General features: G+C 47.2%; 5 protein-coding genes across 10 annotated transcripts in view; 2 read left to right on the top strand and 3 right to left on the bottom strand.

The window, feature by feature from the left end:
* Window positions 1–98, bottom strand: part of DEFB119 (defensin beta 119) — an 8,404-nt gene extending 8,306 nt beyond the window's left edge. For both annotated transcript variants that reach the window (XM_037497430.2, XM_037497440.2), the window contains exon 1: window positions 1–98. This exon is cut by the window's left edge and continues 58 nt beyond it. The gene's annotated coding sequence lies outside the window, so the exon portion shown is untranslated.
* Window positions 99–11,745: 11,647 nt separating this feature from the next.
* Window positions 11,746–22,769, bottom strand: LOC119234480 (beta-defensin 121-like). Its single transcript, XM_037497454.2, has 4 exons — window positions 22,307–22,769; window positions 20,274–20,571; window positions 13,915–14,011; window positions 11,746–12,650 (listed from the first exon to the last, which is right to left on the bottom strand). The coding sequence occupies exons 3-4, from the start codon at window positions 13,970–13,972 to the stop codon at window positions 12,499–12,501; spliced, it is 210 nt and encodes a 69-aa protein (XP_037353351.1). The 5' UTR covers window positions 13,973–14,011; window positions 20,274–20,571; window positions 22,307–22,769; the 3' UTR covers window positions 11,746–12,498.
* Window positions 22,770–23,738: 969 nt separating this feature from the next.
* DEFB123 (defensin beta 123) lies at window positions 23,739–27,592 on the top strand. The gene is made up of 2 exons (XM_037521227.2): window positions 23,739–23,936; window positions 27,067–27,592. The coding sequence occupies exons 1-2, from the start codon at window positions 23,879–23,881 to the stop codon at window positions 27,210–27,212; spliced, it is 204 nt and encodes a 67-aa protein (XP_037377124.1). The 5' UTR covers window positions 23,739–23,878; the 3' UTR covers window positions 27,213–27,592.
* Window positions 27,593–35,843: 8,251 nt separating this feature from the next.
* On the bottom strand, window positions 35,844–42,876 carry DEFB124 (defensin beta 124). Of its 4 annotated transcripts, none has more exons than XM_037497404.2 (3): window positions 42,708–42,876; window positions 38,673–38,754; window positions 35,844–36,193 (listed from the first exon to the last, which is right to left on the bottom strand). In XM_037497404.2, exons 2-3 carry the CDS (start codon window positions 38,728–38,730, stop codon window positions 36,036–36,038), a joined length of 216 nt encoding a protein of 71 aa, XP_037353301.1. In that variant the 5' UTR covers window positions 38,731–38,754; window positions 42,708–42,876; the 3' UTR covers window positions 35,844–36,035. The 4 variants fall into 4 exon arrangements, with proteins under 4 accessions (XP_037353301.1, XP_037353309.1, XP_054553216.1 ...); XM_037497412.2 differs by lacking the exon at window positions 42,708–42,876 and adding an exon at window positions 41,556–41,806; XM_054697241.1 differs by lacking the exon at window positions 42,708–42,876 and adding an exon at window positions 39,652–39,663.
* REM1 (RRAD and GEM like GTPase 1) lies at window positions 42,494–52,834 on the top strand. Of its 2 annotated transcripts, XM_037497392.2 has the most exons (6): window positions 42,494–42,566; window positions 43,583–43,978; window positions 45,008–45,090; window positions 46,362–46,424; window positions 49,421–49,622; window positions 51,096–52,834. In XM_037497392.2, the coding sequence occupies exons 2-6, from the start codon at window positions 43,639–43,641 to the stop codon at window positions 51,365–51,367; spliced, it is 960 nt and encodes a 319-aa protein (XP_037353289.1). In that variant the 5' UTR covers window positions 42,494–42,566; window positions 43,583–43,638; the 3' UTR covers window positions 51,368–52,834. The 2 variants fall into 2 exon arrangements, with proteins under 2 accessions (XP_037353289.1, XP_054553204.1); XM_054697229.1 differs by lacking the exon at window positions 46,362–46,424.
* The last annotated feature ends 16,765 nt before the right edge of the window (window positions 52,835–69,599 follow it).

Raw genomic sequence — 69,599 nt, 5'->3', positions numbered from 1 at the left:
GTTGCAGGAGGAGAAGGTGACTGTGCTGCAGGGAGTAAGAACAGAGCTCCTTGCAGCAGGGATGAGCCTCACTTTTATTGGCAGGGCTGTGGGCAGTGAATTATAGCAGGAGAAGTTTATATGGGCTCAGTCTGGCCAAAGGACAGTACGTGGCAGATGTAGCAAAGCACAAGATTAGAGTATGGGAAACTGGCCAGCACCCATGCCTCTTGCTGGTAGAGACAGGCAAATTACAGGTATTTGGCTTCCTGAGACTACCCAAAATATCAATTAATTAACAGTTACATATGTATCAAGAAACATTTCATTTTTAAAAAGAACTTATTCTAGGGCCTCCCAGTGGCGCAGCGGTTGAGCGCTGGGTTGCGAAGCTGCCTGCAGCCTCTGCAGCACTGGTTCGATCCCCACCCACCGGGCCAGGGTCCCACATGGTGTGCAGACCTCTCCTGCCGCCCGCTGCTCCCCTCAGCAGTGTATTTCGTCAGTCTGCCTGTTCTGTTCCCTGCTCTGGCTCTGCTGAATTCTCTCACCCTCCTGAGCTTCTGACTGTACCCAGTGCTTGTATAAATAAATAAATAAATCTTAAAAAAAAAAAAAGTACTTATTCTCAGCTGTCTAACAGAAGTATCTTTTTTCTTTTTTTTTTCATTTTTATCTATATATTTTTACATTGTTATTCATTTTTGTACAATGTTTGATTTCTCCTTTCAGGTGAAGTCCCCACAAAATTCCCATCATCAAGACACCTGTGCACCATCACCATTGTCTCTTGTGCCCTTCCCAGCGCTGTTTTGCTCCCTCTCCCTCTCCGTCCCCTGCAGAATCTCCCATTATAGTTTGCCTGCCAGTTCTGTCTTTTTTTTTTTTCTCTGATCCCTTGTATAGTTTCCCTGTGTTCCTCCCATAAATGAAACCGTCCGATATTTTTCTTTTTCCTAGAAGGATATCTTTTTGGACTTTGAACTTGCAGCTCTTGTTCCCACTTAGCTCCCCGGGATCTTCCCTGTACAGCTCTTCTCGCAGGCCTTCCCATGTCTAGGTCCTGTGCCTTCCCATGCCTAGGTCAGTCTGATCACAAATATCACCTCCTTGCAGAAGATTTTCTGGGCCACCCTAGAGAACAGTGCTCCTACCTGCATCACTCTGCATCCTCATAATTTGTTTGGTGACTGTCATAGATTTATCTATTCTTTTTAGATTTATTTTTGTTTAATCTTTTGTCTCTCCCATTAGAATGCAAGAAATTTGTCTTGCAACCTATAACATCATCTGATGTATTATTTAAGACATTAATTCAACTGTTTTAGCAGATATTTTCCCCCAAACAATGACTCCAAAAGACAAACTGGATTTCTTTGATGAATCTTTTCCTTAGGTAAAAGGCTAGACTAGCAGTTAAGCATAATGTAGCAGGTTCACAATTCAGCAAGGAAAAAGATTCCCTTCTGACTTGATGCTCCATCATCCTCCTCAGGCAGTTTCATTTCATAATCCAAGAGGCTGCTCGAGTTCGCACTGTCAAGTATCCATTGCAGACACAGAAAAAGGAGAAGGAGGAAAGAAGCACACAACTTTCCTTTCAAGCAGACCACTCAGAATTTGCACACTCGGTTTCCACAACAGTTCATCTGCCAGAGTCCATCCAGATGGCCACGCTTAGTGTCCAGGTAGGCTGGAAATATTTTCCTTATTCTGGGCAACCACTAACTAAAATTCAGGATGGTTTAAGAAGAAAGGGAAGACAGTTACTGGGGAAGATCTAGCAATCTCTAGCACACCTGGCATGTTGTTTAATAATTTGCAGACCACACAAATAATGTACACAGTGAATACAGCTGTGGCTAACTAGTCTTGTAGATGTTTTTCATTTTTGTTTGTATTGTCATCCAGGCCCCAGACTTGCATTTGTCAGTATTATTAATCCTCAAAACAAGAAGTAGAAATCACCTCCAACTCATATAGAACAAAACTGAGAGGTAGGGTGTAGGGTAAGGAAAAATGTCAGGCTTTTCTGCCCTCCTGCCATCAGGATAGATGATGGATCCTTGAGTTTTTGAATGCATGCCTGATGGCGGGCACCTGGAATAGGGTGCGGGCATAGGTAGATGAGATTCACCTGGGCTAAGACTGTGCTTTTTAAGGGTGGTGTCACGGGGACGCCAGCAGCAGCAGAAGCCAAGAACCCAAAGCAGAAGCCGAGAAGCAGCAGAACGAACGCCAGAGAGTCCAGATAGAGTGAAGACTTGCTGGGGGCTGCCAGCCTTGCTGAGGCCTGCCAGCCTGCCAGCCCCCCAGCCAGCACCCCTGCCTGCCATATGCCTGGTGAACCCCAATAAAAGACCTGCAAAAAACCACTGAGGACTCTGACTCCTCCTTTACCCGGTCTGCATGGGATCAGAGAACCTGCACTGTGGTCCTTCCTGCCCCTTACATAGGGGAAGTGAATTGCCCAAAGGCTTCCTAGGTGGGGAGAAGAGACAGGAGATTTCCATAGAGGAAGATCAGGACGATAGTCAGGAAGGAGCCTTGGCTATGAGTGTTTAGAGACAAAAGGGGAGACTCAGGAGGTGGGGCAAGTGCCACGTCATCCTGAGGGACTGGATGCCAGGCTCAGGCTTTGGACCCCATTCTGTAAGCAATGGGGAACAGTAGGGCTTTCATGGAGGACCATGGAGCCATATTCATAGTTTTTTTTTAATGTTGAAAAATCGTTTTGATAGCTAGTGTGAAGATAATTGTTAGGGCACAGGCAAGAGAGGGAGCGTAAGTTAGAGCTGGTTTAAGCCCCCAGGAGAAATGCATGCCAGCTGAGAGAAATAAACATAAAGGGTGAGAGAAAACACATCACTGAAAGCTGGAAGCCTCAGCAAAGACTCTGCCCCCAAGCCGGGGAGTGAGCCATGACCTCTGCTGGGTTAGTGACAGATATTTCACTGTATAGTCTCATTTCATTCTCACAGCCAAATGGAGTTTTCCCCACTGAACTGGTTTGAAAACTAAAGTTCAGAAGGTAAACATTTCCCCCAAGTGACCACAGAAGAAGTCGAGGATTTGAACTCAGGTCTGACTGGCCCCAAATTTGGCTTTTCTATATATACAACCCTGACTCCTATGTTTCTTCGGGGTTGGGATAGAAGGTGGCCCGGTTAAATGAGCTAGTTAGAGAGAAGCCTTAAATGATTCTTGCTTAGAAAAAGTTGAGGGATATCTGCAGAGAGGAGGGGATGAGGTCAGAGAAATATTTGTTCGCATGGCCTTCATTTTTTTTCTAACTTTATTGAAGTGTAGTTTATATGTCATAGAATCCACTCACTCAGTGACAATCCTGTGAGTTTTAGTAAATTTATAAGGTCGTATTGCCATCACTACTGTCCAATTTTAGAAGCTTCCTGGCATCCCCCAAAACTCCCTCATGACCCATTTGTGGTTATTACCCATTCTTATCCCCAGCCATGATGGAATTAATGCTTGTAATAACATGACAATATACTGAGTGTTATCGAGGGTCCCTCCTCACAGGGGGATGTGGAGAAGTCAGATATCTGACCCAGGCCCACGAGGGCCAGATCTCATACCCATGAGATCTGGTCAAAAGGCCCCAGACTAAGGAGAAGGTTCTGAGAAAATATGTGGGTGATGTAACAATTTTATTGTTTTTTAAGATTTTATTTATTTAATTTTTGCATAGAAGAACTGGGGTGTAGGCCAGAGGTACAGGGGGTGAGAGGATTCACCAGAGACAGAGTGGGGAACAGAACAGGCAGATTGATTGAAATACACTGCTGAGGGGAGCAGTGGGAGACAGGAGAGGTCTACTGCATCATGTGGGTTAGCTCCCTGGCCAGGATTGAACACAAGCCATCATGGTGATAACACTGAGACCTAACCCCTAGACCACCAGGGAGGCCCTGATGTGCCATTTTTAAGCTGAAGGGATGCTGCACCTCCCCCTGCAGTGACCCTCAGGGCTAATGGCTGTTGCCATGGTCCCTGAGGTCCGGCGTGGGCAAGGAACCATGCGCGCAGGGGGAGAACAGCAAACTCCCTAAGATGCAGAGAAGCCGAATGCCTGCCAAGAGATAACGACCACCAGAAGCTGCCACAAAGATGATTAAAAGAAATGCTGACCACCTGGAACCTTATCTCGCTTTCTCAAGGACCATAAACTTTATTCTGCTACAACTGTCTCTCTAAAATCTTTCCTTTTTCTGGTCATTGATTGCTAATTAAAAAACATACGTAATTTAATAATTAGGCTAATGCAAATGAAACATTACTAAACACTGTGTTATAATAGAATTGTTGGTTTAATAATCTTTCTATTATGTGCTTAACTTTAGTACCTTTGATATTAACTGCATTATAATATAAATTTACCTATGACAATTAATTATGAGTAAACATAAGTAGGTAATAGTAGTAGTAATTAGTACAAGAATATAGAAAGAGTTAATAGCCTGTCTACTTAGGAATGCGGCTAGGTCCAGATGTATTTTGGACATAAATCACTGCCCTGTCAATGATAAGCTAAACCTATGAACAAACTGATTTCTTTGATGTTCACTGTTCCTATGCCTTTAGAAAAAACATATATATACTGACCACTAACAAAAATAAAGTTACACTCAGATTTACACTCTCTCTTGAAGTGTGTCTGTTTGTCATTTCTTTAACCGAATCCCTGACCACCCTGCGCAGTCTCTCAACCCTGAGACGGCCTCATTGCCTACTGCTGTGCTGGTCCGCGGCAAAGGGATATAGCTGTATAGTCAGCAATGGAAAGGCATTTGTTGATGGGAATAAAAGGGAATAAAAAGGGCTTGGAGTCAGAATTAAAAGGAAACATTAGACTTCAGCAAAAGGAGACTTTCTCTCTTGAGGGGAAGTTGTTTTATGAGGGACTGCGTAAAGTGTCCTTACAGCCTCCACTGTGGATGCCAGCCAGCCCTGACTTCAGACACTGCCTCTGATAATTACTATCGATGTGACCGCTATAGATATTATTCTGCTTTGTTTTGGTTTCGCTTTTTCTGTCTCCACCTTCCCATTTGGGGAGATTACCTCACAATCGCAGTCCTAAGGAGGGGTGGTGCCACCTCCAAGGTCAAATACATGTTTTCCTGCCTCTCTTGCATTTCAGATGAGAGCATGTCGTGTGGGCTCTGTCAATCAGAGGCCCCTGTTCTGTTCTTGGAATCAGGAGCTTGTGATTCCAGGAAGCAGGAGCAGTCGAGAAATTGCTTAGCACCAGAGCCCACGATGATGCCCAGTGTCCGGGCAGGAGGAAACAGGGCCAGCAGGAGTCGAACTCAGGGCCCCAAGAAATGGCACTTGATGGCAGCCATGCCCTCAATAAACTGGGTCCATAGGATGAGTTTTCACCCTGGCTACACCTAGACCACCTTCCAACCCACTTTCTTTTTTTTTTTTTTTTTTTTTAAGATTTATTTATTTATTTATACAAGCACTGGGTACAGTCAGAAGCGCGGGAGGGTGAGAGAATTCACCAGAGCCAGAGCAGGGAGCAGAGCAGGCAGAAGGACCGAAGTACACTGCTGAGGGGAGCAGCGGGTGGCAGGAGAGGTCTGCGCGCCATGTGGGACTCTCGCCCGGTGGCCGGGGATCGAACTGGCGCTGCAGAGGCTGCGGGCAGCTTCGCAACCCAGCGCTCAACCACTGCGCCACCGGGGAGGCCCCCAACCCACTTTCTAAGGCTGAGTGCAGGCTCTTATCTGTCAAACAGCCAAAAGTTTCCTTTGGAAACCCCCAATGGACACAGTGGTCACAGGCAAACTGCTTAACCAATTTTGGGATAACAGTCATGTCTGCCTCGTAGTTTCTTGTACCCTGTAAGTGATTTAAAAACACATCTAACCAGAGCTTAGCAATGTGCCCGGCAGGTCGTAAGTGCTCAGTACATTCTAGTAATAATTTCTGTTTTGAGGTGACAGAGAATAGAACGGGAACCTTGGAGGCCTTGGCCTCTATCATCTCAATGAGAGCAGACCCAATTTCCCCTTTGGGTGGGGGGACTGGGGCTTGGGGAACGTGGGCAGTTGAGAGAAACCTTTGGGGGTGATGGGGGAGGAGCACTGAGGGTGACATCCAAGAGCAGACTAGATAACCCAAGAGGAGAAGTGGGCAGAAACCAAAAATTAAGTCAGAGTATCCAAAAGCCAATCTGAATTTCAGCATATGAAAAGGATTTGCATCATTCCACGGACATGAAATGATGAGAGTTGAGAGTTGAATGTTGTTTTATTTTGAATTCTACTTGGCCAGCTCTGCAAACTTGTCTTAAGGTCACTCAGTAAGGGTATTCACGAGGACGTGCTTGGTGCGCTGTGGAGCTGATCAGGATGAGGAGATGCGGGGGCTCCACCCCACAGATGCCAGGTGTTTGGTGCGAGCTGGTTGGGGACTGAGCAGCTTACCTCCTATCACTGTCTGCAGGGCTCAGCATGGGAACGAGACAACATAGTGGTGTCTGAATAAGCCTGTATTCCCAAACTAGTCCCCTGGCTGTGTTACCTGAAAATTTTAATTAACTCTGAGCCTATTTCCTCAGCTACATGATAGCAGAATAATACTTCATGGGGTTGTTAATGAGGAGCAAATGCGTGAATGAGCATGAAGCACTTAGAACAACACCTGAATCCTGCAATGTGTCTGCTGTTGTTATTGTAGGAGACCGGAAGTTCCCAACCTGGAAATCCCAGGCCCTTCTTTATTCCAGCTCTTTCCTTGCAATTCTTTGTAAGTTCCATTATAAATCCTCATTACACTGATTACCCTAGGAGCACCGTGATGATTTGGCGCTGAGAAGTGGTGCTGACTGAGATAAGGAGAAATTGAAAACGATGGTTTAATTGCTAAGGTGAGTTTGTTTGGGTGTTTGGGTTTATCTTTGTATTGGTTTATATTTGTTTATATGTATGTTCACGTGCATAAATTTGTATATAGTTGTATAGGCCCAAATTTTGTGATTTGTTTTTTTTTTAAGATTTATTTTTGCATAGAAGAACTGGGGTGTAGGCCAGCGGTGTGGGGGTTGAGAGGATTCACCAGAGACAGAGTGGGGAGCAGAAAAGGTGGATCTACTGAAATACACTGCTGAGGGGAACAGCGGGCGAGACAGGAGACGTCTGCCACAACATGTGGGTAGCTCCAGGGAGCTCAGGCCATAGTGGTGATTGTGCTGAGACTTAACCCGTAGTCCACCAGGAAGGCCCCCTAAGAACATTTCTTGTGCATGTGTTATTTGCATGTATTTTGTGTATGCAGGCACTTGAATCTACCTGTGTCTGTTTATCCTTATGTGCAGTTTCTGTGTAGAGACCTAATTGGTACGGGGCGTGTTTGTGTGTATTTGAGTACTTGTTCTCACATCAGCAAGTCATGGCCTAAAGCTCTAGTTCATTCCCTTTGTTCCCCTTGAGCCAAGTGACTCTATAACTCTGGAGAGTGACAGCTGCTGGTGATTTTCCTGTTCAGCTGGGAGATCTGGGCTAAGGCTGAGGGAAGTGACTGAAGGGGGAGCAGGGACCAGGGGGGAGCAGGGGGCAGGCACTGCCATGGTGGCCAGTGAGTAGAAGGCTGAGGAGAGGCCAGGAGATAGGGAAGGAGACAGACCTTGCTCAGAGAGTCAGTGTGACCCCTGGTTACCGGGTGGAAACTCCTGGAACCCGCCAAGCTGTAGCCGCAGCCTTTGTAATGCCTCCCACAGGGGTACACCCTGGCCTGGTCAGTTCTCTGTAACCAGTACCACCCACCTCCTGAAATCTGTGCGGCTGCATTTTGATGTTCTTAGAAAGCCACTCACCTGTGCACTCACCCTCCCACACCTTCACCCCTACCAACCTGCCCCCCAACCCGAGTCCCACATGGGGAGGGGGAGGGAAGTACTAATTATTAAGGGGTGGGCCCCTCACAGGTACTTTCACCTCTACCCTGAGAGGTTAATAATATGACAAGCAGGTGAAAGAAATGGGAACCCTAAATTCACAGCCTTTTACAGTCTCTTTGACATCCACACATTCATGTCATCACCTCACAATCTCAGCCAGGTAGGAAAAACAGGCAGGAAAGGGCCTGCAGCTAGAGGAAGCTGATACGAAGGGGAGGGGCATTGCAGGGTAAATGAGAGAATCAGGGTCTTATCGCCGAGAGCGCAGGGGTTTGGGCACCCGGGGCCTGCGACTACGGACACCTGGGCCCAGGTAGCAAGGGCGGGCACCTGTGCCCTGAGGCCCGGCCTAAAATGGCAGCGTCACTCAGAGACTGCACTGCGGGCTCCGGAGGACCACGCTGAGACCTGGCCAGGGGAGCACAGGAGACTGAGTACGCCAGGGAGCGGCCAGAGAAAGAGCCGAGATTCGCCCTGCCGGCACCCTTTTCCCTCTTGACTGTCCACACTGCGCCTGTTGCCACTACAGGCATCATGCCAGCGATACCCCAAAGCTAGTGAATCTCCAGCTGTTTTCTGTTTCAAGCAGTGTTCCAAGAAAGATGCTTGTGAGAGTATTTCTTCTAAAATTCACTAAAATATCTAAAGTCATGTCAAGGTTATAAATGTCCCACCGTTACCGAACACCGGCCTCCGTTTCCCTCAGCCAATAAAAGGAAACAGTTTGAGGAAAAGGAAAGTGGTTTAATCTGTCAACAAATGAGGAGGGCAGCAGACTCGTGTCTGAAAGACAACCGTCCTGCTCTTTGGCAGAGGGCAGGGGTATTTACAAGGGGGAGATGGTAGGGGTCCGCACGGAGACAAGTGGGCACCAGCTCAACACAGAGATGGATGAGTGCCAGCTGGTTTTCACTAAGGGGAGGGGGAAAGTGCCAGCACAGAGATAGGTGAGGGGAAGGGGCCTTCCTCATTTGTCGACAAATTAAACCACTTTCCTTTTCCTCAAACTCTGTTTCCTTTTATTGGCTGAGGGAAACTGAGGCCGGCGTTCAGTAACAACACCACACTCAAGTCTCGAGAAAAATTGCATTAACTTGTTTATATTTATTTCTTTTAAATTCAGTTCCAAGATACCACTTGCAAAGCTGGTAGAATGTCCAATGTTAGTTACTATTGGGGTTCCTGCCCGCCTCCTCTTGACCCTACCAGGAACCCATGGTTCTGAGAAATGGGCACGCACAGGTCCTTGTCCAGGATGATGATCTCTACTCTCTGGCTCCTCACTTTGCTCCAGGGCTCTCTCTGCTGACCAGAGGCCCAACCAGGGAGACCCCTGCTGCTTCTCCCAGGACCATGGTCCTCGAGACCGTCTCTACGGCGGTTGCCGTCCATGAAGACAAGCCCATTCAAGAACTGTCACCTGGAAGTGTTTTATCAAACACCAACCAGCCCCCCATCTTTGCTCACTGTTATAGGGAGACTCCACACCCCAAATGCCAGGCTACTCCTTTCAATCTTGTAGCAAAAAAAGCTTTATCTCACTCCTCCTGAGAGAGCCAACCTAATTTCCCTCCTTGCACCCAGGTCTCCCTAACAAAGATGGGGTAGGGGGAAGAGAGGGTTGTCTTCAGGGCAGTTCCCGAAACACACACACACACACACACACACACTTTCCACTCCCCAGTGGAAAGGGGAGGCAGAATTCATAACACAAAGTCCTGTTTTTCCTTCCAATATCTAGGCAGAACCAAAGAAAAGTATCTTTTCACTATTTTTGCTACTGCCTGCTCCAATAGAATGGAAAGAAATTATCAGATAATTGCTACAATAAGTCCTTAATAGATCACCCTGCCACAATGTTTGTTTTTAAAATATAGATCATGTTGCATTCCCCCCAAACAGTGTTATCATCTGTCACATATGCAGCCATCCTTCACCCCAGAATGACACAGCAATCTGGACTAGGAGGCTGATGACCGACCTACTGCTTTAGTGGAAACAAGTGGTCCTTGACATCCTTCACCTAGGAAGGCAACAGCACCTAAAATAGAAATTCGGGAAACACTGGCTAAAATGTACAAGACCAGCCCAGATGTCAGCTTTGTATTAGGATTCAGAACTTGTTTGGGAGGTGGGAAGACAGCTACTGGTTTGGGGATGATTTACAATTCCTCGAGTTACAAAAAAAATGAACGTAGAGACTTACAAGACACAGCCTGTATGAAAAGAAAAAAACCATAAGAAAACAGAGAAAGGAACCCAAGAACAGAATGGCTGGTCTCCCTGCCTAGGGGTTAAGTCTCAGCACTATCACCATGAAGGCCTGAGTTCAATCCCGGCCAGGGAGCTACCCACATGGCGCAGCAGAACTCTCCTTTCTCACCCGCTGCTCCCCCCAGCAGTGTATTTCAAGTCAATCGGCCTGTTCTGTTCCCCACTCTGTCTCTGGTGAATCCTCTCACCCCCTGCACCTCTGGCCTATACCCCAGTTCTATGCATAAATAAGTAAAATTAAAAAAAAAAAAAGAACAGAATGGCAAAAAGTAAGCTGGAGATTGTACAACAGAAGGAATAAAGATTCTAAATTAGGGGCTTTATCTGTGCAGATTTTTCATGCGAGGATTAATAAAATCTTTTATGTGAAAAATAAATAAAAATACATTTGTAGAGTTGACCTCATTAACATGCAATCATTTTGCTTTTAAGGCAAGACCTGCCATCCTCAAGAACTCCAGACATTCAGAAGGGATGTCAGCTGGCTCCCAAAAGCATGCCTTGCAACCTGCTCAAGAATAGTGGCAGCACTGGCCAGAGACTGACACTGTGACGGGTGAGTGTCTTGTCTTATAACCTCAACATAGGTTCTTAGTACCATTGCATAGCTATTGAATATCAAATGTATTTATGCATTTTATACTATTTCAACACGAAGCTCTACCTAAAAGAGGGTATTTTCTTATGTGATCATTTCTGCCCTCTATGCTAAGTTAAACACATATTTCATTACGTTGGACAATTGTTCAACTAATGTGGGTTGAATAGCCAATTTGTGCCAGTTTCTGATCTGGGATACAGAAAACACGCCCACGGTGGTCTCTGTCTTCATGGGGGATTCAGTCTGTCATGAAGACAGACATTGAGCAAATGTACGTGAGAGTGTGGGGTGCAGTGCAAGAATCGCAGGTGCAATGGCGAGGCTGGGGCTAAGGGTGAAAGGGAGCCTAGGGTGCGACATTTAAGGAGGTAATGTGTGACCCTGAGAGTAAGAGGCTTCCCATGGGCTGCACCGTAAGCACTGCCATGTCCTCACTCTAGTTCCAACCCTGGCAATCAGAATGGTGGAGATGGAAAGGTGACTCTCCTAGTGAAGGGAATGGCTTTGAAGTAATATTCCCTGGCAGGGGCTGCCTGCTGTATCTTTGGACACCAAACAAATGAGCCCTTTTCTGTCAAAGAGCGATTCTCTGTTCTTTGGGTCTTGAAGGAAAGGAGAGCTGACCTGCTACCACAGTCAGCGCTAAAGGCAAGAATTCTTGCACAGGACACTGGGAATCAGCAGACAGGCACGCCGTACCAGCCCGGCCAGTGGGCGGTCCAAAAAGGACTTTGAGTCATAAAGGCCCGGATCCAAGCCACAGGGAAGGTGGAGGATATACTTACATGGTGGCCAGCAGTCCCTGGAGAAGTCCAGGCAAGAGCCCAGAGGTGATGCTAGTGCGGGGTCCTGCTAGGTTGTTTCTGCTGCCCACTGCCCCTTGCCTCCAGGCCCAGCTGTCTAGACTTCCAGTATGTTTTGTGAGCTCCATGTTATCCTCCCAAGAAATTCTCTTTCTGCCCTTGTGATCTCTGGTGAAATCTAATCATATGTCCAAGAATAAACTTAAAGTGTTTCATCATCAAATCTGTTGAGGGAATCTTGCTCGATTCCACCAAGAACCACTGTGAGATTGGATGTCAGAGTGTGGGACCATCTCACCTGACAGACAGATCAAGGGATCAGCAGCAAAACTCAATGTACAAAGGCCTCAAATATGAGGAAAGAGGAGGAAGGGTGTCAACGTGGGACTGAGAGAATGACCCTACGGCAGTGAAAAAATGGAAGCTTTGCAGGACAAGAAACAAGGGCCCTTGATGACTCGATATGATACGTGAAGACAGAGCACACTCAGTCTTGTGTCTCTGACAATGGTAAAGCGTGAGAACTCAGGAGACCTGGTGGGTGACAAGTGACACTCTTAGGCTTCAAATATTCACAGAGTTAGCAAATATTTATTGCTTTCCTCTGTGTTCCAGGCACCAGGGATACAATGGTAAACAAAACTGCCAAGATTTCACGAGATCCAAATTCTCTAGGGCAAGAAACAAGTAAATGAACAAAATAATTACCGCTTACTGGTCCATTCTGTTCTCCCTCCTACACACATACCACACCCCTTCCTTCCTTCCCTCCTTCCTTCCTTCCTTCCAAGTATAACTACATGGAACTGCCAGACGCACACAGAATTCAGCCAAAAGTGATTTAATAAAACTGTGAGATCCAATGATGTCAAACCCAAGGTCGGATAAGAAGTGTCAGACTTCAGAAGGCAATCTCAGGATTCGGTTATGCTTGAGGATCCAGATTTGACAGGCACATGCTTGGGATTTATACAGCACTTAGACTCATTACTGCATAATATATAGAACACTTCATTGTCTTCGCAATTTGTTCTGCACTTTCCCAACTTACTCCAACACTTCTTGACTGAAATTAAAAGGGAAGGAGTGGGGCCTCCCTGGTGGCGCAGCGGTTGAGCGCTGGGTTGCGAAGCTGCTTGCAGCCTCTGCAGCGCCGGTTCGATCCCCGGCTGCTCCCCGGCCACTGGGTGAGGGTCCCACATGGCGCGCAGACCTCTCCTGCCACCCGCTGCTCCCCTCAGCAGTGTACTTCATCAGTCTGCCTGCTCTGCTCTCCGCACTGACTCTGGTGAATTCTCTTACATGCTTCTGACTGTACCCAGTGCTTGTATAAATAAATAAATAAATCTTTAAAAAAAAAAAAAAAAGGAAGGAGTGGGCTGGGTAAATCTCAAAATAAAGCAGACAGTTGGGGAAGCACAGCTGGGCAGGTCAAAGACCAGTAAAGAAGACAGTAGTAAGGGAAATATAAAAAATATATGTGGGGATGAAGCTCTCACAAAGCATCCTCCAGGTTTAGGGGAGATTATAGGCCACTATCCTTCCTTTTCCTACCTGTGACCCCAGTTACAACCCCAAAGCCCTCCCCCTCTAAAGAGCCTGGGACTTATAGGGGCTTCCCCCGCCTGGCCACCTCCCTTCAGGGAGGCTAGAGGACTCCCTCTCTCCAGGGCTTCGTCTCCCCCATAATATAAGGTACACAGGTGTCCAGTGGTGATTAGTAACCTTTACCTTTTCCTTTTCCCCTTGGGTGCCCTCTCTGACTTATCAATGAGAGGGGCCAGGAATCTGAAATACACCCATCTTGGACATCTCCACTCTCCCAGGGTATCATCATACTCCCTTCTCCATAACATCCTGGGGCTTTGCTGGGCTCAGCCAAGGTAATTAGGAACAGCTGCACTGAGGAAACTACAACCTAGTTAGACCAGATAAAATGAGGTCATTGGAGAAAGTAGAATCAGAAAACTTCATAATCAACAATTCAGGGACCATATTCATGGAGGCAACAACAGATCAAAATTTAAATCCCTAAGGAATGGTTTTACACAAATCTTCCATTTTCTCTATACTCTATGTTCTCTATACTCCATGCACCCTTTCCCCAAGGTCATCATGTTCAAGTTCTCCAGAGCCAACCAGAGAGAGAAAGTCAGAGCTTTCAAATAATGACACTGGAAAGGTTACCTGGTACCAGGGAGCTCAAGTTTCCCATCAACTAGAGACATCATCTGAAGGCCCCTGTGGAGCCTGCCAGGCCATTCTTCAAGATCAAGTTGTTAGAGCCCCCAGAGCTCCCTGGCCCACCCCTTTGGGGAGATCCTGGTTACCTGGGGTGACCTGAGTCAGGAGCAGGGTCACAGTCAAAATCAGGAGAAGGAGCTTCATGAATGACGAGGGCTCGGTGAGGAATAGGAGGCTTGTGGCCTGGCAAGGTAAGCAGAGGTGTCCATTCTGGGCAGTCCAAGCAGGTATTTATTGCCCCAAGGAGCATGGCACAGCCGTGATCAGCGAACCAAAAAGGAAACAGTCATTTGGGAATAAACTGGCAGGCAAGTAATCAACCACACTGGATGAGTGGCTATCGGATATTACCGCCCTCTTCTGCACTTCCAGAGGAGGCAAGAAGAGGGGAGAGGTGGAGTAGAAGTCTTAGCCTACTCTTTGAAGATCTAGGTGGGAGGTTGGGGGCAGAGAGATCATTGATTTTACTATTAATAAATTCAGTTCTGTAAATGAAGAGAGAGAGATCAGCAGAAAAGGAGTGACACTTGTATGTTCCTTGGTCTCTTTCCAGCAATAAGGACATCTTAGGATGTCCTCGTATATTGGTGGTTCATTTTAAGGACACTAAAGGGTGGACAGAAGCAGGGAAAAACCTTGCTAACTCCATGCCATTGCCACTGGATATTAAAATGTCAGCATTTGTGAAGTGGGATGAGCAGGAAAGCCTAAGTCTTTACCTTTAACTGTGCATGTTTAAAAAAACAAGTAGCGGGCCTCCCCTGGTGGCGCAGTGGTTGAACACTGGGTTGCAAAGCTGCCCACAGCTTCTGCAGCACCGGTTCGATCCCCGGCCACTGGGCAAGGGTCCCACATGGCACACAGACCTCTCTTGCCGCCCGCTGCTCCCCTCAGCAGTGTACTTCATCAGTCTGCCTGTTCTGCTCCCCACTCTGGCTCTGGTGAATCCTCTCACCCTCCTGCACTTTTGACTATACCCCAGTTCTTGCATAAATAAATAAATAAATCTTAAAAAACAAAACAAAACAAGGAGCACCCTCTTTGATGGCAGAGGAAAGACCATTTACTTTTATTGTGGCATTTATTATAAGGCATGGTAGACTGCATTATTGCTCCATTTCTTTATTCCACCTGACTCCACACATTTACCTAGGTCTCAGTGATTCAGAGACTTCTGAATCTCTCAGTGCTCACCACACTTCTTCAAATCAAGGATAAAAATTTCAGTCTCAGGTCTAAGACCCAGAGAGCTTACACAGAATCCAGGCTCAAGGACAGACCCCTCTGTGCCTGAGCTCCAGCAGGCACAGAGGTGAAGTGACCCCACCTTTTTATCAGAGTATGTTTCCAAAACTATCCCTGTTCCTAGATCTCCCACTCTTCCAGGGATGTCTTCACGAACTTCTTACCTTTCCTGTTACCTACCCTTTCAAGAAGCTGCTCTTACCCTCCAAACTTTATTTCATTTGTCTCCTTTCCCAGGAATCACCCTCTGCTGTCACCATCTCACGTTTTCATCTCTCCTGGAAGAAGCTTCTCTAACCTCTCCACTCTCCAAAACTGTCCAGCCATTTTTAAATTCTCTTGTGCATTGAGGACTAAGTTGTTAGGGAAGTGCTAGCAGAAGAACTAAGAGGGTTCTTGTTCCTAAAATGCTTACAGTTTCTTTAGGAAAATGGAAAGTCAACATTTTAAAATGAACTTCATATCCTTCCAAATATACTCAAGAAGTTTAATAAATAAATCAAATTTGATTAAGCAACTACTATGTATAGGGAACTCTACTGAGTACAAGAAATACAAAGCAGAATAGGGTACTGTCCCATAGTAGTAAACTATATTAAGATAAATTAGGCTATGATGCGGGAGCTAAAAAAAAGAATGTTGATGGCTGATAAGAATAGTTTACTTTTCACTCATCTGCATACCCATTACCGGTTGGGTGAAGACACTGCCCCACATCTTCTCACTCTGGACTCAGACTGAATAGCCTCTCACATGCCGCTGACTGCCATGGGAGAGGACGAGAGAGCCCTAAAGGGTCTTGAACTGGCCCTTATGTGCCCCGACCTTGAAAGCAGGATGCAGGCGTAACGCCCAGCTACAACAGTGTCATGGCCTCACCCTACCACAAGGGCTCAAAAAGTACGAGCCTATCACAGGCCTAGTATGCAGAAAGCCAGCAAAGTCTGAGGGACAGCATTAGTGACCTCCAAATACATGGCCACAGTAGTCATGCAGGATGATCACGGGAATAAAAACAATGCAAAGTAGTCTGTGCTGAGTCAAAATCAAAAAACATTGCATGGGCCTCCCTGGTGGCGCAAGGGGTTAAGACGCAACCTATGAAGCTGTCCGCAGCCACTGCAGCACGAGTTCGATCCCCAGCCAGGGAGCTACCCACATAGCGCAGCAGACCTCTCCTGACTCGCCTGCTGCTCCCCTCAGCAATGTAGATCCGCCTGTTCTTTTCCCCACTTTGTCTCTGGTGAATCCTCTCACCCCCCCCCAACACACACACACAACTCTGACCTGCACCCCAGTTCTTATATGTATAAATAAATAAATCTTTTTAAAAAATTACAGCAGAACAGAGGACATCACCCAAGGCCAGGGTGGTCAGGGAAGCCTTCATGGAAGACCAGTGAGGCTTGAAGGCAGATAAGTTTCAGAGAAATGGCGTAGAGGGGGAGGATGTGAGGGGCCATTCCAGATAGGGAGGCAGTGTGAGCAGCGGGGTAGTGGCAGGAATACTTATCAGCCAACTGGGAACAATGCACATTCTGCCTGGCTACCGCTAGGGAGTTCATGCGCCACATTATGCTAGAGAATTGCACAATTGTTAGAGAATTTTAATGTCCTTGAACATAAATCAAAGAAAGTTAGACTTGGTTTTTGGGCCAAAATCAGGAAATTGAAGGAGGCTACATAGGTAGTATCTAGCTTCTCCTTTTTCTCTTCCCATTTTAACCTGATAGATTCATTGGAATCTGCTTGATATGTTGAGTTTCATGTAAATTTTTACATTTAGAGTTTTCAAAATGTCTGGTGCTAGCAAGATGGGGCCCTTTTCTTCTTTACTTCTTTTTCCTTTGTCTCCTAAAGTCTTTTGCTATTTATAAAAATTACTTCCTCTGCTTTGTATTCAGAGAAATTCACAGGTAAAGAATTCTAACAAATACACTAGAAGTGTAGGTTTACCATGCAACTGAGAATAAAAATTTGCAGAGCTTATGGTAAAATAGACTCATAATAATTGCTAACAAAAATCAAAGGATTTTCTGCATGGGGTTGAATGAACCATGGAGGATACATACCATTTTTAATGATTTTTTGTTTGAAATATATTTTGTTTCTCTTTGTCCAAAAACTTCTTTCTATGAGTGGAGTTATGATGTGCAGCCCTGGTAAGATACAACTTTTCATGAGCAGGACTAAAACATTTGCTTTCTCTCTCCCTAACACCCCAAAATGTGGACTGTTAGTGAGTATTCATATTTCTCATGGCCGTGTGCTTATATGCATAAATCCAACAAGACTCTCCTTTCCCCTGTAATAGGCTTCCAGGAACATGGCTATATTACTGGGCTTTGGCTAAAATGTGCTACCTGCACTCGGGAGTCCAGATTGACCTCAGAATCTTTAAAGAAAAGACAATCTGAGTGCCTTACTGCAGGGTTTTAGGTCTAACAGGAAAAAAGGTCACCTTTTGGACATCTTGGACCTTCAGAAGAGAAACTTACCCAAAGATACATGTGTTACATACCAAAGAGACTTGGCATGGCCTGAGGTCTGAGATGCTAACAACTTAAACTTAAGATTCCTTATGAGGAGTTCCAGCAAAGCAGACTTTTTAAAGTATATGGATTGTATTTTGTTCTTGTTGTGCTTATGCAAAAAAAAAAAAAAAAAAAAACCTGGACAAGTTTATTGGCACTAGACTTAATCTGCAAACTAATTTTACTATAATTATTTGGTAGAATTGGAGTGAAGGTAAAGAAAAATATGTTTCAACTTATACACAAAGGAATATTGCTCAGCTATCAAAAAAGATACACTCATGCAATTTGCAGCAACATGGATGTAGCTGGAAGGGATCACGCTCAGCAAAATAAGCCAGAAAGAAAAAAAATACCAGATGGTCTCACTCATAGCAGGAATTTAAAAAAAACTAAATAAAGGACCAGGGAAAAGACTAATTATAATAAAGTAAAAATCAAAATCAACAAGCAACTATAAACCAGAGACACTACAGGGGCGAGGGTGGAGGGAGTAGGATCAAAAGAAGGGGTGGTGGGAATTGTATGAGGACTGTAACCAAGATGAAATTGCATACATTGTGCAAAAATGAAAAATGATGTAAAAAATACATAAAATAAAATAAAACTGCTCCCAAAAAAGCTATTTAAAAAAAGAAAGAAAAATATGTTTCAGTAATTTGTTTAGTGGACTTCAGACTCTGGTTGTCTTAAATTATTTACGAGGTCTTTTTTTTCCATTCTCCTGTAAATTGGACTGGATTCTGAATTTTTCTAATACCTGGTTATCACTCTACAAATTAACCTTTCCAGACCGCCCCCCATATTTTTTTGCTTCAACTGATTGAAAATTAAGACTATTTTTCTAAAACCTATGAAAATTGGTACTGTGGAATATGAACTTTAGAGAAATCACCAAGATGACTGTGACTAAATAAGGGGGTTACTGTTTTCCTAACACCTGATGGCATCAAACTGTAAACAGGGAAACAACAGTCTGAACTTACCCATCAGAAGATGCTTCAATCTGAATCTAGAAATCTCCCTTGGCTTCTCTCAAGTTTCTTGAATGGACTTGCTTCAATCTTTCAATGATAATGCTTCCTCTTTAAGAGGAAGTACCTCTTTTTTAAAAAAAAAGATTTATTTATTTATGCATTCAAGAGCTGGGGTACAGGCCAGAGATGCGGAGGGTGAGAGGATTCACCAGAGACAGAGTGGGGAACAGAACAGGCAGACTGACTGAAATACACTGCTGAGGGGAGCAATGGGTGAGGCAGGAGAGGTCTGCTTCACCATGTGGTTAGCTCTCTGGCCGGGCCAGGGCTCGGACTCGTGCTGCAGAGGCTGCGGATTGCTTCTTAGTGCATTGCTTAACCCCTTGCGCCACCAGGGAGGCTGTGGAAGTGCCTCTTATGTTTGCCCCAGCTAAGGATGCCTCTAGGAATTGCACTGACATCCCCGACTATTCATTGGGTTCAGTTGTCTGACATGGCTTGGTTTGACATTGTCTAAACAACTGGTGTGGTTCAGTTGTGGAATGGCTGGCATAGCATGCCATGGAACATCCATGCCATGGAACATCCTGGACAAAAGCATTAATGACATCCTCCTTGTCTTGGGGTAGGCACACTGTGCTGTTATTTTTTCGTGTTGCTTCTGTGATCTGTACACAGCTGCGTCTCAGCACCTAATTCCCGGGTCTTCCATCTATGTGGCATGACCACAGGCATGCCAAACTCCCCTTACATGGAAATTCAAAACAAAAACATCCTTTTCTTTAGGAGATCACGCTGCCCCTTCTCAGCAGGAAGTAGTGTGCAAGGATGACACCCGCACCTCATCTTCCTGATCTTAAAATGAAAATTCTTTTGAAAGAAGAAAGAACAATTGTTCTCTCTGAACCAAAAATGATGACCTGCCCTCTGCCTAGGCAGCCACTGCACTATATTCCTCAAGGGTGGTGGTGGGCTGGGTCGCTTGGCAATTAATGACGTATTTCTGTTCCCTTTGAGGATGGTGATAATGTCAGTGCCTGAGAAACACTGGTGCTCATTTTAAATGATAATGCAGAAAAGCACAACTATTCCAGAAATGCATCAACAATTTCATGTACATTTTCTACATTGTAAGGGGGAGGGAGCTTTAAAAAATCTGAAAATAAAAACCCAAATCCAAACAAAAACTTAAAAAATAAAAACCATGTGTATATATGGTTTTGATGACTACTTAAACTAAATCTATGAAAAATAAAATTATTTTAGAGAGAGAAAAAGAAGTAAGAATCAGGCCTGGGAATAAAATGCCTTCTTGGTTAACTCTTTAACTTCTATAATCACCTCAGAAATTAGGACCCTGTTATAATACTGTCTACCCCTAGTTTTTCAGTTGACATTCAAATAGATATAATATGCATTTCTGTTTATGTTATCAATGGTCCTGGAGGCAAGGAGCTGTTTGCAAGCTGACATGCAGACCAGTATTTAACCCCAGCACCTCTATATGTTAGTTATTTGAGCAGCATTGGGTAAATCGCACCATCAGCCTAAGCTCCAGTTTCCCTATCCATAACATAAAAGTGATGATATTATCTGCCTCTCGAGTTAGTTAGAAGGAATTTGTGAGGTAATGAATGCACACCCAGCACATAGTAAGACTAGTTTCCATTCTTCTGTGCACTTCCTTACCTATGCTTCTTCTGTGTGAGCTTGACTGTGTATACTAAGAGACAGGCACAGAAGTCAGCCAAAGGTATTTTAATAAAGCTCAGGAATCTACTGAAGGAATCCCTCAGACTGAGGGCAGGGTTATCTTTATCTTTGTGCCCTCAGGTTTCTAGCACTAATTAACATCAGTGTACATGTGGCTGGAACTTGGGTTTCACACAGCACAGTGTCCCAGTCATGCAGAAAACAAACACCCTTTCATCCTTGTGGCATTTATCACGACAGAAGCCATGAAGATTCCAACATCTTTCAGTGCTGCCTGATATAAAGAGAAAAAAAGAAGGGCATCAGTACTATCCCTGAAAGAAAACAGGTCCTGGCTTGAGAGAACTAACAGAAAAGGGGACCACAGAAGGAGGAAGCCCTCTAGATTTACAGTGTGGTGGTATAGTCTCATGTCCCTTCTGGGCCCCATCCCGATCCCGGTCCTACTAGAATGTTCTTTCTCACTGGTTCAGTGGATCATAATGATTAGTACCATGGACTGTTGCACACCTAGCACATAGTAGGTCTAATTTCTTCTCTGGATTTGAAATCAGCCTATACTACAAACCAACTAGAAGACCTTAAGCAAGTTACTTCCCTTCTCAGGGCATCAATTTCATCCTTCCTAAAAAAAGAAGATATAGCACCTGTCTCAAACACAATGAAATTGTGTTTTTAAACCACTAACATTAAATCAATTCAGATATGACATGATGAGACCTTTGAAAGAATTATAAATTTTTAAAAATCACTTCATAAGTAAAGACTAGAAGAAACACATAAACAAATGCAATAGCTAATGGCTTGAGATAAATACAGGATAGGGAAAAAAGGACATTTTAATAACAAATAAAGAAAGGAAGATAAAAAGGAATCAATGGAAAGTTACAAATATTGACAAGAGACAAAAGAAATCCAACATACAAATAGGAGCCACGAAAGGAGAAAACAAAATCAGAGAAATACAGTAAATATCACAAGATGCATTCAATAACTTTTCTCAAATAAAAAGCAGTTTTGAAAAAATACTAAGAGTTATTGAACATTAAAGAAAAAGAATGTGTTAGGCATCCATGTCAAGAAACAAAATGCAATGAGGGAAAGAAAATTTAGCTACATTTAGACTTTTGACAATGCTTTATGCCAGGAAAAAAAAATGGGATCACATATTTAAAATACTCAAGGGTGGGGGCCTCCCCTGGTGGCGCAGCGGTTAAGTGCTGGGTTGCGAGACTGCCCACAGAGGGTAAAATGTAAGCAAAGGCTATTATATCCATCAAAACCGACTTCCAAGTACAAAGGACAAAACAAACTGCAGTCAACATACTGAAATTCAGGAAATATTGTCCCCATGAGTCCATCCTAAGGAACCTGCTAGGGAAAGAGTTTTAATCAACCACACGAGAGGATCATGGACACTGGACAAGTCATGAATACAAACTTCTGTAACATAACAGCTTGTCCCAACAGCAGTATGGTTGCAATAATTATAAATATTAAAGAGAAAATATAAATGTAAAACTAGAATTAAGGAAAGGTTTTAAAAGGAGGAAGAAGCATGTGTAATGGATGTATGCTCTGACAATACAGATACAATACAATATAAAAATGGAAAGTATATAAAATATATATTTATTTTAAATATATATTTAAATATATATATTTTATATTATATAAAATAATATACTTATATTATTTTAAATAAAATACAAAAATGGAAGAATAATGGTGGACGCATATGCAGAAAGCTAAGTGATTTAAGGGACTACTTTGAGAAAGGGTCATTATTGCCTCCCTTCCCCCTCCTTTTCCCACTAGTCCACCTCACATACCAGACCTCCTGCCCCTGACCTCTGCAGCTGACCAAACAGTGTGTGAGGCAGGGTGGGGGTGACGATGAGGGAAAGGTGTTGGCGTTATAGTTGGTGCTCCACCTGCCAGCCCATCCTCCAGACCACTCATCAAGACTACTGTCCCCTCCCTCCCGCCCCCAGAGAGGTCTAGGTTACCTGGAATGGCCTGTGACAAGAGCACCAGCACAGCCACAGTGAGCAGAAGAGACTTCATGATCAGGCAGCCCACAGGTTAGTCTCAGGTCTGGCAAGCTTTCAAGCAAACGGAGGAGAGTGTGGTGAATTCTCTCCTCCCTCTGCTCAGCTGGGACACGTGCCACTTACACGTGCCCTCAGTGCCCACAGGCACAGTCCGCCCTGGAAGAGCCTGCCTCCCTCAGTGATGTCTCGTCACTATCCCGACACTCCCACACCCATAGTCAGGCCATAAAACCCTGATCTGAAATGCCTCTGCTTAGTCGCCTTCACTGCTTAGTGTCCAGCAGGGAGAAATCATAGGCAGCCAGTCGTGACTGGGAAGGGGAACCTGGAGGCCTGAGGTGGTAGCCTCACAGTTGAGAATGGAGTGAGCATAGCTGACTGGCCTTCGAGTCTCACTTCTCCTGAGGAAAAGCCCATGCAAGTCCCCTTGGCCCAGCTAACAAAAGGAGAGCACAACCCCCTCCGGCCTTCTCACCGCCCTGGCAACCCCTTCAGCCTCTCTACAAGGTCAAATCCTCGGCCTTGTGGCGCCAGAGTCATCCAAGCAAGTTGTCTACTACGTTCTCAGTAATTTCTAAGACTTCTTTTAAGATTTATTTTTATTTATTTATGCGTACAAGAGCTGGGGTACAGGTGCAGGGGGTGAGAAGATTCACCAGAGACAGAGTGGGGAGCAAAACAGACTAAAATACACTGCTGAGGGGAGCAGCGGGCGAGACAAGAGAGGTCCTCCTGTTTTCTGGTTATTAAGCGTACTTGCAGCGACGCTTGGGACCCACTGCTGTGGGGAGACTGAAAGAGCAAAAAGGGGAAACGTCTCAGGCATGACAGGTGCAGCCCCCACAGCCAGGCCAAGGGTACTGACAGGAAGAGAATGAGTTTTCAAAACCTAAGCGTTCAGAAGAGGGGCCTTGAATAACTTGGTTCTTGGGTCTCTGCAGTGAGGCCCGGTGCCTGGTCAGTCACTCAGATGATGGGGCTGTTGGGGGGTTACTTCTGAGGGCATCCCTAGGCTGGTGCTGGGAGCTTCATCTCACATCACCGTTCTCCTCTCAGTTTTGGCGCCAGCCACTTCATAAGTCTCATTTTCAAGGCCAACATAAGCCTTTGCACAGACTTCCCTCTCCCTGGAACACCTTTGGCTCATCTGCCTGCTGTTTGGGGGCTTTATTCCTCCAAATAGGGCTCGGTATCACTCTGTGAAGTCTTCTCGGGCCACCAGGGCTCCGTGTGCGTGGCACCCCCTTGTGGCCCTCTGGTTCCGGGGCTCAGAGCTGGGGGAGGACTTGTTCTGAGGATGAAGGACCTGGTGGCCTGATTGCTCCCTGCTGAGCGGGATGAGGACATTTGTGGTGCACACTGCGGGCTCAGCAGGCGCGGGGGCAGTACCCGTTGGCAGCGGAGCGCACACGTGGGTGCCATCTCTCCTGGCTGGCCAACGGGAGCGTGAGCCCGGGAAGCCAGAACTCTCCCCCATTCACCTCCCGACCGCTAGACACGCAGCTCCACCCTGGGCCTCTTCCCGCCATGAAGCTCCTCTTGTTGACTTTGGCTGCTCTGCTGCTCTTGTCCCAGATCACGCCAGGTAACCTGGACATCTTCATGGAAGGGGCAGGGGCTGGAGAAGGAGACCCAGCACGGAATATTGTGGGGGGAGAGGGGAGGACAGGCTGCCCAGGCCCCAGAAGTTCAGAGCCGGTGGAAGAGGCGCCTACACCCGCAGCAGGTGCCAGATCTGAGACACCCACTGCAACACCCGGAGCTTCACTCTCAGCCGCCCCATCTGGCACTCCTGGGGGCATGTATAGGTGGTCTAGTGGGGAGAGAGTGGAGGGGTGGGCGAGAGAAGGAGGAACAGTCATCAATAGTGACCCTTCCATAGAGTAGTCCCCGGAATAATCTAGGCTTCGTAAAGATGGCAACCTCCTTAACAAGAGAGAAAGGTCATAGTCACAGGATGTTGCAATCGCTGTCTTCTCTGTTGGGAGCTAGGACAGCAGGCATGAGTGGCATGGGCCTGGGGGAGCTCACCAGGGGAGACAATAAAAGCATTTACAATCCAGAGTGACATGAGCTGTGATGGGGGAGCCAGGGGCCTGGGGCGCTCCTGGGAGGGACTGCAGCGCTGAGCGTGAATGTAGAGATCAGGAGGGGAAAGAGAAGATGCAAAGGTAGGAAAGGGAGTTCCCGGCAGAGATCAGCTTGTGCAAATGTCCAGATGTGGGCGAGAGCTTGGTCTCCTCAAGGAACTGGCACAAAACGGAGGAGCAGGTTAGGCATGGACGCACTCAAGGGCCAGGTGTTGATTGATGGGCCTTGAATGCCGGGTGAGGGAGCCATGTTCCAAGCCAGCCCGAGATACCTGGCTCCTCCTGCTCACCTGGCTGAAGCTCCTGGCCACCCCAAGGCTTTCCTCTAACCTTTCCGGGCGGGGTTCTGGACAGTGCAAATTTCCTTAAGCAAGCTGACCCCGGTGTTCTGTGTGCCTGTGGCCAGTGCCTGAAACACCACTCACTGGGGGCAGAGAGGAAAGCCCCCAACCTGGATTAAAAACATCCCCGCCATTTTCTAATTCTGCAGACACCCCCCACCCCCAAACAAACAATCAGCTGCTGGGGTTCAAATTCCTCATTTCTCAAAGAGCTGCAATAGCATGTGTGTAGTGTGGGGTTGAGGGAACAACTTTGAACACACTGAAATGTTGGTGTGTGAAAGAATGTAGCTTCTTTCTTTGCTATGACTCATCTGAATTTTCCCAGGACCCTGCATTCTGCTGATGGGCAGTTTGGGGACAAGGGAGGAGGGGAAGGGGGCTGTGCCGCAACTCTGCGTTAATATGGTCATCTTTACTGGTTAAAACAGTTAATTCAGTCTCTTTTGCATGAACACACAGTCTTTCAGAGCTTCTCCCTTCTGCTTTCCCTCTTCCCAGGATAGTTTCTGGGTTTAGGGGAAAGTAACTTGATATATCACTAATTAATTAATTGGCTCATTCAATAATAGGCTTGAACAGTTTCAAGTTCCAGGCATTGTGGCAGGTGAGGTAGACCAAATTTACATTGTACTGAGAGACTAAGAAAATAAATGTCACATATGGAATGTCAGGTGATGTGTAAAATGAGCAGAATTACAGGAAATGGCATAGCGAATATTAGGGGAGCTGGATTTGCCACTTTAAGGGGTGCAAATGGAATGACTCACTGTGACCTGAGGGTTATGTGGGTCAACCAAGTGGATTTGTGGGGGAAACATTCAAGCTGAAGGGAACATCCAGTGCAAAGGCCCTGCGGCAGGAGCATGTGGAATATGCTTTGGGAAGGGTCCTGGACTAGACCTTCACTGACTTCTGAGAGGAGCCCCTCTTTGTGTGTGGTGAGTGAGTGTCCTGCTGGCACCTGGACCCCATGACTGAAGACATCTCCTGGTCTTGTCAAGAGCCCCACTGACTCTGAGGTTTCATCTCAGCCAAATAGTCCATCTGCGCCCTTAGTTTAGGCCATTCATACCCCACTGCTTCTGCACAGGGTCTACCCTTGGCAGGTCCTTCAGGCTCTCTGCTTGTGTCTGGTTCCCTGTCTCCACCAGAGATGCAATAGAACTTGGGAGCCTTCTGGGTACATATATATATATATATATATATATATATATATATTTTAAAGATTCATTTACTTATGTATACAAGAGCTGGGGTACAGGCCAGAGATGCGGGGGGTGAGAAGATTCACCAGAGACAGAGTGGGGAACAGAACAGGCAGACCAACTGCAATACACTGCTTAGGGGAGCAGTGGGCAAGTCAGGAGAGGTCCGCTGCGCCATGTGAGTAGCTCCCTGGCTGGCTAGGAATCGAACTTGTGCTGCAGAGGCTGCAGATTGCTTCATAGTGTGGTGCTTAACCCCTTACGCCACCAGGGAGGCCCCTTCTGGGTATATTTTATGCTGTGAGAGAGAAGAGGGAGATGTTCAACCACTTCCCTCAGGCATTGATGAAAACAAAACAAACAAAAATAAAATTATGAACAGACAATGTTAGCCAAAGTAAAAAAGGATGAACCAGTATGGCTGAACCTGGAGAACATTATGCTAAGTGAAAGAAGTCAGACACAAAAGGCCACATATTACATGATTCCTTCAGCATATGTATCCAGAACAGGCAAATTAATGGAGAGGAGGGCCCATTTATAGTGGCGCAGGGCTGGGGGAGAGAAAGTTGAGAATTTTTTTTCTATGGTAACACCAACCACATGTGACTGTATTTATTTATTTAAAAATTTGTTAGGGGAAACATTGATATACAGCATTGTACTATGATTTCTGCATAGACTACATTATCCTCACCAGCAAAAGTCTGGAAAACGAGAATTTCTGGCGGGTGCAGCAGTTCATTTTGGGATGATTAAAGTGTTCTGGAATTGGATGGTGATGATGGTTGCACAACACTGTGGATGTACTTAATACCCTTCAACTGCACACCTAAAAATGTTTAAACTAGTCATTATGACACAATTATTTTTTAAAAGTAAAGAAGGAAAAAAAGAGAAAGGAGGGCTGGGTTGAAGGCCAGGGAAGCGGAGAACCCCCCACCCACCTCTACCCCACCTCCCACCCCCCCCACCCCGCCCCATCTGTTTTAATCCTTTTGCATCTTTTCCCACCCAAACCTGTGTCTCCTCTTAGATCTGACAGTGTCCCTATTCTTCTTTCTTTTTCGTGTCAGGTGGCACCCAAAAATGCTGGAATCTTCATGGCAAATGCCGCCAGAGATGCTTCAAGAGGGAGAGGGTCTATGTTTACTGCACGAATAATAAATTGTGCTGTGTGAAGCCCAAGTACCAGCCAAAAGAAAATCCATGGACTTTTTAAGTCCTTGGAGCCTCAAGCCATGAAAATGCCACCGGCGCTACCCTGAGGTTGACCCCAGTAGATTCCTGAGCTGTATCAATAAACGGCCGCTGAGCCAACCCTGTGTTTGCCTCTCAGTCTCCCCCAGTGGCTCTCAGGAGGTCCGTTCCGGTGGCCCCTAAAGTCAAGCTATTTCCCCCTTGCTTCTGCTTCCTCAAATTTGACTCCACCCCTCCTCCCACCAGCCACCCTGTCCATTCTCTCTTCAACCTTGACTTTTTTTTTTTCTACATGGGGAGGAAACCTCCCCCCAACCCACCCCCACTCCCAACCAGAGGCTTCAACCTTGACTTTTAATAAGGCATCTTTTCAGCTTCAGCTCCAATTAAAAACAGCTTTATTCTCTGCATTTCCTAATTTGAATTCTTTTTTTTTTTAAGTTTATTTATTTGTGCATACAAGAGCTGGGGTATAGGCCAGAGATGCGGGGGGTGAGAGGATTCACCAGAGACAGAGTGGGGAGCAGAACAGGCAGACTGACTGAAACACACTGCTGAGGGGAGCTGAGACAGGAGAAGTCTGCCTCACCATATGGGTAGCTCCCTGGCTGGCCGGGGATCAAATTCATGCTGCAGAGGCTGCACATTGCTTCATAGTACAGTGCTTAACCCCTTGCGCCACCAGGGAGGCCCCCAATTCAAATTCTTAAAACAGAAAATCTAGTTGATCTAGTGCATCATGTTGGGCTAATCCATTTCACAGGTGGTCAGCCAGCCTCGGAGATTAACTCGACTTGGGAGGCACCCACCTCCTGTCCAATCACTTGTGCCTGGGGGAGAGAAAGGGGAGTCTCCTGGTCTGAGGGTGTCTGTCCCTTCAGTCAAGGCTGTGATTGTCCCTTCAGTCAAGGCGGAGAATATAAATGGACGAGCCATGCCTAGACCGGTTTGCTCACATCTCCATGCAGGCTTCCATAAACCTCTGTAGGGGGAAGAGTCTGCTCTTCTCCCCATGTAATGCTGAACGCCTATGCTTTGAAGAAAGTGAGCATCAGTGAAATATAGGGCCTTCTTTAAAAAAAAAAAAGAAAAAAAAAGATTTATTATATTTATTTATGCATATAAGAACTGGGGTGTAGGCCAGAGGTGCACACAATTCGCAGAGGCTGGTGACAGACCGACAGCACTGAGACTAACACCTGCACCACCAGGGAGGCCCAATATAGGGAGGACTGGGCCTCCCTGGTGGTGCAAGGGGTTAAGACTCAGCACTATGAAGCCTCTGCAGCACGAGTTCGATACCCGGCCAGGGAGCTGACCCACATGGCGCAGCAGACCTCTCCTGTCTCACCCACTGGTCCCCTCAGCAGTGTATTTCAGTCAGTCTGCCTGTTCTGCTCCCCACTCTGTCTCTGGTGAATCCTCTCACCCCCCGCATCTCTGGCCTACACCCCAGCTCTCGTATGCATAAATAAATAAATCTTAAAAAAAAAACTCAGAGGACGAGAACAACCTTTCTCCATCGCTTCTAATCTGTTGGTCCTACTAATCTGTTGGGGAGAACTTGACGTTCACTGGGCCCTTTTAAACCGAATGCTCCCTCTATAATAAATATTGTGTAATTCTTCCTTTCTGTCCTAAAATTAAATTCACAAATACATTAAATTACATAATTTCAAGAAAAATCAAAATAAGCCCTAACTATAATATAAAGGAGGAGGAAAGAAATGATTTTATAATAATATGTATGTCAGTGGTTAAATACTCTTAAAGACTTAATAAAATAGTCAAATCTTGTGCCATCTCAAAACTACCCGGAGCATTTCTATCTGTATCCTGAGAAGGTGGCATTTCCAAAACGGTGAACAGCTTGGGAAAGTTCTTGCCAAAACAAAATATAATCAGACCTTGATTTTCACAGTAGTTTCATTCCAGGAAAATTCAATGTGCAAAAATTACTAACAAAATAGCCTTACCTCCTGGGTTCAGGGAATAAACGTGTTTCGTGCCAACATAAATATCGAGCACAACAGTTGGATTTTGTTTGGGAAATGTGTCAATCTTCATTTTCCAGGATAGTCACACACTGCAAGACACTTAGCCTTCCAGATCTCCAAACTAAGTTCCAGTACGGGTCCTATTCATTTTCACAAACAAAAACCACCACCAAAAAAATGCTCCCAACAAATTCCCAAAATAACCACTTGAGGGCAGTATCTCCCTTTTGAGTACCATTGACTCGCCATGGACGTCCTGTCCCTGGCTGGAGCTGCTTCAGGAGCACAGATAACTCAAACTCAACTGCATGCGGTCAGACAAAAAAAAAAAAAGAGATAGAGAAATAACTTTTTTGAGTCTTATTTCCCCTCTGCTCTGAATGATTTATATTATACTTTCATATGATATTTATATATTTTTCTCAATCTTATTTGCTTAAAGTTTAAGATTGTATTTTTTTCTTGAAATAATTTAAAAAAACAATTTCCCACCACCATCCCTATACCCCAGAGGCCCTTACTGTTTCCTCTGTTAACCTCAGAAGTTTCATTCTGTTTATTAGTGACTACTAGAGTTTCAAAGGATTTTGCTTTGTCAAATTATCTGCTATGTAAACATCCAACATTTGTCTTTGTCATTTTGATTGCTTTACTGCTCATAATTCCCTTGAACTCCTTCCATCTTGGTGTGAATAGCAACGTTTTGTCTTTCTCTATGGCTGAGTAGTGTTCCATTGTGTGGATATCCCATCTTCTTAATCCAGTCTCCTATCAGTGGGCACTTAAGCTGTTTCCAGGTGCTAGCTATTGAAAATCATGCTGCAATAACACTACTTATAATAGGTAAAACCTGGAAACAACCCAAATGCCCAAAAATAGATGATTGGATCAAGAAGATGTGGTACATATACACCATGGAATATTACACAGCAATCAAAAAAGATAAACTCATGCCATTCACAGCAACAAGGATGGAGCTAGAAGGAATTATGCTCAGTGAAATAAGTCACAAGGAAAAAGCAAAATATCAGATGGTTTCACTTATAGCAGGAATATAGGGGAAACAAATAAGACGTCAGTGTAAAAAATGATAACAATACAAAACACAACAAAACAAATTTTATCTCACTTATAAATCAGAGACCTCCTGCAGGGGAGGAGGAGGGAGAGGGATCAGAGGGAGGGAGGGAGGAGCACAGGGGACTGAGGTGATGGTGCATGGATACATGGGGAAGGAAATTCTGTGGGGACTACACGGGGGCGGGGAGAGCAAACATTGTTTAAAAATGAACAATGATGTAAAATATATATAAATAAAAAATTGGAAATTTTTTTTTAGATATAAAAAAAGAAAATCATGCTGCAATAAACATTGTGGAGCATATAATTTTTCAGTTCATGGTTTCACATTCTTTGGATAGGGGCCCAAGAGTGGGATTTCTGAGTCATGCATACAGTATTTCCATTTTTAGTTTTTTAAGGTAAATCCAGTTCATTTTCCAAAATGGCTGTGTCAACATACTTTCCCACCAACAGTTTAATAGGGCCCTCTTTCTCCACATCCTCTCCAGCCTGGATTTCTTTTATTTCTGTAAAATAGCTGCTAAAATATCAATATTTGCCCACTCTATATTAGGTTGTCCTCTTACTGATTTTAGGAGTTCTTTATGTTGATATATTCTGGAAATGAATCATTTGTCAGATATATGTATTACAAATATGACCAAATAAGCCAGAGGAATCCCATCTTGAGTCACTGCTGAGTGGGTGGAGTCGGGCATTGTTGGTGCCTGCGTAGTAGCTAACACACCTGGCAATGAAGCACCTGGAACATCATTGTGTGATTCTGCTGGAGAGAGATATTTATTTGTCACAAAGATAGCCCCAAAGCATAATCAACCAGTTCCTCTGGCGCATCACCAGAGAAATATGATGTGTTCTATTGATGAAGGAAACTTGCTGTGCTGTCAGTCTCCAGAAATGTGACTTTCTGATTTTCAAGATTAATCGACAACTGTTGCATGGCCCTTAGGCTTAAATGTAGCCCTGACACAATAGATAATTCCAGTCAACACCCTGATATCAGAAACCCAGGTGGGGGCCTCCCCGGTGGCGCAGCGGTAGAGCGCTGGGTTGCGAAGCTGCCCGCGGCCTCTGCAGTGCCCGTTCGAGAGGGTCCCACATGGCGTGCAGACCTCTCCTGCCGCCCGCTGCTCCCCTCAGCAGTGTACCTCGGTCCTTCTGCCTGCTCTGCTCCCCGCTCTGGCTCTGGTGAATTCTCTCACCCTCCTGCGCTTCTGACTGTACCCAGTGCATGTATAAACAAAACAAACAAACAAGCAAACAAATGAATAAAGAAAAACATGCCTCTATTAAAAAAAAAAAAAAAAAAGAAACTTACCTTGAACCCCCCCCTACAATTATCATAACCTTTTTTGTTCTTTTCCTTTCTTATAAGCCCAAGGTTATCCACCTGAGCAGGAGAATGAGAAATTCCTCTAACCTCCACTGTAATTCTACAATAATAGAAGACTCTGCTGCATGTGGAAATATATATATACATGACAGAAATACATGTCTATTACATAAATAATAATATATGCATATATGTACACATCCTAACAACAGGTATACAAAAAGGTAACAGAGACGATGAAAGAATGGTGAAAATTTTTAAGCTTATCTGGCTTTTATTTTCCCACATATTTTCTAAACATATTACTCAAGCAATACAAATTGGAAAATTTTAAAGAAATTTTAGGAGTTACTTTCATGCTATAAATCTTATTTTGAAGGAATGTCCAAGCACATATGGAAATGTTCATGATATACAGAAATGAAAATATGTCATTTTACTTGTAAGTCACATTTAACTTTTTTTTTATTTGTGGGTATTTGTGTGTTGTGAGAATAATGATGGTTTTTGTTTTCTTTTGTTTCTGTTTTCTAAGTTTTCTCCCCCAAAAAATGCATTACTTTTGCAATTAGAAAGAAAATGTAACTTTAGAAGCGCAGATACAGGTAAGTCTGAGAAGCAAAATCAAATACCAGAGAACCAGGAAGGAGTCCAGCGCCAGTGTTTACTGGGCTCATGCCCTGAACAATCACTCCGCTAAGATGTTCCGTTGCCTTACAAAAAAGGAGAGGCTGTGAGGCCGCGGTTAGCATTTGGCAAAGGCTGACTGAGATGCTCATTAACTCAGTCATCCACTGAATCTGTGGGAAGTATCTGGGGAGTATCTGATCTCTGAGGTCCCCCCACTCACCTGGCCTAGCTTGCACACCACTAGCGCCAGGGAACTGCCTTCCTCCCAGAACTTCCTCTCCATACTGGTCCATCCTACAAATGTGTGGCTATTGTTCTAGTCAGAAACAACCTTGACTGACTTGAAATCCAAAGAAGTAAGTCCAAGTTCTGGTTCTGTGCCTCAGGAGATGTGTGACCTTGGACAAATCACTTTCCCTCTCTGGACTGGGAAGTCTCTTGAACCTTTCACCTTGGAAGTTTTTTGTCTCCTGGACTTGTTAGCTACACCCTTAGGCGTTAGGAGGCTGAGATAAGACTGAGCTGAGGGTCTGTCGAGACATGGGTGGGAAGCAGCCCGTGTGAGGTTATAGTTTCAAAAAACTAGTCTGTTCCGTCTTCATCCAGCCCTCAGGCCAGTGGCTGCCGGTGACGAGATGCAGTGAGAGAAACAGGCGGACAACAAACAGGTAGCTTGGCTTCCGGGGTATTCCTGCCAAGAAATGCATAAGCTGGGTGCAGTCATGAGGAAAGATCAGACTCAACCTGAGGAACAGTCCAGAAAAAACTGGCCTGGGCTCTTCAAAAACACCATGAAAGGCTGAGGGATTGTTCCAGATGAAAAGAAATCAAAGAAATGTGACCATTGAATATGAGCTCCAGAGATTTTCCCTTGCTATAAAGGACTTCTCGAGACTATCTGGTCAAATCTGTGTAAGATCTGAAGATTAGACAATAGAATTATGTCAATATTGATGTCCTGGCTTTTGGAATTGTACTGCGTAAGTTATAAGGTTACCATTTGGGAGAAATGGGTGAAGGAGCTGCAGGAATTCTTTGTGCTGTCCTTTTGTCTTTTCTGAGTCTCGGGTAGGCCTCTGGGAAGTGATAGCGATTGAAGTGTTTCCATTTACTTAGCCTTACAAAGTGCCAGATGATCTCATCTGACCCCAGAGCTACCGGGGAAGTTTTTCTCCTTTTGCAGAGAAGGACCCCGACATCAGACATAGGAAGTGAGGCTGAATCACTCGTCTGTGGCCTGCACATGGCAGAGCTGGGCTGTGAACTGGAGTCTGACTCCTCCCTCCCAGAAATCATCACTGTCTTCCCCGAAACAAGGCAGTGACTCCCTCACTGGCCATCTGGGACTGTGCAAAGAGCAGAGTTTCCTCATCTCTGAAACAATGGGGTTGTGGGGCTTGGGAGGAGGCGTGTCAGAGTGCAGAACTAAATTTAGTTCAATTCAGTCTAAAACTTGGTCTAATTCAACAATCTAAATAATCTCTTGAGATTTCTTGAGTTCGGAGATACTCAGTCTCTTTAGTGTGATTCTCAGGCTTTCAGGTTCCCCCGCTCCTTCTGCTGATCACCCCCCAGGCCTCTGCTGGGATCTGGGTGACTGGGACCTGTCACTATAAACATCCAATGTGAGATCATCTGAAACTGAACTGGCCTCCCTGGGGCTCATTGAGGCTGGTGTCACCTGTCACCTCATGTCAGCTCTCCAGCTCTGCATGGTTCTCTTCTCATCTCTGGGGTTCTTACAGTGTCTGTTTTTGAGGCCCAACCCACCTCCACCTCTACCATGGTGCATCCTAAAACAGGCCCACTGGACCACCCAGCATCTAAAGGCAGTTGCAGATGCCACCTGACATGCAGGTGGCCCATATTGTTATCACAATAATTCTATGTTTCTATGCCAGCTGGCAAAGACCTGCCGCCCAAACCCCTTCACTCCAGCTGCCTCAGCCATAAGAAGACATGAGGTCCTCTTATACCTCCTGTACCTTCAGAAACTAAAGGGTTAACATGTAGCACAGCAGGTAGCCTCCAAGCCTCTGCTCCAGCCCCAGGCTCAGCCTTCCTTCTAGTCAAGTATTTAGAATGTCCTCACTCCATTCTTAGCATTGCAGAGTCCATTTTCTTACACCAAGGTGACTTTCAACTTCTCCAGTCTCCAAAGACAGCAGACAAGAGCGTCTCTGCCTTGCTATTCCCCTTGATTTGCCCTGTGCACCTGCCCCTTGCAGGTGTCAATCCCAGAGACAAGGTGACCAACACTGAGTGTCTCCCCCACTCCCTCTCTGCCAAGCTTGGTGACTACAGAGGCTCAAGCAGCCCAACACTGTCTTTCCCAGCCTCCTGCATGTCAGGCGTAGCCATGAGGCAGGTGTGGCCCATAAGAAGCAGGCAGCAGACTGTTGAGATGGTTCCCGGGGAAGTTTTTGCTTTTCTGGTAAAAGAGAGAGACCAGTCCACACCATTCCACACCAGTCCACGCCAGTCCATGCCAGTCCTCCCTGTCCCTCTTTCTGCTTTTGTTAGGGGGGGATTGTTAGGGGGAAAGGCTGTCCTGAGCTAATTCCACGCAGGCTTTGTGGGCTCCACCCCCACCCCAGACCAAAGCCATCAGGACATTGGGAAAGACAAATCCCGTCACCACCAAAGGGAGGGTTGCTGGGACCTGAGGGTGGAGTTAAGCAGCCAGGTTTGGTATAAAAACCAGACACGTGGGTCTTGGGGGTCTTTCTCTTGGCTTCACAGCTCGTGGCTCGCCGCCAGCTCTCAGTGCCATTGGGATTCCAGGTCAGCAGATCGGGTAGGACGCATTTAAGACTTTATCTCCCTCTTTTCTCCCTGAGTTGTACATTCCCTCATTTCCCCTTCCCTTGTAAATAAACCTTTTATTAACCTTTCGTGTGCGCCTGCAATGGAGTATTAAGTCCCTTATAAGTGCGCGGGTGAGGACCCACAGTCAGGCAACCCATTTTATATCGGGGCTGCCCTGTAACACTTTAAACAATGACAAGAAGCCCAAAGTTTCAGTGACCAAATACGACCCAACAGGTTCCTGGGAATGGCTGGCTACCTCCACATTTTTTTGTCAGAGAATTAAGTCCCTGCATGCTGAGTTTCCTGTTTCTTCAAACACAGTCCTAACACAGGGTAATTAGCAGGGTTTCTAACTACACCCTGCCTCTGCTTGTCCCTCCACCCCACCTTGCTGTCCCCCCAGTCTGGAAGAGGCTGTCTATCCCTCTAGGACCCCAACCTGCTCACGTGAAAACTGTTTTCATAAAATCTTTCTGGTCCTTTTCACCTGGGCAGGCTCTTAAAATGCTGAAATAGAAGATAAAGGAACACAGACAAATCCTTTCATGCTCCGCAGGCCCTGCCTTCCACACAGATCTGCCACAGCAAGCTGAACCAGAAGCACATTGTTAACTCTATAATTATAAATTTGCATTACAATGAACTCATTTTTATTACTATTAACTCTTATTAACTCTGCCTTTTTGCATGCTTTCTATAAAGTCACACTTCTGATATTATAATTAAATGCATGAGGAGACTGAGGAGGCTTACAGAGGTTGAGTTGACAGAGAAAAGATGATACAGGCAGGACTGGAAGCATTTATAAAGGTCAATAATGCCCACTCTGTCCAGGAACCTCACCTTCCTCCACCAATTATCCTCCTACATCCTGGACCAAACCCAACCGCACCCCAGGTCCCAGAGGTTGGGGGGAGAGAGAGCAGGCAGCAAGAGGAACGGCTGGCAGCATGTGTTTTATTGCAGAGTTAGGCACCAGCGCTGGAAGCAGCTACTTCTTTTCAGCCTTGAAGGGCATGGGCGACTTGAGTGCATAGGGAAGACAGCACAGGGAGCTGTCCGGGCACAGGTGCATGTAGGTTTCCATCTTCGAGCAGTAAGTTCTACAAGCCCCTTGGCCCTTCCAGCATCGTTTGAATTCACTTCTCCCTGCTCAGAGGAAGAACACAAGTCACGAAGCAGCTCCTGTGTGGCGGGTGAGACCACTGTTCACAGGTTTGACCACAAATCAAAGGTCACAGGTTGGGTCTCTGGTCTCCCTTGTTGGACCCATGTGGCCCAGCTCAAACCACTGGCCACAGATTTAAACAGAGGAGAGAGTAGACCACAGGGCCCAGATTAGACCACTGACCATAGTTAGGCCACAGGTCACAGGTCAGACCATGGGCTACAAGTGAGAGATTCACTTCTAGGCCAGGTGAGCCTATACCCAGGGACACTCTAAGTACCTTTCAGAATAAATTCATGGGGTTATAGGTGATCATATTACAAGCCTTGTTATACAGATAAGGAAACTGAGGGACAGAAAGATTAACCACTTTGCCCAAGGTCACACAATCATTTAGGAGCAGAGCCAGGATTCAATCCCAGATAATCTGACTCCTGAATCACACTAATCACATTGATACAAGCTACTTCACACACAGAGAGGCCTATTTAACACTGGGATTTAGTGAAGGACTGTCTTTGACCATGCACCGTGGAAAAGGTAAGATTGGGAAAGAATCTGCCCTATGCTTCCTCCAAGGGCCCATGGCCCAGCATGGGGTGGAACCTCTGTAGGTGTTCACTCATGGCACCCTGGGTACCATGCCAGCACCTTCCAGAAGTCAGCTTCCAGCAAGGAGGACAGTTAACACCCAAGTAAACTGTGAACTGAACTGTGGTCTGTGCTATTATGACCAGCTAGGGCAGATGTGCAAAGTGAGAAGAATGGAAGGCCCCTTAGGTGGGTCTGCCCAGCACAGCACTATTTCTAGAATACGACCCAGCAACTTGGAAAAGTCAGGACTATGTGAGAAGTGGAGGGGAAGACTTCCCTGCCTCTCCCTAGATTAAAGAGGCCCCTTGAATCCTCATATGACACCTTGGGCCCACCCAGGGTGTCATTCAGCCCCATATACCAGCCCGTCCTTCTATCTCACCATGGTGGAGATCTTAGAATGATACAGAGATGACCTCAAAGTCTCCATGTGGCCAAAAACCCACGCTCTCTGGGTGGTACAGTGGTTCGTAGCATTGGTATGAAACCAGCTCAGGCCTCCTGGGTCCAAATCCCAGCACTGCCATTTGCCAGCTTAGTGGCCTGGGCCTCAGCTCCTCATCTGCCAACACTCTTTAAGAGGGCAGTTGTAGGAGATTTGATCATTTTAGCACAGTTCCTCGCACTAGTAAATATTCAATAAATGGAAAGCGAGGTTATCGGAACGACGGTTTGGAGGGCTGGAACAACCTGGGCTCATTCTAGGCCAACCCTCTCATTTTACAGATAAAGAAGGGAAAAGGACCTGCCCCACTTTCCTGACCAGTAAGTGGGGGTCCGGAACAGAACCCAAGACCCTGACCCCAAGGCCAGGCCAGTTCCTCCAATAACTGCTCTGAACATATCACATCTCAGCCTGCCCTTCACCCCCACATAGAGAAGATGGTATTTTCTCCCACATGAACTGCGATCTCCTACTCATGCCTTTGACTTCATCTCCCCCCACTCTCCCCTTGTGCTCCCCACGGCAGCCACACGGGCCCCTGCAACTCCTCAGACACACGTCACCCTCCTGCCGCCGCTGTCCTTATTGCTGCCTCTCCCTTGTATTCACACTGCATTCAGATTTTTGCTCAAAACCTACCTTATACAAAACTATAACATACCTGAGATTTATTTCAATCTGGAAGGAGGGAACAGGTGAGTAATAAATTAGGGCTAATTTAAGTTGATAATCGTTGAGGTTGGGTGATAAATATATGGGGTATTTCATGCCTTTTTTTGTTTGAAACTCTAAATTTTCAAAAAGTCAGATCATTGTGTTATTTTTCTCTCTTTTGTAAAATTCATGCTTCCTCGCTGTATAAAGTATCTTTAAAACTCATCTTGTCCCTTACATCAGTCTCTTTACTGTCATGTCCATTTGAAATTTTCAAAAACAAGAATGTTTTTAAAAAGTATCTGAGGCCTTCCTGGACCATCCTCATGAGCCCTCCCATCACCCCCACATGCACATACCCCACTAACTAGCTCTTATTACCACTGACATAGCATGTGCTTATTTGATCATTTTCTGTCCCCACAGACATCAGCTCCATGAGAACAAGGACTTTCTTTTCTTTCACTGCCAGATCCCCAGAAATTGTAGTAATGCCTGGCACACAATAAATATGTTTCAAATGAATATTTGTTGAGTAGACACCATTTTAAAGGTTAGGAAACTGTGGTTCAGGTTGACTTAGCAAACTCACTCTAACCTGTCCACCACGTTAATGGTGGAGCCAGAATTAGCCAGAATCTAGACAGTGAGGGGGGTCTAGGTGTCCTCTGTCCCCTAAGATCTGAGAGCCTGGGGCCTATTCCCTACTCTACACACACACACTCACGCACACATACATGCACACACACACACAAAGGTGATGTTACCTGGCGGCACATGACCCAGGACCAAGAGAGCCAAAATGAGCAGAAGCAGTGTTGCCATGGCCGCGGGGCTCCTGGGAGACCACTGGGGAGAAAACAACAGAAGAACTTGCTGAGCCCTGCCCCTCAGTCCAGACTTTATTGGGTTGCAGATCAAGGCAGGAGTGTGGGCAGCAGGAAACCTAAGTGGAAGTCTGAGGCCTTGTGCTCCCAAGGATATAGCTGGATCTTAGCCAGATATGTGGGGAACTGGTCAGCCATACCCCCTGGAGCTTGCTGAGCTCTAAAGCTGGGGACAAAATTTCCTGAAGCAGTGCCAGAATCAGAAACTGGACATCTGCCCCACCGGAGTGGGTAGGAAAGCCTTGGCTGGAAGGAGACCTGGGTCAATGCCAGCATCTCCCTCTAATCACAGTGACACCTTGGATAAGTCCTTGGCCTCTCTGAGCCCCAGGCTGTCATCTAGGAAAAGATGACCAGTCCCCTTGCAGGCTAAATACGTGGAGAGTTCCCTTTCTAATGCCCAAGGGAACAGAACCTACTGACCCCAAATAAGAGTGTACTATGCCTTGGGGCCTCCCTGGTGGCGCAAGGGTTAAGACTCGACCTATGAAGCTGTCCACAGCCTCTGCAGTGTGAGTTCGATTCCCGGCCAGTCAGGGAGCAATGCACATGGTGCAGCAGACCTCTCCTGACTCTCCCGCTGCTCCCTCAGCAGTGTGCTTTGGTCAATCTGCCTGTTCTGTTCCCTACTCTGTCTCTGGTGAGTCCTCTCACTCCCCTGCGCCTCTGGCCTGTACCCCAGCTCTTGTATGCATAAATAAATAAATCTTGAAAAAAAAAAGTGTACTTTGGCTTAATGGGAAGAGTGACAGTACCTACCTCACAGAGGCAATAGGTGCTTCACTCATGCAGAAGATTAAATGAAATAACACAGTGGTTCTCAAAGTGAGGTACCCAGCCCAGCAAGCAGCAGCAATACCTGGGTCTTGTCAGAAAGGCAGATTCTCGAGTTCTATCCAAAACCACTGAGGGTGGGTCCCAACAAGTTGTGGTTTAACAAGTCTTTTGAGTCACTCTAACGCAGTGCTCAATTTTGAGAAGTGCTATGAAAATATATGCGTAGAGCTTAGAATAGTGCCTGGTCCAGGCACTTTTGTGCTGCATCTTGAAAGACGAACAGGAAAGAGGAGGTTCCAGGCAGAGGGAACAGAGAGTGTCTGAAAGCGAGGGGCCTGGCCAGAGCAGCCGGCCATTGGGTAGTGAGGCTGGAAATGATCCTGCAGAGGACAGGAGCCAGAGCACGAGGTGACAGGTATCATTTAATAAGGTTAAACAATAAAAAATAAATAAATGGTTATTGGGTTAAAAAAAAAAAGAGCAAAAAAAAAAAAAACAACAACAAAACTAAGCCCCCACTCCTTGCCCTGCAGGCAGGTTTGGGAGACTTGAACGGATAAAGGGCATTGATAAGGTGGTCATTGATAGATTGATCTGACTCTGTCAAAGGCCAGAGTCCCAGCAAATAACCCTTCCGAACCCACTCCCCCAGTCAGGAAAAGCCTGTGAAAATAGATTATGAAAGGGAGCCCCAAATCCTTCCTGCACAGACCTCTCCCATCCGGCCGCTTCTTCTCTTAGCAGGGTGTTTCAATAAATGCTCCTTTTCTGTTCCCCACTCTGGCTCTGGTGAATCCTTTCACCCCCTGCAACTCTAGCCTAACTACAGTATTTCTCCCCACTACAGTACGGGCCTTGAATGGGCCAAGTTCAAAACTGCAATACAAAATTGCAGACAAAATTGTAGCCAGGCTGTAACCTGTTCAGATTTCAATTTTAAATAAATTGAGACCAAAGAAAGAGGCGACTTGCCTAAGGCCAAACAGCAATGGGGCTGCAGAGCTGGAACTGAGTGGGAGGGGCAGCTCCCAGACAAGGCAGAGGCTGCACCTCTCAGGCCATCCTGCAGGTGGGAAGGAGAAGCTCAGAGGGCGGAAGCTGCCAGGTGTGCGCGGTTTCAGCCAACCGGCCAGGGGGCTGTGGGAACTGCTGGGCCCGACACCTGGGCCCCCTCAGCTATGACAACAGCCCCACCCACAGGGACTGCGTGGTCTCCAGGGGCCTCACAGACATTCCCACCCAGCCCCTCAGAATCTGAAAGTGTTGTGGGGGAAGGATGTCCTGAACAAACTCCACAAATAGGTTTTATGGGGCCTCCCCAGTTGCGCAGCGGTTGAGCGCTGGGTTGCGAAGCTGCCCGCAGCCTCTGCAGCACCGGTTCAATCCCCGGCTGCTCCCCGGCCACCGGAGGAGGGTCCCGCATGGCTTGCAGACCTCTCCTGCCGCCCGCTGCTCCCCTCGCAGTGTACTTCGGTCCCTCGGCCTGCTCTGCTCCCCGCTCTGGCTCTGGTGAATTCTCTCACCCTCCCGCGCTTCTGACTGTACCCAGTGCATGTATAAACAAATAAAAATAAATCTTTAAAAAAAAAAAATAGGATAGGTTTTATGGACCCCACCCCATACCAAAGAGATCCAAATCACCAAGGACTACAAATCCTGTACAGTCATCACCACTGAGGGAGGGTTGCTGGGAACTGAGGGTGGAGTTAAGCAGTCAGGTTTGGTATATAACCAGACATGTGGGCCTTGGGGGTCCTTGGGTTTTCGCCAGCTTTCAGCGTGCTATTGGGGTTCCAGAGGAACTGGTAGGACGCATTCACCAATTTATCTCTATTTCTCCCCGAGTTATGCATTTCTTCATTTCCCCTTCTTTTGTAAATAGACCCTTGATTAGCCTTTTTGTGTGTGCCTGCAGTTGAGTCTTATTTTATAAGTCCCTTTTAAGCATGCTGGTGAGGACCCACAGTCAGGCAACCCATTTCACACCTGGGTTGCCCTGTAACAAAAGGAAGCACTCCACTCCAAGAACCTGCATCCTGCACTGATGGGTGCCCAAAATGACCAGGTCTCTCCAGCCAGTTTCTCCTCTATCCAGGGTGACGGTGTCTCTTTCCTCCTCCTACCTGCCTGGGATGATTGAAAAAAAGAAGAAGAAAAAAAAAAGCCACAGACTGAAAGGACAGTAGACAGAGAGGCAGACGCCTGAGTGCCAGGCCCTGCTCATCCTCACTGTGTGGTGTCAGAATTAAATGAGCTAATAATCCAGGCAAAGCGTGCAAACCCAGCGCAAGACCCGGTAAATATTCACCAGGTGGGAACCGCCATCCTTCTTGGCGCAGCAGGCCTGGCTGCACAACAGATGCTTGGCCTGAAATCTGGTAAATGAAGGAACGATGCCAAAATAAGATATTCAGAGCTCTCCGGGGCAGACCTCCTGGGAGCTTCCTTCCTTGAAACCATCTCCCAAAATGAATGTCCCATGCAGACCAGAATTTCTCACAGGGGGGTCCATAAACGCTTGGGTGCCTGATTAAAATGCAGGTTCCTGAACCGCTTTCTCAGGACAGCTGAATCCGCTTCTCTTGGCGGGTGGGGCCCGGGAATCTGAACATTTAACAGGATTTTGACGAGGGCTGCCGTTAGTGTGCCCATGGCTAGAGTGGATGGATGCGGATGAAGAGGGGATCCAGACTCCGGAATTCAGGGTCCCCATCTTTCCTATCTCTACCCAAACCCCCACCCACCCCCAATTCCGCTCCCACCGCCGGCGCAGGACAGAGGGCCGAGGGTCTGCTGAGCTCGGCGGAAACGCCGGGGATGCCCTAATGGGGCGGGGCTGGCCGGGGCTGGACCCGGCTGGACGGGGCGGGGTTGCGGCTCCTCCCCAGCGGGGCAGCGAGGCGGGACCGGCCCGAGGGGCTGCGGCGAGGCGGTGGTGCAGCCCGGAGCACCCGGCAGCGGCGAGGCCGGGCACCCAGGACCGCTCCCCACGCCGAGGTAAAGCCCCGGGCGGCCGCCACCAACTTCGCGAAGTTGGAGCGGAGTTCGCCGGGCGCCTGCATGGGGCTGGGAGTGGGGTTTCTGCAGACAGGCAGGGGTGCGGGGGGCCTCAGTCCCGCCGGGTTCGGGTTGTCCGACCTGGATCCTGGTAGTCTCGGACGAGGAACCGTCTTGGGGTCGGGACGCACAGCCAGGACCCAGGCCTGGGTGAGGTCGGACTCGGACTCCGGGAGTGACCCAAGCGCTCCCTTCCCGCCCTCTGCCAGGACCCTGTCCGGTGCCCAAACCTGGGGCCTGACTGCAGCGGAACCCCCGCCCCCCAACAGCAGCTGGAGGCCGTCGCCCCAGCCACTCCTGAATTTTTCACGTAGGGGGCGGGTCGGACACGCGGTTGCCATGGCACCAGGGCGCTCGGGTTACAGCAGAGGAACCCCCAGACCCCCCTCGCCCTTAGGAGTACTAACCCACCCAAGCTGCCTCTTCCCCAGCCCTCCTGGCATGGATCAGCCAAATGAACACACACCCCCATCCCAGGGGGCCGAGGACTCTCCTCCTCTGTACCCCCCAGCCTGCTTGGGGAACAGAGCTGTGGGGATGGAAAGGACCAGAAGGGTGGGGGCAACTCAGGTGCCCGTGCAGGAGGGCCCGTGTTCTGAATGGGAGGGGCAGGCGTGGGCACAGACGCTGGTGGGGACTGTTAGGCTCCCACCTCACTGCTGCCCGCCTGCCTGCTTGTCACAGGGCAGAGGGTCATCCAGGCATAGGCGATGGCCTCTGGGTGCGCACACCTATGTGTCCTTAGCCTGTAGACTCACCCCTCTCAGCCTGACCCGGTTTACCCTGGGACTGAAGCCAGAAAGCCCCACACCAAGGAGCTGAGGTGCCTCTTCCACCATTTGAATGAGGGGGCTCTGGAGGAAGCCATCCCAGCCGCTCAGCGGGACCCCACAGAAGGAGGGTAGCTCAAAACGAGTAGCTCACCACCACCCCTCCTTATTCCTTCTTGTTCCCAGAAGAGGAAGGAAAGGAGGAAGGAAGGAAGAAGCAAGCAAAGCCCCCCTTCCTAAGGATGACACTAAACACCCAGCAAGAAGCAAAAACCTCCCTGCGCCGGCGAGCCAGCACTCCTCTGCCCCTGTCCCCCCGGGGGCGCCAGCCTGGCCTCTTGTGCACAGCACCTTCTGCAAAATCTCAGCATCCGCGGCTGGGCCAATCAGCTTCCCTCAACCCTCCTGCCCGGCAACCTTCACCTGCTCCCAACAGTTGGTCCTCCGAATCCAGTGACTCTGAAGGCTCCTGGGAGGCTCTCTACCGCGTGGTGCTGCTCGGCGATCCTGGTGTGGGGAAGACCAGCCTGGCCAGCCTCTTTGCAGGGAAGCAGGAGCGGGACCTCCATGAGCAGCTGGGAGGTAGGGCCCTGCGGGCTGGGCTGGGATGTGGTCAAAGGAGTGAAAGACCTTTGGGGTGTCATCAGGGGCCCAGGGGTGCCAAGAACAATTGTGTGCAGTGTGCACTGGTCCACTCTAACAGGCATCCTTTACATAGATGACATGTGAGTGAGGCTCCCTGGGGGCTATGTAGGGCGCAGCCTGCGCCCTGGTCAAGGGAGGGAACTTCCTTGAGTGGGGGGGAATTTTGCCAATTTCTCATGGATGGAAGAAGGTGACTCTTTCCATGTTATAAGGGAGGCGATTCCAAGTTCCATGAGTGTCAGTGTCAAGAAATGGTGACCACCACCCGGCCCATGTCTCCAACCCAGTCCCTTAGACAACCATCCATGGCCACCACCATCTGCCCAGAAAAGAGATGCCCATTCTCCCAGTCCTGGGACGTAGATTCCTGCATTCCCGACCAAGATATACAGTGACCTGAGTGTGTCAAGGGTCCCAGAATAATGGGGGACAGGACAGAGGAAATCAAGATTGGTCCCTGCAGGACTGGCTGAGATAGGTGCATGTGGAGGGGATTTAGTTGAAAGCAAAGGAAAAAGTGGGGACATTCTGGCCAGGCCCTTTCTTGGGCCTAGATCCCTCTGCGAGTGAGAACCCCAAGGAGGGGTGTACATATGGACACCTGGATGTGTGACCCCTGGGAAGACAGAGGCCCAGAAGTTCATGTAACCTGCCAGCATACACTGAGCCAGGGACAGAGCGGGACTGGGGGACTCCCAGACCAATTTTAACCCCACCACCCCACTATCCAATCAAGCAAAACAACAAAAGCATTCTTGGCACCTACTACATGCCAGGCACTGTGTTGGCAGCTGGGAGATATGGGCTCCTGAAGGAGTTTCTTGACCAATCAGGAGAGACAGAGAACAAAGTGTGAGCACTCCAAGGAGAAGTGGAGAGGGTTTTGTGACCAGAAAAGGGGCAAGGGAATCACACGCTCCCCGGGCCTGCCCCCTCCCTGAGATCCAGCTCTCTCCTCGGTTGCAGAAGATGTATACGAGAGGACCCTCACAGTGGACGGGGAGGACACCACGCTGGTGGTCATGGACACCTGGGAGGCTGAGAAAATGGTACGACACAACAAGCAGGATGAGGGAGGGAGAGCGGGTGGATACCAAGCCTGGTGCCAAGCTCCTGCCCCCTCCCAGGACACTACAGAGCAGGGCAGGGCAGGGCTCATCCTCAGCATCCCCAAGCCCACAGCCCCTACACAGTCTTTCCATCCAGAGACAGAAGGACCTCATAGCCTTCACCCCTTCTCTCACTCTGCTGACTCCTTCCCTGCAGCCGTCCCAGGGGATGCTTCTCCCCTTGGCTATGACACTCTCACCCCACCCAACAGCCCCTCCCACAATGAGCAGAGGGGGTTACTGGGACTAGCAGATGCCTGAAGTTGAACCCTGCTTCTTTTTCTTACCAGTTGTGTGGCCTTGTGCAATTGACTTGCCCTCCGAGCTTCAGTTTTCTTATCTGATAAATGGGTCGATCATTTCTGCCTTCCTTACCAGTTTTTTTTTTTTTTTTAAGTCATAGAAGTAAGCACAGTTTGGAGCCTGAAAAATGCTGGACACGGGTGAAGAATTATAAATGATGATAATTCTTGTCAATCATAACCTGGTAGTAAAAGAGTTAGCAACAGAGAAAAGAAACCCAAGGGCCTCCTTCCCAGCCCTGCCAGAGCAGGGAAGCAAGCAGCAGGCAGGACAAGCTCCTGCTATGCTTTCCTTATCTTGTTTGAGCTTTCCCTTTTCTTGCTAGATAGTATATTTCATCATTGTAGAACTTTGAAGAAATACAATTAAGAAAAAAAAGGATCTTTAAATCAGGAGGGATCCCATCTGTCTCAGGCGAGGCCCCTCCCCTAACATAGATGGGGCTTAGGAAGGCAGTGTTGGCTGATTGACAAGAATGCCTGACAGCCCAGAGACAGGCCCAAAGGCTAGCCATGAAGACCTAGGAAGCCAATTCCTTTTAACAAACATAAAAAGAAACCCAGGTCCAAATGAGGATAATAGTGATGATGATGATTCTCCTAACATTGGCTGACATTTATGGACTGTCCTCCTAAATGTCGGTGCCTGTGCTAAGCCCTAGACACTTATTAGTACATTCAGTCAAGACAAAAACTATAAAGTGACTATTCTGACTCCCATTTTACCAATGAGGAAATCAAAGCTCAGAGAGGTTAAGCAATCTGCCCAAAGCTCTCAGATAGCAAGTGGGATTCAAACCCAGGTCTGTAAGATCCCCTCCTGGGGGCATCACCTTTGAACTTTCAGCTGAGGTTTCGCTGCTTCATTCATTTGTTCGTTAAGAAATACATGTTGGGTGTATATCACAGGCATGGAAACCCAGAAGAGAGCAGCACAGACGTGTCCCCTCACCTCACGGTGCTCACAGACAGGTGAGGGAAGACCTACTTTGGATGCAGTTGAGAATCTTATGGGGCAGAGTCCGGTGATTTAAGAGTAACCAGAGTAGGAGTCCCGTTTGGGAGATGGGGAGGAAGAGTATTAGACTGAAAAGCAGGAAAATTCTTTGTCCAGCTTGTTGTATGGCTTTGAGTTTTCTCATCTCTGGTCCTTGGTTTTCCTACAACTAAAATGGAGACACTGAGCCAGTGTCCCTGGGTGGGGACCATGAAGCGTTCCCCAACGGGGGCCCATGCATAGCAACCTTATTGGGATCAGCATCCACCCTTCCCATCCTCAGCTAGATGGTCTTCATTGGCGTCAGAGAGGCAGAAGCTGATAGAAGCAGGTAGGCCTCTGGTTCATATTCTCAGGCCTCATCCAGACCTAATGAATGAGACCTATATCTGTAGGGTTCCTGGAATCTTACCCACCAATCCATGCACCGACCAGATTTTATTATCTTAAAAGATAGCAAGTCCTCCATAAAGATTTGTGCAATGAGTGGACGAATGGTCAAGACCCACCCTCTCAATCTATAGATGGGGAAACTGAGCCCCAGGAGGAGGAAGTAACTTGTCCATATTCAAGGTTGAGAACCCACCTCTGTCTCCCTCCGCCCAGGGTTATCTGAGCTGGGGAAAGACCAATATGACTATTGAGAACTTACCTTCTTTGACATGGTGTTGACCCCAGATCTGATGCTTTCCTATTCCTCTGTCTGAATTGGTCATCAGAAAGGTTTTCAGGAATCTTCCCCCCTCATAAAAAAATGCTTCTTCCACATTCAGTATTTCCCACTCCCAGACCCCTCTCCTCTCCTACTCGGCCTGCTCATCCTTTCAACCCCTGCTCCCACTTCCTCTGCCAGGTGGAGCAGTTCTGGCCACCTCATGCCACCTCAAGGCTCCTCCAGTCACTTGATACGTCTCTGCTGGTAGCACTTACCACGCTGATTCTAATTCTCCATCCCCTTAGCCTCTTTTCCAGATCATGAGCTTTAGGAGGACAGGAATTGTGTCTTACCAAAACATACAAAGCTGTGATTTCAGATGGTCCAGTTTCAGAGTACTCTCCCTGACAAAAAGCTAACCTCAAGAGTACTCCAGTTCTTTCCTTTCCTTGTCAAGCAACTTGCAAGGGCTTCTATTTTTTACTCACAATTCCAGATGAGTTAATCTGCAAAAGCATGCGGATTAACAACAGCCCATGGAAAAGATCTGCCCATGCGGCTTCCCACTCTCCCCAGGAAAGCACGGACCTCCCATGCAAGGTGCACAGATGCACACAGCACTGCCCACCAGGGGAACTGGTGGCAGAGTTGTGGTTCCAAGCTTTTTATAAGGACTCGGTGTTGGACATGCTTGACTACCTGCATGGCTCTCCCAGCACAGATCATTCTGTTGCTGTCTGGTGTGGCTCGCAGTCCCCAGGTAAATAAGACATTCACAGGACATTCCAAGCTTAGAGATAACCTCCCCCAAGCTGAGGACAAAGGCCAAGCCTTGATTTAGGCAAGTCAATTATTGATCACACAAGAGCATGTGGAAATTTCATTTCAGGATAGTAAAGGGACCATCACAATATTTTTGTCATAAAAAGGAGATTTGGTCTGATGGAACTGAGAACCAGTTGAGAAAAACATGCAGGGAGGCCACTGGTGCTGACAGAGGGGTACTGATGGGGGACTATCTCTTTCATGATCGCGATTAAATCATGCAAGTCCCTGCTTATAAGATGACTGTATCTCCTCCACGCATACCTCGGCCTCCCTCAAAATAAAGAAAGTAGGGTGGGACAGAGCCTGTTACGTCAGCCTTTCGTGGCCATGGAGGACACCACTTCTTCACACCGCCCTTGCATCTCCCACCCCCTTCCTCACACTCCACATTCGCTCCTCATCTCTCTTTAAAACTTCCCTCCCCTTGAAGCCATTCTCCTTTCCTCACTTCTCTCCTATCCTTTTTTTTCATAATTCTGGACTACAGGCAACAACAACAACAACAACAACAAAAAAAAAAAACTGTCTAGCAAGACATGTCGTCCTCAGAACCAAACAAAAGAGCTGACCAAGCAAAGCCAGAACCTTCGTTAGCAGGAAAAGAAATCAAATACATCTTCTTTTTCTAGCTAACTTTATTTTCTTACATCTTTATTCATTTTTGAACATTTGATTTCTCCTCTCAGGTGTAGTCCCCATAAATCCCCCATCACCACAGCACATCCCCATAGTCCTATGAGCTATCCCCATAGTACTCTGTGCTCTTCCCTTCCCTGTTCCAACCCCTCTCCCTCCCTTGCTGTATACCTCAGACCTATGGTCAGCCTGCAAGTTTTGTCTTTTTCCTGACCCTTTGTACGATTTCTACCTGTACGATTTCTACCTACGATTTCTACCTATAGTCTACCTGTAAGTGAAACCATCTGGTATTTCTCCTTTTCCTTCTGGCTTATTTCCCTTAGCATAATCCTTTCCAGTTCCATCCATGTTGCTGCAAATGGCATGAGTTTATCTTTTTTAGTTGCTGAGTAGTATTTCATTGTCTATATATTGAATATATCACCTCTTCCTGATCCACTCATCTGTCTGGGGGCATTTAGGTTGTTCCCATACCTTAGCTATCATACATAGTGCCACAATAAACATAGCACTGCAGGTTTCCTTTCAAATTAGTGTTTTTGTGTCCTTTGGGTAGAAACCTGGTAGTGGAATCACTGGATCATATATAGTAATCTTTTCTGTCCACTGTCCAACCTACCTACCAAGGGAACCAATGAATGGGAGAATATTGAAGCAGAGAAACTGAGGCCCAGTGAAGAACAGGGTTTTCCCAAGATGACACAGCGAATTATGGCAGAAGTTGTCCCCCACACCTGTCCTAAGTATAAAGCTCAGGTCCATCCCACCCCTTAGATCACCCCAGCCACACCTTTCTCAGTGAGGGCCGGGGTACTCTCTAAGGACCGGCTTGGGGTTCCTCGCCTACAGAACGAAAGCGGGAGCCACGAATCGTGCCTGCAGGTGGGCAGCGCCTATATCATCGTGTATTCCATCGCAGACAGAGGCAGCTTCGAGAGTGCCTCTGAGCTCCGCATTCAGCTGCGGCGCACGCACCGGGCGGACCATGTGCCCATCATCCTGGTGGGCAACAAGGCGGACCTGGCACGCTGCCGGGAAGTTTCTGTGGAAGGTGAGTCTGCAGCTCCACCCTCCTCCTCCATGTTTCTCTCCGCCCGCTGTCACTGCTCCACGTGGCTGCTCTCCATCTCAGGGATGGCTTGCCCTTTGACCCCTTTCCCGCCGCCATCCTACATCCACTTGCCTAAGCCCAAAAGCTAGGAGCCAGGCTTGCCTCCTCTCCCGCTACCCTAAATCAAGCCGGGTCTGTCTCCCTCACCCCACAGTCCCTTCACTTCAAGCCCACAGCCCTGCCCCCTCCTGGCATCTCCACTTTAACCTGGGCCAGTCCTGTGCTTTATCTCCACTCAGTCCGTTCTGGACACTCTGCTGAGGTTTTCCAGAACCAGACCTGACCCTGTCACATCTGTACTTTAAAATTCCCACATGACTCCGCCATGCCCTTCATCAGAGATACGTCATCCATCAGGCATAATAGGCCCGGTACCTACAGACTTTTCAGAGGCTGACATCTGAGACCTGAGAACAATTAATTGGCTCCAAAATACAGTGAAAATTATAAATTCAATTTTCACAAAGCTTTCATTGTCCAAAAAACATAATATTGTGTCAGCCAGCAAGACTTTGAAGTTGTATATAAGTTGTATTTAAAGTGGAAAGGGGAATATTTGCATGTTTGATAAGAGTGGGTGGGGCTCAAAAAGATCTTTAAATGGCCCTTTGGGTACAGGACAGAATCTGGGAAATTGGAAACTGAGTCCCGGGGAGGGAAAGTCAGTTCTACAGGATCACCAGTCACTGAAGACTGGAGCCCAGACCCAGTGGCGTCCTGGAGATGGGAGGCTTGTGCTTTGTGTGAGGACATCCCAAAATGCCACAACATTTACCCCGAAAGATTTTGTTAAGAGGCAGATTCCCAGCCCTCATTGCAAACTTAACAAATCTTTGTGACTGGGCTCAGGAATCTGCGTGTTTCATTTTTTTTTTAATATTTATTTATTTATACAAGCATTCGGTACAGTCAGAAGCGTGGGGGGGGGGGTGAGAGAATTCACCAGAGCCAGAGCGGGGAGCAGAACAGGCAGACTGACGAAAGTACACTGCTGAGGGGAGCAGCGGGCGGCAGGAGAGGTCTGCGCACCATGTGGGACCCTCGCCGGCAGCCAGGGATCGAACCGGTGCTGCAGAGGCTGCAGGCAGCTTCGCAGTCCCGCGCTCAACCGCTGCGCCACCAGGGGAGGCCCTGCATGTTTCATTTTGATGCAATTTTTGGATTCACATTTTAATTATAATGCACGGACAAGACCCTTCTTTGCCTTGCCCCAACCTCCCTGTCTTCCTAGCTTCACGCTGCTACCAGTGTCAGTTTCAAGGGTAACTCCTCAAAGCCCGGTCTGGCTGCTCCCAGTGCCCGGGCAGCCGGCACGTGGTATGGGGTGGGAAAATCTGCTTCTGTTGACTCTGAACCTGCCTTTCCCTCCGCCATCCGGTCGTGGCTTCGCCTCCTCCATCTGGCCCCACTCAGAGGGTCGCGCCTGCGCTGTGGTGTTCGACTGCAAGTTCATCGAGACTTCGGCCACCTTGCAGCACAACGTGGCGGAGCTCTTCGAAGGCGTGGTGCGCCAACTGCGCTTGCGCCGCCGGGACAGTGCGGCCCGGGAGCCACCCGGGTCGCGAAGGCGGTCAAGCCTGGGCCAGCGCGCGCGGAGATTCCTGGCACGCCTGACAGCCCGCAGCGCCCGCCGCCAGGCGCTCAAGGCCCAATCCAAGTCCTGCCACAACCTCGCCGTGCTGTGAAGCCGCCCTCCGTCCAGCAGTGCAGACACTAGCGCATGTTCTGGGCTCCACGGATGCCACCGAGACGCACCAGTGTCCTGGAGTCCACTTGGTAGGCCTTACCCATCTGCTTCCCTGAAGGTCGCAGCATCCCCAGAGCTCCAGCTTTAGGTAACTCTCCATCTGGGGAAGCAATGGACAAACAAGGGTCGAAGCCCCAAACTGGACAGAGTAGGGTCTTTATGGGGTGCCTGTCTTTTTGTAAAAATATTCCTTGTTCCTTGGCTCTGTCCCTGATTGACTCTGGCCCATGCTCAGAGACACCCCCAACACACAATAAATCAGAACAGAAAGATGACCCGTCAAAATGACCAGACCTCTTCTTTTGGGCGCTTGCAGGCCTCTCCACCCTTGCTCTCCCATCTACACTGGCTGCAGCCAGCCAGCTGGTGTCTATCTGGGGTGAGTCAAGAAAATCACTGCACCAATTGTGTGTTCAGGCCCTGCTCCCCACCGCTGGGCGCAGCCCCTGCCTTTGGTCTTTGAGGGACTCACAGTTCAGTTTATAACCTGCTATTTTCTCATCACCCTTTTTTTTTTTAGAATATAGATTTATAAAAATTATCTGGAAGACCTGTCTGCACTCATGCTAGCAATATAATAGTTGGTGTTCGTTGTGAGCTATGTACTAAGCTGTCACAACTCTTAATCTTCACAACCCCTGTCTGCTAATTAGGAAACTGAGGCATGGGCTGGTGCTCAAGATCATGCATGACTCTACCCAGGCTTGTCAGGCTAGAGACTGTGTCAGTCTATAATCCTCTTGGAGAATGTGACCACAGATAGCAAATTCAGGGCCAAATACTTTCAAACACACTTTTGCATATAATTTAAAAGGGGAGAGAGAGGTGGACTCCGTAAAACTCAACCCATGAAAACTTCTTTGCAAAGGGGAGCGTGAAGCCCAGGGAGGGGAAGCAAGCACCCCAGGAGCACCCCAGGAGCACCCAGCCAGTGAGGGTGAGAACTGGACCCCAGAGTTCCACCTCCTCCTATGTCTGTGCATGAAGTAGGAGGTGGTGAGGCATCCAGCCTGTCTGGGGCTGGGCCTTGGGGTCAGGTCAGGAGTTTCCAGTCTAAGGGAAAAGGGTGTCACTACTTTCAGAGGAGAACAAGACGCAAACAGTTTGGGCCACTGTGTCCCCGATGACTGATACCCCTGCCCCCAACCGGCTGCCCTCCTGGATGCCTCAGCCCCCTACATGCACCATGTCCCAGGCAGCTGAAACAGCCCAAAGAAGACCAAGCGGTAGTGGGCGGGCCATGTCCTCCAGCTGCAATCCCCTGATCTTGCCAGGCCGGCACTGATGGCACTTATTTCCCCATCCCAACTACAGCCTGGGGAAGAGAAGAGGAGGAGGGTCTTCCCTCACCCCAAGCTGTCTGCGGCCTGCGGTCGGGGAGGGGCTATGGTTGTGGAAAGTTGGCAGAGGCAGCCGGCAGCAGCCGGGAGAGTGGAAAAAATGATATCAAACCCGGAAAAATGCAGGCCGGATGGAGGGCCTGAGTCGGCCCTAGGAGGTGAGGGGGGGGAGGGAGGGAGGGAAAATAGGAGAGAGGGAGGGTAGGGGCCCCGCAGGCTGAGAAAGGAAGAGGGGCCTGCAGGAGTGTGAGGACTGGTTTGGAGAATGCAGTTGCTGTCATTCCTTCTATTCTTCACCTGCAAGTATTTATGAGGGCCTACTAAGTGCAGGCCACAGTTCCAGGCTCTGGGGCAAGAGTGGTGGACAGAAGGTATACTACGCTGCTCCCTGCAGTTCACAGTCTGGTGGGGGAAGCAGACTAGAAAACAAGTAAGAGAATAAAATGATTACACACTGACAAAGGGCTTAAAAGCAAGGTGGACTTGAAGACCCTGAAGTGATCCAGTTCCCCTCACCTGAGAGCCAGAGAGGGAGCGGGCTTACCCCTGGCTACTCAGAGTGTGGAAGAAACAGTTGAGACCAGGTCTGGGGGTGGGGAAGGGAAGAAATAAAGAAAGTGCAGTCCAGGATCCAGAATCAGGGACGAGTACACAGGGTACTGAGTCCCGATCCCTGGGTCTGTATTCAAACCCTGCTTCTCCATCTCTGTGTCTCAGCTTCCCATCTATAAAATAGGACTCACAACAATTCCCTCCCTCAGGACTGATGTGAGGATTAAGTGACTTAAGATGGGCAAAGACCTTAAACCAGCTCCATGGGCCTCCCCTGTGGCGCAGCGGTTGAGCGCTGGGTTGCGAAGCTGCCCGCGGCCTCTGTGGCGCCGGTTCGATCCCCGGCTGCTCCCCGGCCACCGGAGGAGGGTCCCGCATGGCGCGCAGACCTCTCCTGCCGCCCGCTGCTCCCCTCAGCAGTGTACTTCGGTCCTTCTGCCTGCTCTGCTTCCCGCTCTGGCTCTGGTGAATTCTCTCACCCTCCCGCGCTTCTGACTGTACCCAGTGCATGTATAAACAAAAACAAACAAACAAATAAATAAACCAGCTCCTGTATATCAGAATATTCAGTAAGCAATGGTCCCTGCTATCATATCTTAAGACCTTAGGGAATCCATGGTCTTAAGATTGTTCAAGGTGATGTTCTGAGACATTGAAGAATTATACCTGGAAGTGTTTGCCCTGCTATGATGCTAGAAATCTTTAGGAAAATCTCTTCCCCTCTTGGGCCTAAGTTCCTCCATCTAAATTAAGGGATTGAGTCTCAAGTGTATCCTATATTCCTGTACTCAGGGTTATCATCTGCCTTCCCCACAGGGGTGAAAGTGCCAAGAGTCAGGGACCTCAATTCCGCTCTCTCCCGGTTATAATTGGAGCTGTTGAATGAATGAATGAGCCACTCTGTGAAATGGCCTGTCCTCTCCGATCCCAGGAGTGTGTGTAAGAGGCATGGCTGGGAAAGCATGTGCCAAAAGCACAAAATTCCAGGAGAGGCAGCCCATTTGAGTTTAGAAAACACTCATCCTTAAATACAATCCAAAGGGGGAAAACTGCCTTTGTTTTGGCCGTTACTATGTGATAGGCCCCATGCTACACGCATGGTACACCTTTTCTCAGTCCATCATGTCCAATCCATCTACTTCACAGGTACCATTTGACAGATGAGCATATTGAGGCTAAGAGCATCAGGAAATTTGTTCAAGGTCACCCCACACAAAAGGGTAGTCAGGATTCAAACTCAGCCATTGAGAGGCAGGAAGAAACTACTATCTTCATTGTACTGTTGGGGAAACTGAGGCCCAAAGAAAGGAGATGGATTGCCCAAGGTCATATAATAGCAAGCAGTTACATCGGTGTTACTATATACCAGTGCTGTGTACCACTTTTCTAAGTGTACTGTGTGCTGAATGCTTTTCATATACTAATTCCACAAACTGGTCATATTATCACCATGCCAGTTTCCAGGTGGAGAAACTGTAGCTCAGAGAGGTTCATTGTCCTGCCGTGGTTGCACAGTTTAGCAGATGGCAGAGCCAACACTGGAACCTAAGAAGGGTAGTCCTATGGCGTTAATGGCTGCTCTGTGTTGCCCGTGCATGGGGAGAGTGGACCAAAGCAGGCTGGTATGAGAGGGCAGATGCCTTTGCCCAGCACCCTGCTGCCTGGGCTGGGGGAGGGGCAGAGAACAGAAATACTCTTGAGAATCCTCAGCCACCAGCTGGGGCTTTCCACCTTGAAGGGAGGGTACTGTTATGGAAACAATGATAAAGCCTATGATAAACAATGATAAAGATGTCTGTCTGGGGGGGGGGCAGCGGGGGGGGGGGGTAGCTCCTCAGAGTCCTCCCCTGCTGTGGGGGAGGGTCAGAGACTGTGCCGGCCTTGTCCCAGTCAGATGAAGGCCACCTGGGTCCCGATGATGACGAACCCCAGCCCACCCAGCAGTTCAAATACTGAGGCTCTCTGGCTTTGACGGAAAGTTCTGATTACTCAGCCAGGGCCACAAAGCTTCCACTCAGGACCTCCAAAGAATCGGGTCAGGCCAGAACACACCATGGTGGATGGTGGGAAATTACTGTCTTGCAGAGCCCTGCTCCATCCCTGCTTTATTCAGCAAACATTGACAAGGTAGATGCTCTGAAGGAAGGTAAGGAGGGCGGGGAGAGCCATGGCTGACAGATACGGGAACTTCAAGTCCTTGCTCTGGTTGAGATGGGAGGAGAAAGGTAAATGAGGAGTGGGAGTTGTGGAAAATTTATCCACAGCTGCTTTATACAGATTGAGAATCTCTCAACTCTGCCGTGACCCTGTGACCTTAGGCAATCAAAATATACGGAGTGAAGAGGTTAGGGTAGAATTCTCCATGTGACTATTCCATCTCAAGAATATTGGAATATTCTAGTTCAACAGCTTGAAAAAATATACAAGCTCAGTTTCAATTTCAGCAGTGTTCCCGACTATTCAGTTCAGGGTTCAGTTAAAAATAATTCTAATGATGGGATGGGAGCTCTGGGTTCAGCAGTGTGTGCAGTTTCCCCCAGTTCCATCTGGTTCAAGTTCAAGGCTAAGATAGAACGCTGTTCCCATTATTACCCTGTGTAACAAACCACCCCGAAGCTGAATGGCATTAGAAAAAAATCATTTTATTTTAGATTTTGTAAGTCAGAAAGTTAGACCAGGCAAAGCGGGTACTGCTCCTTTCTGAGGACTCAACTGGGAAATTCTAAGGCTGCAGGACTTAATCATCTGCAAGTATCCTCACCTACATGGGAGAACTGTCTGGGATCTGTGTCCATGTTGCCTTTCTTGGTGGCCTGGCCTATTGCCTCTGTAACAAGTCACCACAGCAGCTTAAAACAGCACAGATGTATTAAACTGCCTTTATCTAGAATGGAAGTCTAGCCTGGGGCTCAGTGGGCTGGAATCAGGTGTCAGCAGGACTGCATTCCCGTCTGGAAGTTCTAGAGGAGAACTGGTTTCCTCGCCTTTCCCAGCTTCTAGAGGCCAAAGCTTTCTTGATCCCATCTGCATCTTCAAAGTCAGTGGCTCGGGATCCAGTCTCCGCACCACCATCTCTCCAGTTCTCCCTCTTCTTCCTCCTTTTTTCCACCCTTGTGACTTACCCCAGTGAGCCCACCCAGATAATGTCACTGTTTTAAAATGCCCCTGTTTTAAAATCAGCTGATCAGCAGCCTGAGTTCCATCTGCAACCTCGACTCCCTTTGGTCAAGGAACAACATATTCAAGGTTCCAGACACTAAGCTATGAGCATTTTGGAGAGCTGTTACTCTGTCCTCCATAGCAATAGAGGGTGGAGGATGTAGGAAGGCAGAGACTGAGAACTCATTCTACACACATACACACACACACACACACACACACACACACAATTCTAAAACCTAACCAGCAGTTGCTAACTCGAATGCTCACAGCATCAGCCAGTTAATACAAATCAGTGAAGTGGACAGGTGAAGGACATGAGGTTAGGATCAAGGTCAATGGCAAACAGAAGCACCTGCCCTGCATAAAGGGGGCTACAGAACTGAAGTGTCTATTATGCCACCCGAATGTCAACACAGTATTGCCAGCTCTTTTGGTTTTTCTAATGCCAGTCAACCAGATACTTATGTGAAGTATCCCAATTCTTATTCTTATTCTTATTCTTATCTTATTAGCATCCTAATTCTGGGGGTTTTTTTTGTTTGTTTGTTTTAATTTTATTTTTTTTATATTCCCCATGCAATTGCAACCCCCTTATTTTGACCCCAATTCCTCCTTTCCCCACCCCCACCCCCCATAGTGTGTCTCTGGTTCATAGTTGTTTGTTGATTTTGATTTTTTCTTTCTTATAGTTATTCATTTTCCTGGTCCCTTATTTAGGTTTTCAAAGATTCCTGCTATGAGTGAGACCATCCGGTATTTTTCTTTTTCTTTCTGGCTTATTTCGCTGAGCATGATCCCTTCCAGCGGGACAGAAGAAGCAAAACATATCTACCCACCAAATTCTGACCAGAGGCTGACAGTTTGCAATCTCTGGTCTAAACCCAAATAGTGATAGAGAAATGTATTCTCAGTCACCCCCCTCATTGGCAAGGTCATCCTTCATACCATGAAGTTAGTGCTAAATTATAAAGAACAGCTTGTTCCTTTTGTTCAATTCTTGTCTACTCTCTCCCTTTTCCAAGTGTGTCTCTTCAGAACACCAAAGATGCCAAGTGGTAATTTTTAATTTAACTTTGAATTATAGAAATAATGCACTTTAATTATAAGAAAAATCAAAACAACAGAAAATGTATGGTAAAAAGTAAAAATATATTTATCTGGTAAGCTGCCCTCAGCTATACTTGATAGATATCCTTATAAGGATATTTTCTAAATAGATGTCCAGAACAGGGCAATTTTAAGGTTGATTCATCAGCCTCAAAATGCCAGGACACTGGGTCTGCCTCTCCATAATTCTCTAGGCATGTTCTTCATGATTGCAATATGGCTGCAACAACTCCAGTCCTCACAATAGTCTCCCAAGCAAGAATGAAAGGGGAAGCTCAGAAAGAGGTTTTCTTTTTATCAAGCAGGAAATTATTCTCCCAGTTTCCTGTCATAGCTCACTGACAGGGAACTAGGAAAGTTGCAAGGGAACTAGGAAAGCAACTATCTGGCAAAAAGGAATAAGATTACCATGCCGGGCTTGGGCCAATCATGATTGATCCCTTTGCTCCCTAACAAGATGAACTTTGTGAGCAAGAAGTGGGTAAGGGTCTTTGCACAGACAACTTTAGAATTTGCCACAGAACTCCCTCCACTCTCCCCCATACCCATTTCCCTCCCCAGAGGAATTCACCATTCATAGTTTGGGGTGTATCCTTCCAGATTTTTCAGCCCACTTACATATATATTGTAACAGACATTTGGTCATTTTCCTTTTCTTCCACACAGTCAGAGTCAAAATTTCCTATGTTGTTCTCCTTTTCCTGGGATCAAGAACAAATCCTCATTGCTCTAAATCAGAGACTGGTTTAAAGAAGGACTTTCAACCCAATTATGGCCAATGAGGTGTGAGGGAAAATAGGCTGGAGGGTTCTAGGAAAGGGTTCTTTGCTCTTAAAAAAAAAAAAAAAGAACTGGGGGTGGAGGGGAAAGAGCTGCTGCAGAAAGGAACAGTTCTTTTCATCTGCTGGTCATCGTAGCGTATGGATATGCTACCAGAACTGTAGGGCCATCTTGTGCTAATGACAGGACCTAGTCAGAGGATGCAAAGTAGAAGGACAGCAGGTACCTGAGTCGAGGAAGTCAGTCCACTGAACTAACCAACCCTGCAGCTGCCCCACAGCTGGACTTATTGCTACATGTCTTCAGTGCTAAAACAAACTATCTAGGGGATTTCCGTACTAAAGTCAAAAGCTTCTGATACACAAATATAGGTTTGTTTACCTTTTTTATAAATGGGATCATAGTTATCTGCTGTGTGACTGAGTTCAGTTGCAATGACTGAAACCCAAAATAGCAGAAATGGTAACAAGATAGAAGTATATTTCTCTCTCTTGGAAAAGAAGGCTGGTGTGGTATCCCACAGTACAAACACCCTGGCTCCTTCGTTACTGTGGTTCCACCATCTTCAGTACAATATTCTGCTCAAGCTGCAGCCTTCACACCCGCATATCCAGCCCACAGGAAGTGATAAGAGCCAGACACATACACCCAAAACAAAAAGACACAGCCTCTCAGAAGGAGCACGCACATCTCTGCTTACATCTCATTGGTCAGCATTTAGTCCATTGCCACACTTACTTGCAAAAATCTAGGAATTTACCTTCATTCTGAATAGCCATGAGCCAGCTCAAAATCGGGGATTCTGTGTTTTTTTTTTTTTAAAGACTTCTTTATTTATTTATTTATTTATTTATACAAGCACTGGGTACAGTCAGAAGCCCGGAAGGGTGAGAGAATTCACCAGAGACAGAGCGGGGAACAGAACAGGCAGACTGACGAAATACACTGCTGAGGGGAGCAGCGGGCATGGCAGGAGAGGTCTGCGCGCCATGTGGGACCCTCGCTGGCAGCCGGGGATGGAACTGGCTGGCGCTGCAGAAGTTGCTGGCAGCTTCGCAGCCCAGCGCTCAACTGCTGCGCCACCAGGGGAGGCCCAGATTCTGTGTTTAAAGGAGAGAATGAACATGGAGGGACAACAAGCTCTCTCTACCATGATCCTGTACATATTAGGAATAATTGGCTTTTTCACTCAACTTATTTGGCTTTCTATCCATGCCAGTACATACAAATTTACCTTTTTATTTTGAGATCTATTTTGTTCTTTTTCTAGTTTCTTAAGATAGAAACTTAGATCATTTATTTGAGCCCTTTCTCCCTTTCTAATATAAGCATTTAAAGCTACATTACAAACAAGCTACATCATTTATATAAAATTATAATTCTAGATGCAGTCCACAAATTTTGGTATGATGTATTTTCATTATTGTTCAGTTTAAAATATTTGAAAAATTTCCCTGCAATTTCATCTTCCCATGGGTTATTCAGAAATATGTTCTTTGTATCACCTCAGTGCCCATCAACAGATGGCTGGATAAAGATGTGGCACATATACCCAGTGGAGTACTACTCAGCTATAAAAAAAGAAAAATGATAGACCAAGGGAAGGTGCAGACATGGCCAAGATAACCAGGACAGCACATACTCCCAGCATTGTTATGAAACAACCACAGGGAAGTCTGAGGCCCAAAAAGAAGAGGAAGGCCCCCCTCAACCTCAGATATCAGGCAGAGTCAAGGGGGCCAAGAGGACCAGGAGGGTATAAAAAGGCCCCTTCAAGTGAGTCTGAGGAAGGAAGCCAGTGGAAACGCTCCTGGCTCTTCCATGAAATCAAAGGCCAGCATCTTGTCCAGTGTCAGAGTCTGAATGAGACACTGAATGAAGAGGGCTCAGGAGACCAAGAAGGACATCCCCACCACTTCAGATGAGGCCCTGGACCACCTCTAACTTCAGAGCAAGGCCAAAGACCTGAGAACTCTGCACAACCTCTAATATCTGGTCACTGAGAAATGGCCGATTTCTTAGAGACCAAACCACATGTGACAGGGTGTAGCTCTGGCAAGGAACACAATAAAGTCACTCTGTTGTACGAAGAAAAAAAAAGAAAAAGATGAAATTTTGCCATTTATAACAACATGGATGAATCTAGATGGTTAATTATGCTAAGTGAAATAAGTCAGATTGAGAAAAACAAATAACCATATGACTTCAATCATATGTGAAAGACAACAAAACAAAAGCAAACGAAACAAAAACAAACTCTCAGTCTATGAGAGCAGAATGGAGACTCCCAGAAGGCAAGAAGGATGGAGGGTGGGTACAATGAGTTAAGAGGGTCAAAGTGTGGTGATGGACAGAAACTACATTTGGGATGATGATCATAATGTAATTTTACAGATGTCAGAATATAATGCTGTCCACCTGAAATTTCCATAATGTTGTAAACCAATATTACTTCAATTTAAATGTTTTTAAAATATTTTTTAATCTATTGAAGCCTTAGAGAGCCAGTCAAAAAAAATATGGCTTTAGTTTCCAAATTTAGAGGGGGTTATACATTCTTTTTTGTTACTGACTTCCAATTTAATTCAATTGAAAATTTGAGAATTGTTTTATAGGTCAACATATGGTCTGTCATGATTCACATTCCATGTACATTTGGAAAAAATATGCTTCCTACCATTTTTGGGTGTAGTGTTCTAGAAATGTCAGTTAGGTCCAGGTGATTGATCATGCTGTTCAGATCTTCCATACACCTAGTTATTTTATCTCTACTTGTTTTATCAGTTTCTGAGAAAAGAGTGTTAAAATCTCTGAATGTAGTGATGTGGTGTTTGTTTTCCCTTTAGGTGTGTCTGAGTTTTTTCTTTACCTTCTTTTCATGGCTGTAGACTATTCCACAGTATAGATGTACACATTTCACCCATTGAAGGATTTCTAGATTAGTGTAAATGTTTTACTTTTACAAAACAGTGTGGCGGTAAATATTTGCACATATAGGGGAAATTACCAAATTCGAATGTATTAGGTCAGAGGACAGGTACAGTTAACATTTGGATGAACCCTCCAGTGAAGCTTTGAAGTTACATCTTCTTTTTTTTTTTTTTAAGATTTATTTATTTTTATACAAGAGCTGGGGTACAGGACAGAGGCACAGGAGGGTTAGAGGATTCACCAGAGACAGAGCGGGGAGCAGAACAGGCAGACGACTGAAAACACTGCTGAGGGGAGCAGGAGGTGAGACAGGAGGTCTGTCCCACCATGTGGGTATCTCCCTGGCCGGCCGGGAATCAAACCCGCACTGCCGAGCCTGCGGACAGCTTCATAGCCCTGTGCTCAACCCACTGTGCCACTGGGGAGGCCCTGAAGTTATATCTTCTAAGCTTTGGATTAAATTTTTAGCCTAGGCTGTTCGCCCTTCATTATCTACCTGGAGTAAAGGGGTGTTCTTTCTTTCTGTTATCAGAGCCTTAGTTAGAACAGGAAACCTGGAATCAGACATACCTGAGTTAGAATTCCTCTGACTCAATAATTTGCCAGCTGTGTGACCTTGGGCAAGTTACTTGGCCTCTCTGAACCTTTGGATTCTCTTTATGAGGGGAATAACAGCACTTTGCAAAAGTATTATATGGATAAGAACTCATGAACATAAAACATCTGGCATACCACGTGGCACCAAGTAGGCACTAATAATTCATTTTTAAAAACATATTCAGGGCCTCCTTGGTGGTGCAGTGAGTTGTGCTCAGCGCTGTGAAGCTGTCCGCAGCCTCTGCAGCATAGGTTCAATTTCTGGCCGGCCAGGGAGATACCCACATGGCACAGCGGACCTCTCCGGCCTCACCCACTGCTCCCCTCAGCAGTGTCTTCGGTCTGTCTGCCTGTTCTGTTCCCCACTCTGTCTCTAGTGAATCCTCTCACACTCCCACGCCTCTGGCCTGTACCCCAGTTCTTGTATAAATAAAAATAAATCTTTTAAAAAAATAAATAAGAAGGAGAAAGACAAATACTGACTGGCGTCACTATATGTGGAATATAGAGAAACAAACAAAAAAAATACTCATTGAGCATTTGCCATATGCAGAGCCAAGCTAGTTCTCTGATTATTTCATTAATCCTCAAAATAAGAAGCAACACTATCTTATTAGATGAGGAAAAAGTGAGGCTTCAAAATGTTAATTATCTTGTCCAAAGTCACACAGTTAGTGACCAGCAGAGCTAATGACTAAATCCAAAATGTCTGACTCCCAAGCCTGCTTCCCTGGGTGCTACCTTATTTGACATATTAGGAAACTGAGGCTCAGGGAGATTAAATGGCATATAAAGCTAAGTGGTGAGTGAGCAGCTACCCGTTGGCCAAATATTTCCCCTCCTCCTGGGTCTGGGTGACCAGCTGGAGAAGAGACTGGACAGAGTGGAGGCAGGGACAGCCACCCAGCAGAGGAGACAAGAGCATGGAAAATGTCTCTTTCAGCCAATTTTCCTCAGGAACCCTGGCTGAGACTCAGGGCTGGGAATGGAAAGTGTGTAGGGAGGAGGCAGCAGCCGTCCATCCGGAGAAGCTGTTTGCAAAGTCCTGCTGGAAGAGGGGAAAAGGGAGTCGTGGGGGAGGGGGGACAGATCCGGAAGACCAAGGGTCTGGCATCTGCCCAGGACCTGGTCTCCTGGGAGAGGAGGGGCTGGTGTCCCCAGAGCTCCCTGCTTCCTCCTTGGATTCTGCCAGCTCCTTCTGTGCCCTGCCCACTCGTCTGGGCATCAGCCACTCCTGGAATCAAGTTGCTCACAAACCCGACTCTCTGGAGACTGTGCAGAGCCAACTCAGGGAGGGCAGAATGGCCAGGAAGAAGGATTGCTTCTAGTCTCAGAGACCTTGACTAGGCCAGGGTTGGTGAGCCATTGGCTCTGACATTGGTCTGCTCTCTCAGACCTCACGGTGGTCCTGCTGCCCAGAAAATGCCCTTATGCTACTAGCAGTGCCTATAATCCCACTGCTATAGACACAAGCCCGGCTGCTGTTCAACCAGTACTCAAGTCAAAGCATCCCAGTTGTGGAAATAGTTACATATATTCCTACCAGCTATCTCTAACCCCTGTCCCCAAGTGCCCTCCCAACTTAGTGACCACTCCGGACCCTCCTTGGAACCTGCCAGATCTTGCCACTTAGAGCCACTAATGGGGTAATACCGGCCATAGCAGGCCACCCAGGCCCGTGTGGACAGTCCAGGGAGCACAATGCCATGGCTCACAGCCGTAGCACGTGGTAGTGTTTTTCGTATCACTCCTGGAAACACCCCTTCTCTTGTCTAAAGGTAAATTGATAGGAATTTAAAGGGGAAGGGGCATTGTGCAGCCGCTTCATTGTCCAGATGAGGAAACTTAAGGCCCAAAGGGAAGCAGAGACTCACCCAAGCCTCACAGCCTGACATGTAAGAGATGGCGTCAGAACACAGGTCCCTGATCCTGACACCTGACAGCCAGGTGTCCGTTTACCTGGTGCTACACACAATGAACTTCAGCAGATGGTGGAAGGAGGTGAAAGGAGGAAATTGTCTCAAGGCCAAACTGATAGACGCTGCCTGGCTCCTGGACCTGGTCATCGTAGTCTAGGCAACAGTCTCCTTGGTCACCATCTTCAGAGAGACAGTTGTCGTGGCAACCACCACCAGGGGCACCAACATCTTGACACCAAGTGTCTTAAGATAAACCCAGAAGCAAGTCTGTTCCATAGTACTGAGCCAGATCAGGACCGTGAGCAGGAAACAAACTTGCTCAACATCACACAGCAAGTTGGTGGCGAAATCAAGCTCCCAGAGTCCGCAGCTGCCCCCTCCCCCTATAGTTCACCTCCCCACCCCCGTTTTTCTCCTTGCCTTGGTGCTTCCCACATTCCTGCAGCCCTCAGTCAGGATCTCCTTCCCACGGCATCTCACCCTTGGCTGCCGGTCAGCCAGCTCATCCTCCTGGGAACGGGCTGACATGAGCTTATCACAGGATTCATCGCAGGGGTTTTCATTATTAGCTGGGGCTCCCTGAAGACCAAAAAAGTCCAACACCCTTTGCCCCCCAAAGGAAATGATCTCCAGTGGTGGAAACGCAGGCACTACTAGCTCAGGACTGAGGAGCTCTTTCTGGCCGGTCGGCTGGTTCTGTTTGTAACGCTGAGCAGAGCTGCTGCCCCGCTGTGGAAAGAACTCTGGGCCCTGTAGACCAGCGGCCTGTGTTCTAGCCCCGCTCTGAGTCTGCTCTGCTTTTGCCGGGTCCCTTCTCTCTGAGACTCAGCATGCCCAAGGAGAGACGGTGAAGGGAACCCCAGAGTGCCATTGCCTCCTTCCCGGCCTTCGCCATCCCAAGGCTGCTGGGGCCAGAAGCGATCATTAGACAGGGATGGCCTGGCTTAAAGAACTGGCCTGGCTTCCTTGTAGTTCCTTTTAGAATAATGAAATGGCAGGATTAGAGGGAGGGTCCCAGCGCAAGGAAGAACTTGCACAAAAGCAGGGAGGCTGAGAGGAAACGAGGAACCTATGAAGAGAGTGTGTGTTGAAGTGCAGCCCTTGATGCTGGAGATGAAGGGTGGGGGGGGTAGGAGGAGAGGCCAGAGGTGATTACAAAGGATCAATCACCAGCCCCATGGGTGAGGACTTCGCCCTGGGGCCTCTGGGTGACTCACTGAAGCCTGCACCTGACCCAGGTGACCCCCCCACTGTGAGATACGACTGGGTAGGATGAGGGGCGCCTGGAGGCAAAGGAGAGCAAGGTACACACTATTTATTCAATCAATGAAAATTTATGAGATGCAACCTAAGCTGTGTGACCTTGGGCAAATTATTTAGCCTCTCTGTACCTCAGATTCCTCATGAGTAAAATTAGGACAATGAAGATGCCTGCCTTCTAGGAAGGTGTGCAGATCAAATGAGCTGGTAATGCATGCAAATGTTAAACTCGGTGCATGAGAATTGAGTAGTCCACGAGGGTTATCGTTACCATGGTGACTACTGAGTATCCATATGTGCCTGCCCCTCTCCAGACAGTAGAACACTGTTCATTGTTCCACTTTCCAGAGGGAGTGGCCCTCCAAGGAGGGAGACAAGAGAGAAAACCTCATAGAAACAGAAATAATACAAATATTTTGCTGCTTCAGGCATAAAACTTAACTCCCAAACTCGTGTGCAAGAAATATTTATTTTATTTTCCCCAAAACCAAATTAAATTCTGTTCCTACCCTTCTTCCTTCTGGACTGGAGAGAAGCTCCCCACTCCAGTTGTTAGGGGGAAAAGGATGTCCTAAAGCTAATTCCATACAGGGAGGACCCACAGCCAGGAACCCGTTCAATGTCGGGGCTGCTCTATAACACAATCAGCCTCTGACTGGGGGCTGCTCCCCACCAGAGCACAAGAAGGGAAGTCAGAGGTGCTCCCTGGCACTGGACCCAAGTAGGTCCCTGACCAAAGTGCCTAAGCCCTCACTGGCTCAGCAGTCCATCAACCCCTGCTTCCAGGCCAACGAGGACACTAGGGTCTTGTGAAGCTTAGTGGTCGGGATCCAGTCCCCTAGCACACTGTCCATCCATCCCCACTATGTGGCTATCTCTTGGGTTACTACAAGAAAAGGGCAGGAGAACTCCTAATCCCCAACTCCACTGATCTTCCTTCACATCACAGCCTCCACCAGCTCCTTTCTCAGCCTGCCCCTGCCCTCCGAAGCAATGGGTATCCTCCATCCTCTCTACTAAAGCTTTATAGACTCGCAGTCTCCAGTGCCAAGCAAGTAACAAGAAAAAAAGTGAAGCCGTGGGCCTCCCCGGTGGTGCAGCGGTTGAGCGCTGGGTTGCGAAGCTGCCCGCAGCCTCTGCAGCACTGGTTCTGTTGTAGAGCAACCCCGATACAAAACGGGGTGCCTGACTGTGGGTCCTCACCCGCGCGCTTAAAAGGACTTATCAATGCTCTACTGCAGGCACACGTGAAAGGTTAATAAAAGGTTTATTTACAAGGGAAGGGGAAATGAGGAAATGTACAGCTCAGGGAGAAAAGTGGGAGACAAAGTTTTAAATGAGTCCTACCCGATTCGCTGATCAGGAATCCCAAATGGCACTCTGAGAGCTGGCCGCGAGCCAGGAGCCGTGAAGCCAGGAGGAGAGCGACAGCGAGCCCCCCAAGGCCCACGTGTTTGGTTTTTATATTCAACCTGGCTGCCCAACTCCACCCTCAGGTCCCAGCCACCCTCCCTTTGGTGGTGACGGGATTTGTCTTTCCCAGTGTTTTCACCCCGTTTTGTATCGGGGTTGCTCTACAACAGTTCGATTCCCAGCTGCTCCCCGACCACGACCACCGGGGAAAGGTCCCACATGGTGCGCAGATCTCTCCTGCCGCCCGCTGCTCCCCTCAGCAGTGTACTTTGGTCCTTCTGCCTGCTCTGCTCCCGGCTCTGGCTCTGGTGAATTGTCTCACCCTCCCGCGCTTCTGACTGTACCCAGTGCTTGTATAAATAAATAAATAAATCTTTAAAGAAAAAAAAGTGAAGCCAGAAACCACATGCCCCACTGAGAGGAGGCGCATAGCTCAGCTCAGAAAACTTTCTTACTGTCTCTGGGTTGTTAGGCGAGTCACTTAGCCACTCTGAAAACAATGCTCATACCTGTACAATTGCGTATGAGAAGGCACTCCATAAATATCAGCTTCTATCATGTGAAAATGCAGGGTGAGGTCCTGCCAGATCCTCTAAGTAGTCAAGAGAAACCAAATATTCAAATTTTTATTTTGAAACTATCTTTTAACTTTGGCAACTGAGTGAAAACAGTTGTTAAACCTTGCTGAAGGTCACACAAAGTACTTTTGTGAATAGGACTGGGCCCAGAAAGCTGGCAGTTGGCAATATCTGTTTTCTGATGTCTCAATTTATAGACAATGGGAGCCAGAATGGAAAGTGGTTTGGAGGCAGCTTCTGCTTTGAACGTTATAACCAAACCTCCTCTAGGCAAGAGATAAAGAGGAGGAGAAAATGGAGAGCAAAAACACAAATTACTCTATCAAATGATCTTGGCACACAGCACATTACACATGAAGTGCTATGGACTATGAAGATTTTTTAAGTAGCTGAGAAAAGAATAGGAAAAATGATCAGGGAAAATGACATTTAAGCTGAAGTTCATGAAAAGAAATTAGCTTAACAACAAAAAAAAAAGACAGGAAGAAATCCAAGCAGGGAGCGACAGCCTGTGCAAAGGACCTAAGGCAGAAAAGAGCTTGATTCAAAAAAGGACTAGCTGGTCTAGACAGGGGCAGTGCTTGTAGGGCATCAAAGGTCATGTGAGGACACAAAACCATCTTGAGGGCATGGGGAGGCCCTTGAAGGATTTTAAGCAAGAAGGTGTGATGTGGATGCGACCTGAGCAGATGAAATGAGAAAGCCATTGAAATTGTCCAGGAAAAATGTAATGCACTGGATTGGCCAGCAACCTTTAACGTGGACAGCCCCAGATAATTGTCTGGGTCAGCCTCAAAGTCAAAGACTGCATTTAAGCCTCAGAGCAGACCTGCTGCTTTTCCATAAACCTGTGACTTTCCCATGGCCACTGTCAGGAGGCTCCTCTTGCGCAGACCCAGGCTACCCAGGCTGAGTCTGTTAGGCTAGGCTGCCCTCTGCAGGCAGAAGAAGGCACAAGAGCGAAGGGAGCCTATCCTGTCCCTGGCTTCCAAGAAACAACCTCAGGTTGATAGAGAAAAATGGACAAGGACATCTGGCCCCCAGCAATCTCCCCCGTCTGCACTGATGGCATCTCCATTATCCAGTGACTCAAGTCAGAAAGCCAGGACTCTGTTCCTCCTCCCCTCTCATAACCCGTCAGGGAGACCTGTTAATTCTTTTCTAAATTAAATCTTAACTCAGAAATTTCCTAAATGGAGGCCTTCCTGGTGGCGCAAGGGGTTAAGCACTGCACTATGAAGCAATCCGCAGCCTCGGTAGCATGAATTCAATCCCCGGCTGGCCAGGGAACAACCCACATGGCGAGGCAGACCTCTCCTGTCTCGCCCACTGCCCCCTCAGCAGTGTATTTCAGTGTGTCTGCCTGTTCTGTTCCCCATTCTGTCTCTGGTGAATCCTCTCACTGCCCCCACCCCCGTATCTCTGGCTTGTACCCCAGTTCTTGTATGCGAAAATGCGGCAGCCTCTGCCGCTGAACGCCAGTGAACTTACTGGAAAGAGGGAGGCTTTCACTCAGACACATAGTACATCTGAGCGAATAAGACCCCCTTCCCCTGTGCGCTAAGATCGGGGGCAGACTAAAGAAGGCACTGGCCAGCCGTAAGTCTGCGACTCCTGACGACCTAAGACAGGCGCAGTCCCCGAGGGGCTTCATTATGATAATCTTTGGCGATCAAATCAGAGAAATGTCTAAAGGCCTGTAAACCTAATCCAGGCGTTAAGCCCGCAGTAAAAAACCCCTCCTTTTGGCTGAGAACATGGCTGCTGCCTGATGGAGTCACCAACAAAATGGTTTAACTATTAACCAGTTGGCCATTGTTCCTGCATAAGAAGCAACATAGCAACCAGTCTATAATTATACTATTTTCTTACCTACTTTACTTTTTCTATATATGTGTAAAATCAGTTTCAGGAAATGCATGATGAAGAAAATAGTGTGTGGTAAAAGTAGTTTCAGAATAATCATAATACTTCTCACATGAGTCAATACACAAAAATTAAATGCTTACATAGAAAAAACAATGTTCGTGATCACTAAAAGTAAAATATAACAGTAGTTAGATATTAATACTTTCTGATTGTTAGTGGTATTGGAAAAGAAACCAGAAAAACTAACTTAAGAAATGCTATTCTGTGTAATCAAAAATAATTGTGTAGATTTAGATTCCTGTAATCAGAACCTTGCGATTGTTTAGTGTACCATGCCATGGAACATCGATCACATGTACCTGAATGATGAAGTAAATGTCTTATGTATGACTAAACATCTCATGCTGAGAAAAAATTAACTTGTATGAAATCATCCATTGTTAAAAAAGGTATACAAGTGTATGATAATTTTGAGCACATTACAGTTTTGAGCACATTACAGATGTTCACTCCTGAAGTGTGTCTGTCTGTCATTTTTTACCGAATCCTTGACCACCCTGCTCAGTCTCTCATCCCTGGGTCAGCCTTGCTAATCTACCGCTGCGCCGGTCGGCGGCACAAAAATAAATAAATCTTTTTTTAAAAATTTTCCTAAACATATC

Source organism: Talpa occidentalis, unplaced genomic scaffold (genome assembly GCF_014898055.3).
Source record: "Talpa occidentalis isolate TD23 unplaced genomic scaffold, MPIMG_talOcc4v2.1 talOcc4.10, whole genome shotgun sequence".
NCBI classification, from domain to species: domain Eukaryota; kingdom Metazoa; phylum Chordata; class Mammalia; order Eulipotyphla; family Talpidae; genus Talpa; species Talpa occidentalis.
The sequence above is the reverse complement of the archived record's forward strand: the minus strand, read 5'-3'. Positions and strand labels throughout refer to the sequence as shown.

What these genes read in the sequence shown, in the direction of transcription:
- LOC119234480 (XM_037497454.2), bottom strand. Translation starts at nt 13,972, where the DNA reads ATGAAGCTCCTTCTCCTGATTTTGACTGTGACCCTGCTCCTGACTCAG. An exon ending in CCTGACTCAGGTCACCCCAG is followed by an intron (nt 12,651 to 13,914) that starts GTAACCAGGATC and finishes TTTTAATTTCAG; the next exon opens with TCAAGAAGTGTTGGAGTAAG.
- DEFB123 (XM_037521227.2), top strand. Translation starts at nt 23,879, where the DNA reads ATGAAGCTCCTCTTGTTGACTTTGGCTGCTCTGCTGCTCTTGTCCCAG. An exon ending in CTTGTCCCAGATCACGCCAG is followed by an intron (nt 23,937 to 27,066) that starts GTAACCTGGACA and finishes TTTTCGTGTCAG; the next exon opens with GTGGCACCCAAAAATGCTGG.
- DEFB124 (XM_037497404.2), bottom strand. Translation starts at nt 38,730, where the DNA reads ATGGCAACACTGCTTCTGCTCATTTTGGCTCTCTTGGTCCTGGGTCAT. An exon ending in CCTGGGTCATGTGCCGCCAG is followed by an intron (nt 36,194 to 38,672) that starts GTAACATCACCT and finishes TCCTCTGAGCAG; the next exon opens with GGAGAAGTGAATTCAAACGA.
- REM1 (XM_037497392.2), top strand. Translation starts at nt 43,639, where the DNA reads ATGACACTAAACACCCAGCAAGAAGCAAAAACCTCCCTGCGCCGGCGA. An exon ending in CCTCCATGAGCAGCTGGGAG is followed by an intron (nt 43,979 to 45,007) that starts GTAGGGCCCTGC and finishes CCTCGGTTGCAG; the next exon opens with AAGATGTATACGAGAGGACC. An exon ending in CCTGGGAGGCTGAGAAAATG is followed by an intron (nt 45,091 to 46,361) that starts GTACGACACAAC and finishes TGTATATCACAG; the next exon opens with GCATGGAAACCCAGAAGAGA.